The 72089-nt window shown below is 48.3% G+C and overlaps 2 protein-coding genes across 2 annotated transcripts; both read left to right on the forward strand.

The window, feature by feature from the left end:
* The first annotated feature begins 188 nt into the window (after positions 1–188).
* LOC125519594 (agamous-like MADS-box protein AGL80) lies at positions 189–1281 on the forward strand. The gene is made up of 3 exons (XM_048684343.1): positions 189–870; positions 1152–1169; positions 1205–1281. The coding sequence occupies exons 1-3, from the start codon at positions 189–191 to the stop codon at positions 1279–1281; spliced, it is 777 nt and encodes a 258-aa protein (XP_048540300.1).
* Positions 1282–36660: 35379 nt separating this feature from the next.
* LOC125519595 lies at positions 36661–37648 on the forward strand. Its single transcript, XM_048684344.1, has 5 exons — positions 36661–36666; positions 36750–36923; positions 37005–37355; positions 37443–37524; positions 37626–37648. Exons 1-5 carry the CDS (start codon positions 36661–36663, stop codon positions 37646–37648), a joined length of 636 nt encoding a protein of 211 aa, XP_048540301.1.
* The last annotated feature ends 34441 nt before the right edge of the window (positions 37649–72089 follow it).

Genomic DNA, 72089 nt, shown 5'->3' on the forward strand with positions numbered 1-72089 from the left:
TGCTTCCGCTAACTGTGCATTATACAACATTAATGCAGGCGATCCTCGTATCTGCCAGAATAATTTCTTTCCAATTATCACGTGAATGATTGTACTCTTGTCATTCGATTTGATACTGCCCTATAAGACCACCATCCCCTCATCTGGCAAACACACCAACAATTTCACTTCGATTCCTACCTACATGCATGGCTCCCAAGAAGGTGAACATGGAGTACATCGCCCACGGCTCAACCCGGAAGGCGACGTTCAAGAAACGCGGCATCGGGATGAAGAAGAAGGCCCGCGAGTTGTCCACCCTGTGTGGCGTCGACGTGTGCTACGTAATGTACTACCCCGAGGGCGAGTCATCGCAGGTGCCCGAGGTGTATCCGTCTGTCCCGGAGGCGATGCGCGTTATAGACCGCTTCAGGTCCACGCCGGAGCTCGACCGGTGCAAGAAGAAGATTGGCGGAGAGGACTACATCCGCGAGCGCATTAGCAAGCTCCAGGAGCAGCTTTCCAAGGCGCGACGCGACACCCACCGACACCAGACCAAGCTGCTGCTCCAGGACGTCCTGGCCGGCGGCCGCCAGAGCCTCGCCGGCCTCAACATCGAGCAGCTCGCCAGCATGGGCTGGATGGCGGATAACTATATCAAAAAGGTCAGTGACTGCATCGCCTCTAACAAGAGTAGGCAGCATGCTGATCCTCTGCATAGCGGTGCCACCGCTGCGAATGTCGATGCCGAGGGCCCACCCTTGCAAGGTTGGGCGAAGGAGGTTGTCAAAGCTGGACCTGACGTCGACGGCGCAGAATACGGTGGCAACGCCGATGGTGATGTGACGCAGATCTGCAACTTGGCCGTGGGATTTTCATGGGCTGATCCAGGTCCGCATTTTCCTCGCGTATAAGGAGACCGTGTGCAATAGTGTTGGCATCAAAATAAAGGGCTCGTGTCGATGGATATACTATGTACGTAGGCACAAGTTTTTTTTTGAGAAATTTATAAAGATCAGTTGATTCCTGAAATTTATACAATGCAAAAGAAATGCAAATATATATTATATATTGGAAGGATCGAAACAAGAAGAAATCGACCAAGTGGAAATGAATATATTGTTATTGACTATAGCAATTTACAACTGAAGGTATTTTGCCAGAATTTGCAGGCCACTTCTTGGACATAGATACTACTGTCCAATGGAGTTGGATGAGTTACACAAAGCTAATGGAAGGTATAGCTTTGATCACTACCCAGAGCACCAGGCATATCCTGCTGCGGCTTGTCACGAGCATTAAGGATCAATAAATTGGACTTATATTGGAGCAGGTTGGAACCGATTATTATGGCGGATGCAACATGTGTGTCGCACGCAAACTGGCTGCGGATTCTATAAATCGACACTAGAAGTATCGATTATTATGTTAAATTATGTCTTTACAGTTCCTCTGCTACGAAATTTTGAAGTTATATCTTCTTTGTACATCAAACTTTCTTTTGGTGGTAAATCAAACCTTTTATATTTGACCAAATTATTAGGGAAATGTATCAATGGCTGCAACACCAGATATAAATAACACAGTCTTTTTTTACAATGAACCTAATGAAACTAATTTAGCATTGTAGAGGTAGGTAGGCTTGGTCAAATTTAAAAGGATTCACTTAGGACAAAGCAAGAAATTCAAATAGTTAATATGAAACAAAGGGAGTATATTGTTAGCAACATACCAGGCCTGATCGATCAGTATCAACCTTGGGTCAAGAGATCAAATTAAAATTCACAATCTACCACGTGTGCTACCTTGGTCTCGAATTCTGGTAGTTACCACATACAGATAATGTGGGAAAATATGGACACACATTCGTCTTGTCAGCCAAAGCCCAAACGTGGAAACAGATACTCCAGAATCTTAATTCAGATCACTGGGATCAGATTGATATTTGTTTGGATCTTCGATATACACGATATAAAGAATTGAAGGCTACAATATACCTATGCCTTAAGCGTTTTAACACGAGTTGTCTATTTTTTCTGCAAACAAAAATTCATCATTGACAATCTTATTGTCAACAAGGATTATTAAAAGTTATTGACACATAGCGTACCTTCGAAGAGGTAATAGTAAATACCAGCAATTGGATTAAACAAAATAAACAGCACATATGAATATTGACCGTTTTAAAAATTCTCTTGTTAGGAGATTAATACTCCTAGGGGAAGAACCAGCCCAAGACAGATTTTTGCTTGTAGGAAGCTCCGTCAAGTAAGACCAGGCTAGTTTCGCCGCTGATCATGTCATACACGCAATAGCTGAGATTATGGGGGTCGCAGCTGGCAGCTTCAATCAATGGCCATGCCCGCTTCCACTCGGTGCCTAGAATAAACACACGGTTACCTTCTTGGAATATCTGATCATGGTGCTCCGACGAGGCTCGGCCTGCAGCAAATGCCCTGGAGCAATTCCTGCCGACGAAGAGGACTTGTTCTCCCAAGTCCCTCACCTCCAACCAATGACCCTTGTCAAAATCTGCCTCAAACACACACAGATTCAACACGAAGACATCAGTACGGCTCCTCCTCCACCGCACCATCAGTAGCTTTTGGTCATCGGATGATACGACCAGGTAGTAATTGGCATACATGTCCCGCTGTTTCTTGATGACATGGTTGACGAGAGGATGATCCATCTGTTGATGATTCTCTCTGTTGGCAACGAATGATTCATGGCAGAAGAGCTCTTCCGAGCTGGTGAGAGCAAAAGCCTTTCCATGGTGAAAAGCAATGTCCTTGTAGGCAGAACCATAATGATCATGACACGGGATAGGTGACCATGCACCACGGATCTGCTGGTCCGGTGAGAGGCATGCAAAGTTCGTGTACCGATGAGAGGAGACGAATGAAATGTGGGGGAGTATCGCCACGATGAGAGGAGACGAAGACGAGCACACAAGCATCTTCATGTGCATGCTCGCCTTCATACTCATGGTGACGAAATCGCCGCCGCCGCCATTAATAGTGGACCTGCTGTAGTAGTTGGTGGAGATCTCAATGGCGGCACCTGTGTCTCCGCCGAAGAATGTGTCGCGGAGGAAGAATCTGCCAGAGCTCTTGTGCCGGTACAGGACCAGATTGCCGAAGCAGGCGCCCGCGCGGCAGCCCTTGGGCGTGGGGAAGCAGCGGCGCACCTTGTTGTCGGCGAGGCTTCGGTACGTGCCGTTGCCGAGATTGATGCACGGCAAGGCTGGCCGTAGCAATGAGCGCTGGTGCCGCAAGGCGTGGCGCCAGTCTCGACAGACGGCGCCGAAGCTCAGTCGGTCGTTGTGGGATGCGAGGCGGGAGAGGACGAGGCCGGCAACCTCCGGCGGCAGCTCCCGCCAGCTCGGCGAGGAAGGACAAGTGTCGCCGTAGGTCGACTTGCCGACGCAGAGACCCATGAGGAGGCGCCCAAGGGCGACGCGACAGCGGCGGCGGCGATCTTTCTGGGAAGTCTTCGTATCAGAGGTCCGGGAGGATATATATGGTTTGCTGAGCTGTGCGCCGTTGATTCTCCTCCTCATACAACGTTGTTAACAATGGACCAAATATTACGGGTCATTCGTAACCATCACCTTAACAATAATATATTTGGCCACGCTCTCAGCACCCATCTCCAACGGCATGCACGTCTCATCGCTGCACCTCTTCTTCTTTTTTAAACTGTCACCTGACTTTGTTAACATACAGAAGCAGAAGCAGCTAGATCGCTAGCCACCAAAGAAGATAAAATGTCAGGAACAAGGATGGGCATATGGGCACCATGGTCCATGGGTAGCCAGGACATTCACCACTGAGTTACAGACACGATTACACACATACACTTTAAACAAGATAAAGCTTGTAAAAAGAAGAAATTTTGCATCCCCAAAAAGAACTCCGAGCAATATACAATTCATTGGAAAGAAGAGCCGAAGTGAGCACTGTGGATACGCCAACCCTGACTTTAGCCGCGAACTCAATCCACAGACAAGCTATCGTCCGTGTATGCAAAGCATCCATCCGGAACTGGATTTGGCCGATACGAAGGCCGATGACATCAATGTTTATCTTTAGCACCCCTAACACAAAAGCCTCAACGTCATGTACCATTATCTTTTAGGAACGAGCCATCAATGTTTATCTTTAGGAAGCTGTCGGGAGGCTTAGACCAGCGCTCAATAGGGGCAACAGCTGGACATGAAGTATACCAAGATGTGCAGAAAATTATGTAACTTGTATAGCAGTGGGTTCGGCTCCTCTACAGTTACGTTGTTGTTAGAGCATCTCCAACAGCCGCGCTAAGCGCCGCGCGCAAAAAACCTGTTTACCGCGCGCGCTGCGGCTGGTTTTGCGCGCCCGCCTGCGCTGGCTCCAGCAGCCGCGCTATAATGCAGCGCGCGCGCCGCTCCAGCAGAGCGCAAAAATACAACGCGCGCGACTCGCCGGGCATTTTGCATATATGATATTTTGGAAAAAAATGAACATGTGAAATTTGACACAAACAAATTGATGAATAAAAGTTCATGCCCACAAGTTCAAAATCATGCCCACAAGTTCATCCAACCAAGTTCAAATGCAAACTAAAGTTCAAGACATGAAAGACACATCAATCTTCATCTTCCTCGTCTTCGTTTTCGTCCTCATCTTCCGAAGACGACTCTTCCGCCTCCGAAGATGAATCTTCCTCCCTCTCCTCATCACGCACCGCATCACGCACCGCATCATGTGAAGCTCCGACAGTGTTGGCAAGATCTTCAACGGCATCTTCATGGGAATGTGTGTGAGAAGGCACATCGAAAGACATTGCACCCATGGCGGCCGGAGGTGCACCCATGCCTTCCATGAGAGAAGCAAAACTCATGCCTCCCATGGTGGCCATAGCGTCGGAGGGTGCTCCAAAGCCACCCATGCCTCCCATGGCAGCCGGAGGTGCACCCATGCCTCCCATGGCGGCCGGAGGTGCACCCATGCCTCCCATGGCGGCCGGAGGTGCACCCATGCCTCCCATGGCTCCGAAGCCACCCATGCCTCGCATGGCGCTGAGGCCACCGCCACCCATGGCGCCGAAGCCACCGCCACCCATTGCACGAACCAAGGCTCTTTTTTGGATCAAGACTTTTTGTTGGGCAAGATTGACATACTCTTTTTGCACCGCATTGAGGTTAGATGTGTCCAAGAAGAATAAGTGCTTCTCCCATTCCAACAACTTAGCTCGCTCCTCGTTGCTCACTTTCCTCTCCTCCAAAGCCACCTTTCTCTCCTCGGCCGCCACCCTTCTCTCCTCGGCCGCCAACCTCCTCTCCTCGGCCACGGCATCTTGGTTCCTTGCCATTTTCCTCACCTCATTGGCTTCGACCCTTGCCTTCACAATAGCTTCCATAGCATTTTTGAGCTCATCATCTCCTTTCCTCTTCTTCTTTTCGGTTTTGTCTTTCTTGCACCCATCCGGTCGTTTTGGCTTCGAGTATGAAACCGAGTTGCGTGTGGGGCTTCTCTTGCCGTCATCACTTGATGCATCATCCTCCTCCTCATCATCATTCATCTCAATTGCTCGCTTCCGTTTGTTGCTAAAATGCAAATCCTCCAAACCATCACGCTTCTTCCATTTCTCATCATCCTTTAACACTTCATAGCAATGAGGCAAGGTAAAGACCCTGCCTTTCTTGATCTTCCCCTTCTTGGTTGTCCTTGTCTCTTCTTTGAACAAGTTTTGTGCAATGTTGTACTACAAGAAAAACAAAACAAGTTAGCACTTCGGTCACCAAAAACAAGTATGATGAACATATATGAGATGCCACTTACTCGATCATCCTCATTTGTGCCACTTGGGTTAATCTTGTCAACTGCCTTTTGTACGGCCGCCCACTTCTGACAATCCGAGTTGATTGTCGACCATCGGGACCGAAGTGATCTCTCGGAGCGGTCAATTCCACTCAAGTTGTGAGCATCAAAGTGTTCTTTCATTCGCCCCCAATACGCGTCTCTACTTTGATCACCTCCAATGGATGGATCCCTCGACACATGCAAATAAGTATGGCATAGTAACTTGTCATCGTTGGTTGAGTAATTGCCCGCTCTTCCTTTCGGCGCCTCGACAATTCCCTCACCCTCCTCGTCCACCTCAAACTCATGGTCTTCGAAATGGATGTCATTGGTTTGAGACCAATGCGAATTGTTGGACCCAACACCCATAGTGGACATGTATACATCATCGTTGAGACTACAAAGTTTTTTGAACAACGCAAATAAGCTATCTATATGTGATGATGATGCATTGAAAAAATAAGAAGAAAAGAAAAGTTGGAAATTTTTTCACCATGAGGGCATTTCGTCGAACACGTGGTGCGCGTCGGCGGCCGGCTCAACGACTGAGCTCACCGGCGCTTCGGTAGCCGCCGCGGCCGTCGAACGCCCTGCAAGCTTCTTTCCCCTCGCCTTCGTGGTGCCGGAGCCGTCCGCCGCCTTGTTTTTCTTCGCGGATGTTTTGCCCTTCTTCATCCGCGCCGCATTGGGGACCTTCTTCGACGGTGCGGCGGCGGCACGGGACGGCGCCGGCGCGATGCCACCCGGCACCGTGGTCATCCGCGGCGGCAAGAAGAGGCTGCGCGCGAGGCCGACGCTCGGCGGAGCTCCGGCGGTGGCGACGCCAGCGCTTCCCACGCTAGGGTTTCCGGCGGCGGCGGCGGCGGCGGCGGCGGCGGCGGCGGGGGGGGGGGGGGGGGGGGGGGGGGGGGGGGCGGGGCTGTACGGGGGGGTGAGCGGGGCGCCGGTGTGCGCGTCCATGGGTGGGTGGCAGGGCGCCGGTGCCGGCGCGCGCGGGGCGTGTTGGAAATATGCCCTAGAGGCAATAATAAAAGCATTATTATTATATTTCCTTGTTCATGATAATTGTCTTTATTCATGCTATAATTGTGTTATCCGGAAATCGTAATACATGTGTGAATAACAGACACCAACATGTCCTTAGTAAGCCTCTAGTTGACTAGCTCGTTGATCAACAGATAGTCATGGTTTCCTGACTATGGACATTGGATGTCATTGATAACGAGATCACATCATTAGGAGAATGATGTGATGGACAAGACCCAATCCTAAACATAGCACAAGATCGTATAGTTCGTTTGCTAGAGTTTTCAATGTCAAGTATCCTTTCCTTAGACCATGAGATCGTGTAACTCCCGGATACCGTAGGAGTGCTTTGGGTATACCAAACGTCACAACGTAACTGGGTGACTATAAAGGTAGACTACGGGTATCTCCGAAAGTGTCTGTTGGGTTGACACGGATCAAGACTGGGATTTGTCACTCCGTATGACGGAGAGGTATCACTGGGCCCACTCGGTAATGCATCATCATTATGAGCTCAAAGTGACCAAGTGTCTGGTCACGGGATCATGCATTACAGTACGAGTAAAGTGACTTGCCGGTAACGAGATTGAACGAGGTATTGGGATACCGACGATCGAATCTCGGGCAAGTAACATACCGATTGACAAAGGGAATTGTATAAGGGGTTGCTTGAATCCTCGACATCGTGGTTCATCCGATGAGATCATCGAGGAGCATGTGGGAGCCAACATGGGTATCCAGATCCTGCTGTTGGTTATTGACCGGAGAGTCGTCTCGGTCATGTCTACATGTCTCCCGAACCCGTAGGGTCTACACACTTAAGGTTCGGTGACGCTAGGGTTGTAGGGATATGTATATGCAGTAACCCGAATGTTGTTCGGAGTCCGGGATGAGATCCCGGACGTCACGAGGAGTTCCGGAATGGTCCAGAGGTAAATAATTATATATAGGAAGTGCTATTTCGGCCATCGGGACAAGTTTCGGGGTTATCGGTATTGTACCGGGACCACCGAAAGGGTCCCGGGGGTCCAGCGGGTTTGGCCACCTGCCCCGGGGGCCACATGGGCTGTAGGGGGTGCGCCTTGGCCTACATGGGCCAAGGGCACCAGCCCCAAGAGGCCCATGCGCCTAGGGTTTCAAAAGGGGAAGAGTCCCACAAGGGGAAGGCACCCCCTAGGTGCCTTGGGGGGGAGGGAATCCTCCCTTGGCCGCCGCCCCCTAGGATATTGGATCTCCTAGGGCTGGCGCCCCCCCTAGGCCCTCCTATATATAGTGGGGGAGATGGATGACTTCACACCTTAGCCTTTGGTGCCTCACTCTCCCTCTCCAACACCTCCTCCTCCTCCATAGAGCTTAGCGAAGCCCTGCCGGAGTACTGCAGCTCCACCACCACCACGCCGTCGTGCTGCTGCTGGAGCCATCTTCCTCAACCTCTCCTCTCCCCTTGCTGGATCAAGAAGGAGGAGGCGTTACGCTGACCGCACGTGTGTTGAACGCGGAGGTGCCATCCGTTCGGCGCTAGGATCTCCGGTGATTTGGATCACGTCGTGTACGACTACCTCATCCCCGTTCTTTGAACGCTTCCGCTCGCGATCTACAAAGGTATGTAGATGCATCCGATCACTCGTTGCTAGATGAACTCATAGATGGATCTTGGTGAAACCGTAGGAAAATTTTTGTTTTCTGCAGCGTTCCCCATCAGGGCGTAGGATGAGGAGAGGAGAGAGTGCGGCGCGAGTGCTCGAGTGTGCCGCGCGCTGTAGCTGGCGCCCGAAATACGCCGCGTGGGTAAGTGTATTCAACCGCGCGCCCAACCCGTTATAGCGCGCGCGCCGTTTTTGCGCGCCCGCTAGAGCGACCCGCCGCGTTGCGCGCGCGCTAAAACGGCCTAATTTACGGCGCGGCGCTAGTTTAGCGCGGCTGTTGGAGATGCTCTTACTGTATGTGTGCTGTAGCTACCTTGATCTGCCGTCCATTGTAATCGAAAGGCTCTCCTTTATCTTCCTCCATCTATCTCTTGAGTCTTTTCTAGTGTGCGCTGACGCTGCCGACAAGCTCCACCTCAACCAACTCACCGGCGACAAGGTGCCACTCCGGCCGGCCGCCACACTCCCTTTCATCCACGCTAGCCGAAACACGGATGGATGCACCTTGAGCTACATCATCCAACGCTGCTTTTGTAGGAGACGACCAGGATGAAACAACTATGATCGTCCCCTTTGGTCAGGCTCCGGTACAAGCTCTACAAGAAGGCCCTGCCGCTGAAAAGGAAGATCACGGCACTAGGATGGCTACGTAATCCCGTTGTTAGACTGTATTATACGTAGACTCTGTATAGGTATTGTATACCATATTGTACACACCTTGTATACTCCTTATATATATGAGATAGCCCACCTCGTAAGAGGTACGGTGCAGTTTCCCAAACCCTATGTCTAATATGGTATCAGACTAGATCAGTCCCAATGACTTCCGCTGCCCTACCTAGCCCGATCGCCGCCGCCGCCGTTGCCCCGATCGCCACCAACGCCGCCGGCGCGCCGGCGACTCCTGCCTCGCCGATTCTATCTTCGCGACCTCTCGTTTCGGTCTACACCGGCCAGCCGTCTCTGCTCGGCGCCTCCTCAGATCGGATGCAGCCGTCCGTGCCTGCACCTTCCTCGCCTGGGACGGGTGCCCAGATCCACTATGGCCACCCAGCCGGCCACTGGATGGCACCTCCGTCGCTCCAGCCGTTGTCTTCGGCGCCATATGCTGCTGCGCCTGGGGCTCCCTCCTACGCCTCGCCATCGCTGTTGCCTTACGCGGCTACACCTACGGCTTCGCATGGCGCCCCACCTGCCGCACCCTATGGAGCTCCCATGCCGCCTGGCAACGTTGGGTACTACCCGAATCCATCAGGTCTATCGTATCATGGTGCTCCGGTGCTGGATGTGGCTACCTCCTCGGAGCTAGTTCCTACCGAACGCGGTGGTGACCCGCCTCCGGGGTATTACACGTCGCTCTCTGCTGCGGCGCCTCCACCCGATCATGCTACTACTGCTGCGCCGTTCTACTTTGCGCACCTCATCCCAGTGAAGCTCACGACGGATAACTATCTGTCATGGCGTGCGCAGGTGCTGCCGCTCCTTCGCAGTCGTTACCTGGAGGGTTATGTTGATGGCACCCTGCTGTGCCCTCCGCCGCATCATCCAGCATATCATGCGTGGGTGGCTCAAGATCAGGCGATCCTCTCTGCAATACTGTCGTCTCTCACAGAGGGAGTATCTTCTTTGGTCCTGTTTGCTGCCACCTCTCGGGAGGCGTGGTCGGCCCTGCACACGAGCTTCTCGTCTCAGCAGCAGGCGCGTGCTCACACCATTCGCATGGAGCTAGGGGAGACCAAGCTCCTTGATCTCAGTGTCACCGACTACTTCAACAAGATGATGCACCTTGCCGACACTTTGGCTTCCATTGGCCAGCCGCTTCGTCCTGAGGATTTCACCACCTTTGTTATGAATGGATTGGATGCTGACTATGATAACCTCGCTGAGAACATCAATGGTCGTGACACTCCGCTTCAACCTCGTGAGCTTTACTCACGCCTCCTCGCCACGGAACAACGTGTCAAGTCCCGCCGCTCCAACCCGAGTTTTGTGGCTGCTAATGCTGCCACCCGCGGCAAAGGGAAGCCCTACAAGCCACTGGCTGGAGACAAGGCGGGGTCTTCTGCTCCTCAGACTCAGTGGCCTCCCGCCGCTGCCTCTATGCCCACGACTGGGGGCGGCCGCTCCTGTTCCTGCTGCCCATCATGCGCCATCCAGCTCCCCTGTCAGTTGTGTGGCCTTCCTCGTCACATAGCATCCCGTTGTCATCGTCGCTTCAAGCGGGACTTTCTCGGCATTGGCAACAATGGAAAAGGCAACGACAAACAGGCTGCCTTGGCTACTCATGAGCATGCACATACTCCATCGTATCCCATTGATCCGACATGGTACATGGATACAGGCGCTACTCATCACCTGACGGGCGAGATGGGTAAGCTTTCCACCCAGGAGCCTGATCGTGGTCATGATCAGGTTCACACCGCCAACGGAGCAGGTATGCATATATCACATGTTGGTCAGGCATCCCTTCTAACTCATAACCACAAATCTCTACATCTTCGCAATGTTCTTAGAGTTCCCTCTGCTACTCGTAGTTTATTGTCTGTTCCTCAACTTACTCGTGACAATAATGTCTTCACTGAGTTTCATCCTCTTTATTTTCTTGTTAAGGATCGGGACACGAGGGACGTTCTACTTAGAGGTCGCCTGCGCCATGGACTATATGCACTTGATATGCCATCTGTTCCTCGAGCGTTCAGTGGTGTCCGTGTTTCGCCCAATCATTGGCATGCCCGGCTTGGTCATCCTGCTACTCCCATAGTTCGTTCTATTCTTCACCATCATGATCTTCCAGTTGTGCCCAATAAAGATGCTGCCACAGTTTGTGATGCCTGCCAGCAAGGCAAGAGTCACCAGCTTTCGTTTTCAGAGTCGAGTCGTGTCATCAAAACTCCACTTGAGCTTGTGTTTTCTGATGTATGGGGCCATGCCCAAACTTCTGTTAGTGGTCATAAATATTATGTCAGTTTTATTGATGCTTATAGTCGATTTACTTGGCTTTATCTTATCAAGCGCAAATCTGATGTGTTTGATGTTTTTCTTCAATTCCAAACTCATGTTGAGCGTCTTCTTAAGCATAAAATTATCCATGTTCAGTCCGATTGGGGGGGTGAGTACCACAACCTCAATGCGTTCTTTAATAAGCTTGGGATTTCTCACCGTGTGTCTTGTCCTCATACACATCAGCAGAATGGCGCAGCCGAACGTAAGCATCATCATATTGTTGAAACTGGCATCACCCTACTTGCTCATGCATCGGTACCTTTTCGTTTTTGGAGTGATGCTTTTTCGACAGCCTGTTTTCTTATAAATAGGCTTCCTACACGACTCCTTGGGATGAAAACACCACTTGAACTCTTGCTTAACGAATCTCCAGATTATACCTTTCTCAAAGTCTTTGGGTGTGCGTGCTGGCCTCACCTTCGCCCTTATAACAAGCGTAAGCTCGAGTTTCGGTCCAAACGTTGTGTCTTTCTTGGGTATAGCTCTCTTCACAAAGGGTACAAGTGTCTTCATATGAGAATGTGTTCCCTTTTTCATCTCTTTCACTACCTTCTGCTCCTCCAGCATCACCTTCCACCTCTCCACTGCCTGCTCAATTTGTTGATGTTGCATACTCTCCTACGTTGTTGCCTCATCATGCTGCAGGTACAGGTCGTGGGGTCCGTCTTGAGCTGCTGGAGGAACAGGAGTCGTCATCTACTCCCGACGTGAGCAGCGGTCCAGTGCATGCCGCATGCATGCCTCCGCTGCCCTTGCCTGGGTCTTCTGCCACCGAATCGGCTCCCTCTGTGTTGGACGCGCCCGTACCAACCTCACCTGGGTCGGTCTTCCAAGCATCGGGCGTTCCTGAGCTGGTTCGGCCCATGACGCCTGCCCTTGGCTCGCCTGCGCCATCTCCTTGGCTGACGTCTGCTACCGCGTCACCTGAGCTGGCATCTCCTGCCGCATCGCCTGGCTCAGTTGGAGCGGCCGCCTCGTCACCAGTGGCTTCACCGGTTCAGTCTTCACCAGCGGTGTCGTCACCACCTGCTGCACCACCTGCTGTGACTGCTCATCGTCCTCATACACGTAGCCGGTCCGGCATTGTTTGTCCCAAGGAGCGCAAGGATGGGACGGTTGCCTGGCTTGCAACCTGTGTGGCACAGTTGCAAGAAGATCCCTTCGCTGAACCACGACATTTCCAGGCTGCTCTTGGGATTCCTCGCTGGCGTCAAGCCATGGAACAAGAGTATCAGGCATTATTGAAGAATGGTACTTGGCAGTTAGTCCCTCCGGTCTCCGATGTTAATGTCATTGATTCCAAGTGGGTTTTCAAAGTTAAAAGGCATGCTGACGGTTCTATTGAACGCTACAAGGCACGGTTAGTGGCGAGAGGGTTCAAACAACGGTATGGTCTCGACTATGAGGATACTTTTAGCCCGGTTTTCAAACCTACTACTATCCGGCTGTTGCTCTCTTTGGCTGTTACTCGAGGCTGGTTTCTTCGCCAACTGGATATTCAGAATGATTTCCTCCATGGTGTTCTGGATGAGGAGGTGTATATGCATCAGCCCCCGGGATTTGTTGATCCTGCTCGCCCTCATCACTTGTGCCGCCTGGTCAAGGCGCTCTACGGGCTGAAGCAGGCTCCTCGTGCATGGCATGTGAGGCTTGGCTCCGTTCTTCGGGCGCTTGGTTTTGTTCCTTCCACTGCTGACACATCGCTCTTTCTTCTGCGTCGGCCTGAGGTGACTATGTATCTACTGGTCTACGTTGATGACATTATCCTCATTAGCTCCTCTGATGCTGCTGCTGGTCGTTTGATATCCGCGTTGAGTGGTGACTTTGCGGTGAAAGATTTAGGCACTTTGCATTACTTCCTTGGGCTGGAAGTTTCTCGCTCCTCTGCTGGCTTGATGCTCCCACAGCACAAGTACTCTTTGGACCTGTTGCGACGGGCAGGCATGCTGAAGTGCAAACATGTCACAACTCCGATGTCTGCCACTGATCGTTTGTCCGCGTTTGATGGAGATCTTCTTGCTTCCGATGATGCAACTGAGTATCGTAGTGTTGTTGGTGGCCTGCAGTACCTCACTATCACTCGGCCTGACATCTCCTATGCAGTCAATCGGGTGTGTCAGTTCCTTCATGCTCCTCGGACTTCTCATTGGACGGCGGTCAAGCGCATTCTACGCTACATATGTCTTACTGTCTCATATGGTTTACTTCTTCAGCCGGCACCATCCGCTGAGCTTTCGGCGTTCTCTGATGCAGACTGGGCCGGTAACCCGGATGACGGACGATCCACGGGGGGGCATGCTGTCTTCTTTGGTCCTAACCTGATCGCCTGGACTGCTCGTAAACAAGTTACAGTGTCTAGAAGAAGCACTGAAGCTGAATACAAAGCAGTTGCCAATGCTACGGCCGAGATCACATGGGTACAGTCTTTATTGAGAGAGTTGGGAGTCCCTCAAGTTCAGCCGCCTGTTCTCTGGTGTGATAACATCGGTGCTACCTATCTGTCGTCTAATCCGGTGTTTCATGCTCGAACAAAACACATTGAAGTTGACTATCACTTTGTACGGGAACGTGTTGCACAGAAGCTACTCCACATCAAGTTTATCTCCTCTAAAGATCAACTTGCTGACATCTTCACGAAGCCTTTACCACAACCTCAGTTTGTAGGGTGCAGGTGCAATCTTGACATACTTTGTACCTCAGGGCATAGTTAAGATTGAGGGAGGGTGTTAGACTGTATTATACGTAGACTCTGTATAGGTATTGTATACCATATTGTACATACCTTGTATACTCCTTATATATATGAGATAGCCCACCTCGTAAGAGGTACGGTGCAGTTTCGCAAACCCTACGTCTAATACCCGTTCCCGTCTCATCATCGCCCTAACCGGCGACGCGAAATGGATGCTCCTCGACATGCCTTCGCATGATGGACACTCGTTGTAAGTGCTTCGTCCTCCTCTATCAGGGCCAGAGCCGGCGGCCAACGCAATTAGTGTACGCAATGGCTCCGCAGCAGGGTGGTGAGGCATGGGACTATGGGAGGTGCACAGGACGGCAGACACGAGTGGTCGTCTTCTTGTTCAGCCTCGTTGTCTAGCTCACGCACCCACGCGTGGCACCGTCCCGGTGCACAGAAATGGGAGCGACATTGTTGTGCGGCTGCCTGCGCCAACAGTGCGGCTTGTGCGTGGGTGCACGTGTGGGATGAATGACGCGGTGATCGCGTCCTGTCGACTCGTACGAGAGCCCGGCGGCCAACAACACCGGCAGCAACGGTACGCACGGGAGCTGCTAGCTGCTCTGCTGGGGAACATGCAGGATGACAAGACCAACTGTTCGATGTGTGGATACAGATGCACCGGGCGTGCCTGCTCTGCCGCAGCCAGCTCTCGCCGCGGAAGGTCGCCGCGGCAGCAATCACGGTGGGTGGAGTCATCAGCCCACGTCCAAGAGTGGAGAAAGGAGAACCTTCCGATTACAATGGACGGCAGATCAAGTTACCTACAGCACCCATACAGTAACAACATAACAGCGATCGTACCGTTCAGTGTGCATTGTAACCTCACCATGGGCAGCTTCCAGCCCACTAAACCGCACCGTGCCAACTCCTCCTTTAGGCCCTCCACTTGGCGGTTGTGACGAGCGCGAACCACCGCGGCCGGCCTTCTCGGGAAACACTATGAAATCTAGGCACTCCCTTATTATGTCGAGCTGATTTTTTCTTTTTCATGTTCGATATACGCTGCTCCAGTTTCCAGTCTCCCCCACGGTCATCTTTTTGCCAACGAAGCGACAGTTCTTTTAAGAGGAAACGCTATTCATCAGTGGCTCATCTAGTAGTGACTTCCATATGTAACGTGGATACTTACCATAGTTAGAAAAATGTTTTATGTTTGGCGTTTCACCACGCTTTTTGAAAATATATGCCTTTGTTTCAAAAAACTAGTTCTATTATATACCATAAAAAGTACAAGGCCCCTCAAAAATAATAAAAATCACATTAAGGTACAGGCACCACCAACCGACCATCACCATCGCCGGAACGTGCAGCTGATGCATTGCTATCGCCGCTCCTCTATAGAGTTAGCTTGATCATGTCGATGACAGTCAGAAAGTCTGCGTGTCTGTGGCCTCAAGGTCCAGTGCCACCGAGCTGCAGTCGTCACCATTTAAGACATGAATCAATATGAAGCGCCTGACATCAAATCTCGCTGGCCTGCACACACGACGATAAACGCTAACCTCATCGCTCCGAGACGACATGTATCTATGCAAGAGCTTTGTCAAACCTGTCACAACGAACAAACTCGAGGAGCATCTTAGCCAGGAAGACCAAGTCGAAGATGAAGTGCCGCCAACCACCAAAACGCCGCCCTTACAACAAAAACTTCCGAACTTATACTACTCACCAGAGTCAAGGCATGGGATCCACTTCCCATCCCGATTGCCTAAGCGACAAGTAGAGAGGGATGTGAATCCATGGGATCACTAACAAAGCTTGAAGTGGGCGAGTGCCTTAACTGTGGAAAACGCGGGAGATATTTCAACCCCATGAAAATGTGCTTTTGTTTTGTTCACATATATCTGTACGTTAAAACCTCCACTAAGAAATGATGGAAAGAAAACAAACCCCTCTCCCTTGCCTTGCCCCACATCTGCCGATCGGCCCTCTCACTGCTCTGCCTCGGCGGCAAGCTTCCTTTCACAGTCTGATTTGTACCTCCACAAGAGAATGCACGGGGAACATGGCTTGATTTGACGAATACGCGAGCAACAACAGAAACGCGACAGGTACACCCCTTAGTCCTGAACATCAGTGGTTTCAAGACCTCCCAGTGACTACTCCGCCCCCGCCATCGCCAAACGTTGCTTCCTCTTCTCATCCTCCTCCGCAACTCATGGATGGCTGGGGCTCCTCTACATCGCGGATCTAGTGCGGCACGGTGTTGCCGACCACAACGATGTTGACGCGCTTCATGCTTTGCTCACCGAGCAATAGTGACTCAAGGTCCCCAACACTACCTCCTCCAGCATCGTCCCGACCTCGCCTTGTCGCGCTCCTCACTGACAAGAAGAACAACGCTGCCACCCTAGCTTCCACGTGTCTCCTCTTCCTTTCTTCTCCTCCTCTAAAGGTGCCAACGCCAACCACCTCCTCCCCGGTAAGCTGGTATGGAAGACGAGCCCCTCCTTGGCCATGGAGACCCCTCAGCGCATGTGCAGTCCATGCCCCACCCTGATTTTTTCAGGAGGATGTGGCGGACGAGAACGTCTCTCTATATTGCAGTGTGGCGGGAAAGGCCGTTGGTGACCAAGAGGGGTGGTGAGGGTAGGAAGCACAGGACTTCGCCTTCGTGAGAGGGGGAATCCGTGGGGAACGTGGCTAACGGCCGGGGAGGATGAGCCAATTTCATCGACGACCATAGTTAGAAGATGCAGTGCTTGCCACCTGAATGGGAATCTAGACGGAGAAAGCAAACATCATGATGGGAAGAGACAAGATAAGAGAGTAAGAGCATCTCCAATAAGTCCCACAAAAAGCGTTCCTAAAATTGTTTTACGCGATGTCCATATAATTTAGTGAAGGTTTGCAAGTGTTGTGCTTTAGAGAAAATCCAACGGATCTCGTATCCGTAAAAACAAATTACGTCTAGGGGATGTTTCGGCCAAAAATCATCTTCAACAGATCCCATGAACGTGGAATAAATTTACAGTATCATGTACACTTGGCCCAACTTCCCTCTCATTTAGGGGAAGTTTTGCTTCCCGTAAACTTTTGGCGGCAAGGTAACCACCTAAAACTTTCCAAGCCGCCATCCTCCCTCGGATCCATATTAATTGTCACTCAAGCGGATGTATCCAGTACTATTTGAGCGACAAATAATATTAATCAGAGGGAGTATCATATTTACAGAACATGTTGGAGCAATTCTTTTATCCAACTCCACTAGGAGTCTAGAGCAGAATTTTGTACGGGAAAGGGGTCTCTTGGAGATGCTCTAAGAGTAACGACTTGCGGTGCATATCGTGATGCAAAAAGAAATGAAGCGAACGGCTGGGCCACGCATGCTGCGAAGAATAGCGCACGGATCGGACGTATGCGTCGCGTCACGAACGTTTCCAGGAACGTTCGCATGACTTCCGAAGAAGATTTGATCTCTCTCTCTCAAAAAAAAAAAGAGAAGATTTTGATATTTTCAGCGATCGGGCAATTATCTTATATATGGAAGAAATAGATCGGGCAAAATGTATGTGAGATGCATACGTATGAATATGATTTGGAAACTCCGTTTGGAGAATCCATTTATGCCGGTGCAGCATGCCGGATAGCTCCACGGCTGCCATATATCTCCTGATAAATACGTACATACAAGCCGTGCCGTGCATGCAACGCGCTAATCAACGAAGCATCCATACAGATCTCGCCATTGCTCGTTCAACCTCCTTGCTCGGCGCCGACCATGTACGGCCCCGACTTACGACCGTCGAGGTACCACCACCAGGCGGACCCGCCGCCGCCGCCCAACGGGTCCAAGGCGCTGAGCCTCCTGCTCCGCCTGTGCGCGATGCTGCTCGCCGTCGTGTCGGCGGTGGTGATGGCCGCGTCAAGCGAGTGCGCCGCCCACGCTCCCTCGGACGACTCCGGCGCCGCCGCATCCGTCGTCACCTTCACCTATAACCGGTTCGGCGCCTTCGTGCTCCTGGTCGGGTGCAACATCACGGCCGCCATCCTGGAGGCGCTGGCGGTGTACCTGCACGTCAGCCTCGACGTGGCCGCCGTCACCGCCGCCGCTGCGGCCGACGAGAAGGATAGTCTGGACGAGGAGGAGGCGCCGGCCGGGGTCAACATCCCCGCCATCGTGCTGGTCGTTGTGGACCTGCTCGTGCACGCGTTGCTCTACTCGGCGACAGCGGCAGCCTACACGGCGGCGGCCGCGTACGCCGCGCAGATCGGCACCTGCGTGCGGTTCGCCGGGCAGGTGGAGCGGGCCAAGATCCTGTCGCTCGCTGCCTCCATCGCCGTCACCGTCGCTGCCGTCGCCAAGGACGTGCCGCTGCCATTCAACGTCCCGCCCGTTCTAGGTTGAATTAAATAATCGTGATGCGTGCATGCGAGTGTAGGTACGTACGTTTGCAGGTACTTTGGTCGCGTGGTTGCCATTAGGAGTACTAGGAATCTACTACAATATGATTTGGTGGTATGTACAACTTCTTTATTTTTTAGATGAAAGCTACAAGTACTATGATTTGTACAACTCTTGATTATGTTGCAATCTCCGAGTATCAGGAATTCAGGATGTGTACATTTTACTTTCTGTGAGCCATCTCGTGGGTAGGAGTCCTCTTCCAATTTTACAACAACTGGTATCTTAGCTATGTTGTCCCTGAAGATGGGAGAGTATACATGTTTGGCTTTTTTCTTTGAAAATAGCGTAAGTACCCCATGGCATGTGGATGGACACGCCATGATAGTATACAGCTCTACATAGCTGCTCTCTCGTCGTTTATTCTGTCTTAGAAACCTATGCTTGCCTCATTAATTCCGAAACGTATTAGGTTGCTTTCTCTTGGTATTTATTTTCACATAAACCCTTATGTTTATGTGATATAAAATTGTATGATCAGGTTGATATTCCATGGTGCTTATCTATGTTATTTTGTAATCAAAAGATTACATACTAATGATGTAGCTATTGGGCAAAGACTATCCAAGTGAAACCGACAGAGTAGAAGTATATCATTGACGTTTAATGGATGAATTATGGCACATACTTGGTCTAATGATGGCATATATTACTAATTAATTTCGGGAATAGCGCGAACTAGCCTGTGGTTGGATTGTTAAAGGGACAGTGGTATCCCAGCCCACAAGGGTTCAAGTATGGTGCTCGCATTATTCCTGGATTATTTCAGGATTTCCGGCGATGAGCTTTCCGTGGGAGGAGACGTTCCCCTCGACGACGAGGCGCCTACGGTGACTTCTTAAATCTCAAGATGATATGCCGGCTCCTTCCCTTGAAGGTGCTCATAGGGGCAGTGGCGACTCCAGTAGGGGGGCTTCAACAGGCTCTAGCCTACCCTCCAAAAATATAATTTCTTTTACTACTACACTTCATCCAACCCAGCAACCCAATCTCTCGGTCTCAGGCTCTCAGCAAACAACACCAATAGTACACAAGCAAGTAGCGGAAAACACATCGAGTAGGTACACATGAGAGCGACATGACACACACTCATCTAGCGATGCCCGATGGCTGGCCAGTCAAGCATAGAGCCGGCAATACCAAATTTTGTCTGTTTAAATGGGCAATACCAAATATAAAGTTCAATTTGATTTTCAAAATATTCAGAACAATTACAGTAAATACGAAGTACATGTTTTCAGTAGCAATCTGATTTTTTTTAGCTTATTTGAAGAAAGGTATTCAGAGATAGTGCCTGTATTTTGCTAAACAAATTCAAAAATTGGTTGAAAATTTGATATTAAAAAAAACATCCAGCAAATACTACATGTTTCCAATAGTAATCTAGGAAAGTTGAGCTTGTTTGAAAAAAGGGGAATGAGAGATAACGACTATTTGGCTAGACAGATTTAAATTTCCGTTCAAAATTTGACACTTTCAAAAAATAAATGCCAATAAAAAATCCATATTTTCAGTAGTATTCTGGAAAAATCTTAGCTTATTCAACAAAGGATTAGGAGATGATGTTTTTTCTCTTTAAAATGGCATTTAGATTTCTCGCCGTTAACTTTGAGCCCACCCTTCATTTTCTTCCTGGATTCGCCACTGCATAGGGGTAGGGTGTGCATGTGTGCGTTTATAGGAATGAGTGTATGCGCGTATGTATGAACGCTTGCGTTTCTACCGTGTTAAAAAAATATTCGGGAATAGTAGCTGGATGCCGTTCCCCGGGGGCAATCCCAACAAACCCTCCATCTCACGTTGGTTTCTCGTTGCACGAATCATGACACAGGGCGAAGACACATTAGATTCCCAAACCCTTTTCGATGTGCTAAAAAAGCTAGCGAACCATGTACATTTCAAAAATCCCACCACCCATAAGATTGGTTACGAATGTGAGCCTCCATCGTAGTAAAATCTCAGCCCCCCCCCCCCTCTCTCTCTCTTTTTTATCTATCTGGCAAAACAATGTTTTTTCTCACTTAGGTACACGGCAATTTTACATAGAATTTTTAATAAGAACATAACATTTTATTAATAAGTAACATGGTACTTTTGTATTAAGAGATGTCATTTTTATTTTTAAGAGATGGCATTTTTTAAGAGATGGCTTTTTATAATAAGAGATGTCAAGATATGGCATTTTTTATTTAAGAGATGGCATTTGTTGTGTGATGCAAAAATGCCATCTCTTCAAAAGATGACATTTTTAATTAAGAGATGCCTTTTTTATTAGGAGATGACATTGTTTTACTTAAGAGATGGCATTTTTTATTATTAAGAGATGGCATTTTTTATTATTAATAGATGACATTTTTTGTGTGATGCTTTTTTAATGTTTGATAGGATGGCATTTTCCATGTAGAGGATGACGGTTTTATAAGATCTCTCATCTTTTTTGTAAAAAGTTTTAGCGTGGTGATTTAAATATTTTTAACTGGGCCTTTTAGAGCATCTCCAATAGATGGTCCAAATTTTGACGGTCCAAAGCCGGACATGTAAAATATGGACCGCCAAATGGTGCGTTTTGGAGCTTCAAAAAATGCTCAACTCTAACAGATGGTCCAAATAGGAGATTAAAAGAGCTTCTCCAATAGATGGTCCAAAACAAGAAGTAAAAAACAGCCGCGCGAACACCTTGTGCGCGCGGTGGAAAAGGATGGCCGCCGGTTGGATTGGCTCCTGCGAACGGCTGCGGACGGCGGCGGTGATGAGAGCTAGCTCGGGGGACAACGAAGAGGAGTTTGGCGGCCGACGGGGAGAAAGTGCGGGCTAGGTGCGGCGGTCGTGCAGCCGGCAACAGGGCCATGGAGAGGCCCGCAGCCGACGGGGAGGAGGCTGGCGGCGGCCTAAGGACCCGACGGAGGCCTACAGGGCCAGCCAGACCGCCGGAGGTGCCGAATCCCATCACGGCTGCCTCCCGATTCGGTGGCGCCCGAGCGGCTGTGAGACGGCTTCCTGCAAGGGAGGCGACGGGGGCGAGAAAGGTGGCGGCGACAGAGGCGGGGATTTGGGCGGTGGCGGAGGCGATTTCCAGCCAGCTGGTGTTCGGGGGGGCGGATGGGCACGACTGTGAAATGAAATGAAGGATGATTGGGCGTTGGCGGGCGGCCGCCGAATTTGGAGCAGTTGTATCTCCCGATGCAAATTTGCACCATGAGGTGTTGTATTTTACATCGACAAGAGGCCGCGGTTAATTTTATTTTTTTTACATATGGACCGTCTGTTGAAGCAGCGTTTTTTGTCTCAGATGATTCAAAAGTTAGATATTTTTACACTTGTACAGTCTAAGATGCTCTTTTTTTTTCGGGTGCGTCTAAGATGCTCTTAGATCTCTAGGTCTCTCTAGCACGTCCCATGGCGAACGACCATAAACGTTCACTGGGGCGGAGGGTGGCTATCTGAGTGAACGTAACCATCCGCTGCGATCTCCCTCCTGGCGACCGTGCGGACCATTAATTTTTATTTGTGACGCCATATCACATTGATACATACACCATCCAACTGTACTTTAGGGCGACGTCTATAAATCTGGTGGCTCTCATCCTTCCTTTTACATGCACATTAATACTGTCCTCCGAATTAAGAGAAGCTTGGTCTCATATGAGTAATGCTGTCCACGTACAACAAACCACACACGCCATTGGAAATGGCCAATTCTTTTAATTGTATAACTCGAATTTGCACCGTAATAGAATCTGGTTTGAAATGTCGTATATACGGCTATTTCGGTTGCATATATATGTATACCACTAGCTTATGAAACATTATTTTCTGGAGATCATAACATGTTTACATGGAAAAAAATTTAATAGCACTATCATGATGCCCTAAAACAGTTCCGGTCATGGCCAAGAAAATAAAAGGCAAACAACAGGATGCAATAAATTGCATTTCCTGCAATTCCGATCGTGCTTAATAACCAATCGTTCAACATTTAAAATACGTGCGAACTGAGTATTGCTTAGATGGTTAGGTTCCTTGTGGAGAAACTAGCCCACCAGGATTTAAGTCCCAGACTTGGCACTAGTGGCCGCATTTCCGGCAAAATTCATTCAATGAGAGAAGCTATTCCCGTCGACTAAGATGCTCCTATGGTGACTTTGTCAATCTCAAGATTAGATGTCGGCTCAGTATGGATAGGGCGTGCATGTGTGCGTTCATAAGGGTGAGTGTATGTACGTGTATGTGGGCCTCTATGATTGCATTGTGTTAGGGGAGTTAAAATGCGTGAATGATCGCACAAAAGGACCTTAATTAATTTTCACATCAGATCACATTAATTAATACGTAGCTTGTCCAACCAGACTTGAGGACGGCGTCCTAAACGGTCCCGATCTTGCGCAACAAGAAAAGCTGAAGCAAAGGTGTGGCATAAACTGGTCATATTCTAAATTGGTGGTTGTGTTATAGTTTGATGGAAATGAAAATGGGAGCTTGAGGTCCTTTAGCTCAAAAAAAAACCGTCATTCAACAGTTAGGAAGAGTATAATGATCCTGTAAAAAAGAAGAGAATAATAAGGGGCATATAGAGATGACGTTGCAGTTTTCCCTATGTGAACAGAAAAACAAGAGAAAATAATGAAATGCCAAACTATAAAAAGATAGAATGTGTAGAAAAAAAATTAATTGGCAACCTCATAGTCAGCCCATTAGATGAGGTATAACCAACGATAGTTCTAAATGACATTGCAATAGCCAGTGTCGGGCTATATTATTGTACGTGCTTGTAATTCGTATTCCAGTAACTAAAGTAGTATAATACTCATATCACGTATAATTAATTACTCAAAATAATTAGTTTTCAATCTTGACATCAGATCACATTAATACAGAGATGGCCCAACCACACTTTGTGGAGGTCCCTATATATTGGAGGTGTTGAGGAGTGTGCTGGCAGACTTTGGACAGAATTAGTATAGCTAACTTGCATACAGATCGATGGTGCATGCAAACAATATCCGCATTAGTGAGTTAATTATATTTTTGATACAAGAACTTGCATATGATGTACAGATTCATACATAAACTTGAAAAGTGACACAAATCGACTATACAACCTGTGATTCGGGTACATTCAAGTACAAGCCATATAAGGTTATGATCCAAGTGGGGAGGACATTTGACCCCTCCCCCCACCCCCGCCCCGCGCCTCGCGCGTGTGCCATGCCCTTTTATATGTTCAATATTGCACTCACATGTGACGCATATCGTACCGTTGGTGAGCTCGCTGCTAATCAACTGCATGCATAATTTATTTTAGACGATTGTATAGCTGATGGCCAGAGCACGTCAGAATATGCAGAATCGCCGTTGTCAAATTGGCCAGAGAGACTCGGATCTAGAGCCTCTACGATATTATTGTGCGTCCTGCAATATAGCGTCTACACGCAACCCTCCTCGATCATACCGGCAATACAGCGCCCAGGATGAATGTATTTGTCCAAACTTCCGTTAGGCATAAGTTCATAAACCAAGAGCGGGCCATACATATCGACGGTGGTGCCACCAACGTGCATATGTACATGCAGTGCTAATTAATACTTCCGTGAATATGACAACGCATTCATGCAAATTACGCAATCTATGTGCATAGCTATGAGCGTGTACTCGTTCATTGAATTATATGTACATATGAGCTTCACAAGGTTGCGGTTACGTAGGCAACTGGTCAGTAGAAGCCCAAGTAGGCCTTGCTTGGGATGATCATGGAGAAGTACATGGACAATAACGCGAGCATGTCGTGTTGTTTTTCATGCCCGATATGTTAGCTCCTTATTTCTCTCCTCAGATAAATGGGGATCTACCCCCAAACCCATGTTCCTCCTCTTCCTAACGGATATATGAATCTCTAAAAGTCCGGTTAGCAGGTCAGCTACTAAGCGCTAGCTATGTCCAGGACCTTCTCTAGCCACGCCTCAAACGATTAGCCTTGAAGGAATTTCTGAACTATTTTGGCTGAGATATTTCCAGGTCACATGTAATGTTACTCTAAAGCTTCCAGGGTATTACAAAAAGGCACCAAATAGAAAAGCATATGCAATTCCGAATGAACTGCAGCTCTCGACGGTGATGCCCTCGATTGTGGCGCCACTACCGAGTGTGGCATAGCCCCCAGGTGTATTGCAGCCCTCAAAGGCAGACCAATCGGAAACCGAATAATAGATTTGAGGAACTAATAAATTTTATTTCATCAAATAGGACTAGGGTGTTGGTGAGGAGAAACTCCGGAGTGACGCTCGAAGAAGACAAAAAAACGAACTCACTAAGGACTGAAATATGCAATTTAATCACAAACGTGTCTTAGTTTTTCACGCCCCACACGTTGTTGATGTGGTCTAAGTTGTTGAAGCGATGACAACACCATGTGGAGTCCTCGTCGGATTTGACCATGGAGAATGCAAAGTCAGTGATGGCGAAGTCAATGTTGGTCGTGTCCTAGTCAGAGTCAGTTGATTGTGTTTGAAGTCGACGTAGCGGTGAGGTCGGCATAGCAAGGTTTCGATGCGCTAGGGTCGGTGCGGCCAGCCCGGGTCTGTGGAGTGACGATGCCGACAAATGAAGCGACGAGGCCGTACGCCAGAGTGATCATGTGATCTGTTACACAAAATAGTACAAGCCAAAGTAATAATTTCTCAAAATAATTTAATATGCGCTGCAATGGAGGCAGCACCCATAGGATACGAGGAGTATGTTGGTTCGGTACTTGAAGTAATCTGGCTGAGGATTGAAACCAATTGTAATACGACTAAGTGAAGGATCCGACTGGACTTGAACAAAGTACTAACAGATGTAGCATGGTTTCAGATTTAGTTCCGACCGAACCACAGCCCTAGGACCGATCTAGTCCCTCTGAGAAAAAAAGGGGGGTCAGTTGAAAAAATTTAAACATAGATAAAAGACTAAATCATTAACTTTTCCTATGACCGATGTAGATCAACCCTATGATGGGCGCCAACTGTCGTGATTATAAATTAGACAGTAAAAGGGGTGTATGGACGGAGCTTGATCTATCGAGATGCAAATCGATGACATAAGATTGTATAGAGGTTCAGCCCCTTGTGGTGGAGGTAAAAACTCTAGTCCTGTCTTTCTGGGAGTTTTTTCTCTTTTTTTTTGCAAAAAAGGTTTTTCATTCATCAACCATGGTCGTTACAGTCCCAGATTACATAAGGCCCGAATCTCCTCCGGAGCATGACGAAGCCAAATGGCGGTCCGAATAGCTCGTCCCATCTGGGCAAGCTGGTGGCTAACCTGATTTAACTCCCTTCTAACATGTGAAATCACATGGGTACACCACAGACCCAGCATGCGTTTAGTTTCCTCTACCATTGATGCTACTGGAGATCTGTTGGTTGTAGCATCAGCGATCATTGCCGGTGCTGTACTGCAGTCTGTTTCCAATATAAAAGGAACAGAACTCCATTCCAGAGCAAGGGACACACCCTCCATGCAAGCTGCAAACTCGGTCTCCAGTGCGCTCGAACACTTCGACAGGAAACGACATGATGCAAAGACCACAGTGCCGCGGTGGTCGCAAAGGATCATACCTGCACCACCTGTCCCATCCGCGGCAACGAAGGCACCGTCGACATTCAGCTTGCACCAGCCGTCAGGTGGTCTGGTCAATTTCTCCAATGGCCGAGGCTCAGCTGTCATCATTGAACGATCCATCTTTTGGCTGAGCATGAAGTGGGTGCCGTTTGAGTACAGACTACAATGGTTGTGAACCCTCGACCTAGAACCTTGGGCAGGCTTATGTAGAGTCCGCCATGCACCTGGGTCCATTGGCTGGTCATAAGTGCTACTAAATGGTATATTGAATATCAGCTGGTAAGGCAGGTCATAGTGGGGAGTAACTTCGACTAGTAACATGCATATGCTACTAGTCTGTTACTATCTCTATAGTGCATAGTATCATAGATTAATATCATAGGTAGTTTTATTTATTTCCATGCATGACACATAGTAGTACTTACATGCATGTAGTTATAATGACACTCAACCACTTTCTTCCCATTCATTCGTTGGATGCTTGTGGTGTATTAATGATCCTGGTTAACGAAAAGCAAAGTTGACTTGCAAAGGAGTCATTAAATTTTACCTTGGTATCTGTGATATGAGTTTGTGGCCTTGTATAAGGGAATGGAGGGAGTACTACTTAGGTTACCCCCACTATGGCCAGCCTAATGTTTGCCATTTATTGCGTAGTCAACTATCATGTGTAACTCCTCTCTAAGACTACCCACAATGGGAGTAACATAGGTAAAATGGATGATGTGGCAAGCAATAAATGAAGAAAGAGAGGCATATGGTAGCATAGCTAGTTACTACTACTATGAGTAACATCACACATATCAAAACAAAATGAGTCTATAGCCTAATAAATGAAGTGTTGCATGCTACCACACATATGTTACTTCCCACTATAGAGGTAGTAACATAGAGTAGTAACATGGGCATGTTACTACTCTATGTTATTACCCATTGTGGCTAGTCTAAAAACAAGTACAATAGGATGACGTAGGCGGGCTGTAAGCCTTTCAAGATTATACTTTAGATGAGTTGGAGGAGAGAGAGGACGAGAGAGAAGGGAAGTGGGCTACTGATTAACAGCCGGCTGCGGCACATGCTCCTAGGCATGTTTTGAGAGAAACAGACGGGCCATGCATTAAAAAAGTAGTATATATATATATATGCAACTATTGTACTTGTCGACTATAAGGTCGGTCATAAATGATGTGGCAAGATCATATAGCCAGCAGCTAGCAGCTGGCTATATACTATTAAATATGCTCTAAATGCTTCTGGTTGTTCGACTATAGTATCATCCCAACTTTTAAAGCTCCGGGCTCATGGGAAAACGGACTGGTGTCTACTCTGACTGGGTGGCGTGTTTGTCTGGTCCTTTGCATTCATGGTCCTGGGCCTGCATGGACCTCTTAGTTGGGCCTTATGTTGTCACGGGCCTATCCGATGGGGGATTCCCTCGTCACTGCTGGAGCACGGTAATCACTGTGATTGGCGAATATCCATCGCGTCAGCTATTTTAGGAATCAGGGAGATGACACCAAAGCAATCGTCCGTCCAAACCTCCTCTGTTAAGAATGGCAGAGTTAGCTCACCATTCTCACTGGCGGAAACATTGGCTGCTACAGGCCAACAATCCTCCGCCAACGAAACCCTATTCTTAAGTCTTGTTTCGGTGCGGTTCAACAGCCAACAATTATTAGAAGAAAAAACAGCGCTGGTCGGCGAAGCTTAATCCCTCCTCTCGCGCGCACGCAAGGATTAGGGAAACCTGGTTTCCATTGGGAGTCTAGAAAAAGTAGGACTATAGCTTTTTTTTTAGAGACAGGACTTATATTTTTCTGCGATCTAGGATTAGGACTATAGCTAGGAGTATATCCTAGTCCGAGTAGTACTAGTATAGTCTAGTTCATCTTTTACGTACACGTCAAGGCCGTTAATGCAAGACCGCAAAAATCTATAGAAAGAGAATAACCAAGGTCGATCATTGTTCTGGTGTGGATCGTTGTTGGCTAGATCGATTCGATCAAGGTCGGGATAGAAACGTCCAGAAGAATCGACCACGCAGGGCACGGCAGGTGCCCATATCTCGTCATGGGTCTCTGCCTCGGCAAGTCGACATCGAATGGCACTTCTTCTACTTCTCCTCTCTGGATGGACGAGCCGTATGACCTCGGCGACGGCACTTCTTCTACTTCTCCGCCCTGGAAGGACCTGCCGCATGAGCTCGCCGGCGTGGTCCTCTCACGTCTCGCGTCCCACGATGATCGCCTCAGCTTTTGCGCCGTTTGCCTGGACTGGCGCCTGGCCGCAAAGCACCAGCGTCTGCTGCTGCCGCCAGCCGTGCCGTGCATCAACCTTGGCAAAGGCGAGTACCAGAGCCTTATCGATGGCAAGGTGCGCCGGTTCCCCGTCCCCAGCGATTGCCGCGCCGACGCTTCATTCGGCAGCTTGCTCCTATTTCAGCATGGGCCATCCTCGAGCTGCTTCCTCCAAGACCCATTCTCTGGAACCACGCCGGCCATAGAGCTACCCTGCTACTACAACTGGATGCCCCTTCGTGCTAATGGCATCGTCGGCACCTTCAAGCCCCACCACGGGCGTGGCGTGCCACACAACAACATTCAAAAGATTGTCCTCTTGTCACCTAAACTCGTCATCGCTGTGTTCCAAGACTGTCCGTTCCCCAACTATTCCAACTTTGGAGGTTTCTGCCCGGGCACGGCACTTCCGTTTTTGTGGTCAGAAGCAGCCGACACATTCGCTATTCAGCACCATGGCGGGACCTTTTGTTACGAGGACGTAGCCTTCCATCATGGAAAGATCTTTGCTGTCTGTGGGATGGGGAATCTGTTCACCCATGAGTTTGTCGGAGATTCATTGTCCAAAAGTCGTGTCGAGCATGTCATTAAGGAACAACCCAATGCGGGCTACATGGACATGAAATGCTACCTAGTCACATCAGCCGACAACACAAAGCTACTGATGGTGCGTTGGAGCATTCTTGAAGTGATGAACGAATTCAAGCTTGATCACCACACAATGGATCTGCGTGTATTCGAGGCAGACTTGGATAAGGGCCGGTGGTCTGAGATGAAAGACTTGGGCGACCAGGTCCTCTTTGTTGGACAGACTGGCTCGAGTGCGTTCGCGGTAACAGGTTCCTCTGCACAGTATCACCAGATTTTTCAAGGAGGGAACCTTGTGTTTCTTTCGGGAAATGATTCACTACCGGAACAGGGCTCTAAGCCGACAGCCAAATGTATGCCGACGGCCACCGTCGGCCTAATCCGAGCTATGCCGACAGCTAGATCCTGGCCGTCGGCGTACAACGACCGTCCGGCTATCCCCGCCTACGCCGACAGCAGCCGTCGGCACAGGACAGCCGTCGGCTTATCCCGGACTACGCCTACAGCTGCCGTCGGCATATATAAGCCGTCGGCATAGATGCGGGCCCGCCGACAACCCTCATCACGGCCGGCTAACGACGTCAAATCTATACCGACGGCCGTGACGGGTGGCCGTCGGCATAGATTCGGGTGACACGTCACCGATCCAGAGCGCACCGACCAGGACCTATGCCGACGGCAGCCGTCGGCATAGCCGACACGTCATCGATCCGTGGCGCTGTCCATCTGCCCTGGCCGCAGCTATGCATAGTTTTTTCTTTTTTTCTTTTTTTCCATATAGTATTATTGTTATTATTATTAAGCATACAGTATGTGTTAATAACCATACATATAGATTGTGTTAGTAAGCATACATATAGTATGTGTTAATAAGCATATAGTGTGTTAATAAGCATATAGTATGTGTTAATAAGCATACATATAGTTTTTTTGTTTTTTTTCACTGTTTTCTTTATTATTATTATTTAACGAACTTACATACAGTATGTGTTAATAAGCATACATACATTATTTTTCGGTTCTGTACAGAGCGGTGTGACCCCCCTCACGAACGGTGCCGCCGCCAGCCGACAACTAGAATGGGGAACAGCCGCATCGGGTCTATTCGAAGGGGACTTTGCTCCAAGTGTTCATATATATCGGATGACCTACCACAACCGGATGGTGTTATGCCATGTCCGAAGAGGCGACACGCATCTCCGGGGTGTGGCCCCATCACGGACGGCGCCGCCGCCGGCACCTGGATGGGGGGGGGGGGAACGGACGCGTCGGGTCTACATGGAGTGGATGTATCTGTGGGTTTGGCCCGGATGTTGCTCCCGGGTGTCCCTATGGGCGGACCTGACACAACCGGGTGGAGAGGTCCACTGGTCAAAGCCCGTCCGTGCAAAGTCAAAGGGCTAGATCCCGTGGTCAAACGCTACAGGGTTAGCCGGGACGGGGGCCCTGGGGGGGGGAGGGGGTAGCAATGCCACCGGAGTGTCGTACCGGGCCCTCATACATGCGGGGTGGTGTTGTGGCATGTCCGAAGAGGCGGCACGCGTCTCCGGGGTGTGGCCCCCGTCACGGACGGCGCCGACGCCGGCACCTGGAGGGGGAAACGGACGCGTCGGGTCTACACGGAGAGGATCTTGCTGTGGGTCTGGCCCGTATGTTGCTCCCCGGTGTCCCTCTGGGCCGACCTGACACAGCCGGGTGGAGAGGTCTACTGGTCAAAGCCCGTCCGTGGGAAGTCAAAGGGCTAGATCTCGTGGTCAACCGCTCCAGGGTTAGGCGGGACGGGGGCCCTGGGGGGTAGCAATGCCACCGGAGCGCCGTACCGCGCCTCATACATGTGGGGTGGTGTTGTGGCATGTCCGAAGAGGCGGCACGCGTCTCCGGTGCGTGGCCCCCCTCATGGACGGCGCAGCCGCCGGCACCTGGAGGGGGGAAACTACCGCGTCGGGTCTACACGGAGTGGATGTAGCTGTGGGTTTGGCCCGGATGTTGCTCCCGGGTGTCCCTCTGGGCCAACTCGACACAACCGGGTGGAGAGGTCCACTGGTCAAAGCCCGTCCGTGCAAAGTTAAAGGGCTAGATCCCGTGGTCAAATGCTACAGGGTTAGCCGGGACGGGGGCCCTGAGGGGGTAGCAATGCCACCGGAGCGTCGTACCGGGCCCTCATACATGCGGGGTGGTGTTGTGGCATGTCCGAAGAGGCGGAACGCGTCTCCGGGGTGTGGCCCCCGTCACGGACGGCGCCGACGCCGGCACCTGGAAGAGGAAACGGACGCGTCGGGTCTACACGGAGAGGATCTTGCTGTGGGTCTGGCCCGTATGTTGCTCCCCGGTGTCCCTCTGGGCCGACCTGACACAACCGGGTGGAGAGGTCTACTGGTCAAAGCCCGTCCGTGGGAAGTCAAAGGGCTAGATCTCGTGGTCAACCGCTCCAGGGTTAGGCGGGACGGGGGCCTTGGGGGTAGCAATGCCACCGGAGCGTCGTACCGCGCCTCATACATGTGGGGTGGTGTTGTGGCATGTCCGAAGAGGCGGCACGCGTCTCCGGTGCGTGGCCCCCCTCATGGACGGCGCAGCCGCCGGCACCTGGAGGGGGGAAACTACCGCGTCGGGTCTACATGGAGTGGATGTAGCTGTGGGTTTGGCCCGGATGTTGCTCCCCGGTGTCCCTCTGGGCCAACTCGACACAACCGGGTGGAGAGGTCCACTGGTCAAAGCCCGTCCGTGCAAAGTCAAAGGGCTAGATCCCGTGGTCAAACGCTACAGGGTTAGCCGGGACGGGGGCCCTGAGGGGGTAGCAATGCCACCGGAGCGTCGTACCGGGCCCTCATACATGCGGGATGGTATTGTGGCATGTCCGAAGAGGCGACACGCATCTCCGGGGTGTGCCCCCCGACACGGACAGCGCCGCCGCCGGCACCTAGAGGGGGGAAACGGACGCGTCGGGTCTACACGGAGTGGATGTAGCTGTGGGTTTGGCCCGGATGTTGCTCCCGGGTGTCCCTCTGTCGATGACCCCTCCCCCTTCACTCACCTGACGAACTAAGCTACCCCCGCCCCCACCCCCACCCTCACCGTCGACGACCCCCTCCCCCTTCAATCACCTGACGAACTAAGCTCCAGATCGAGCACGCGATCGAGGGCGGCCATGGCGCTCCCATACCCGCGACCAGGCCACGGCCTTGGCGGACGAAGCTGCTCGAATTCGGCACCTCCCCTCCCCTCCCCTCTGTGTGGTTCCGGGAGAGGAGAGGGCTGAGCGGTTTAAAAAAAATAAAAAATCTATATGAAATAATAATACATAAAAAAGGAAAATTATAACTATAAAAAAATTTAGAAATCTATATAAAATAAAAAAACTAAAAGAAAACATTAAAAAATTTATATAAAATAAAAAAGGAAAATAAATAAAAAAATAAAAAAAGTATGCCTACGGCTAAGCCGTCGGCATAGGTGCCACGTGGCCTCCTCATGTATGCCGACGGCTTAGCCGTCGGCATAGGCTGCCTTATCCACCCGCGGGGCGAACCCCCTCCACTCATTCTCTCCTTCCCCCCGAGCTGCATCGCCGCCGCAACCCCGACCTGCGCCGCCGCCGACGCATTCTGCGCCCCGCCCACTCCACCCCGGCTGCCCCCTCGCCGCTGCCGCACTCCACCCCGCCCACTCTACCGCGCCCCCTCGTTGCACACCCCACCCCTGCCGCCGCCCTCCCCCGCCTCCACACCCGCGTCGCCGCTCCCGCATCCACACCCGCCGTCGCCCCGCACTTCTCCCGACCCCGCCGCTGCCCCGGCCTCCCACCGACCGCGCGCCGGCTGCGGCTCCTGCCGGCCGTGCGCCCGGTGCTCCCGTCCCCGGCCGGCCCTTCCCTCCACCGCCGCCCCCCGCTCGCCCGCTGCACCGGCCGCCCCTGCCTCACCGTCCGCGGCCGCCCCTGCCTCACCGTCCCCGGCCGCCCCGGTGAGCTTTTTTTTCCTCATTTTTTGCAATTTTTACTACTTGTTATATATGTGATAGATGCATGTTCTATGGATGAATGGATGGATTGATGTATATTGGTTAGTTATAGCTTTGGTCAAGTTGGTGATGTTGTCAAATAGCTATGTGAGATGCGCTATAAAAATTTTGAAGAACAAAATTGGTATATCTGAGATGTTGTCAAATAGCTATAGTTTCATTTTGTGATGTTGTCAAAATAGGTATATCTGAGATGTTGTCAAAATTGGTATATGTGAGATGATGTTGTCAAATAGCTATATCCGATGAGTAGTTATTTTATCATGATGATCTTGCTAAAAAAATTGAAGAACAAAATTTGACACTTGATGAAAATTAGGATTATAAGTATCATGATGATCTAAAAATTTCTTGATGAAAGTTTGGCTACAATATTGCATGCATGACTTTCCCGGTTATGCCTTGTTCTGCGGATGGTGTACAAGTGGAAAGATGCCTTGCCCAGTGTGCATGCAGGCCTTGATTTTCATTTGGCTGAAGAAGGGTGGCAAGTATGTTGCATTTGACCTGCATCGACAGTTCCTCCCTCCAGACCATCCTGATAGGGAAGACAAGAAGAACTTCACAAAAGGCAAAATTGTCCATGAAGTAAACGAGATTCCAACGTTTTCTGGTGCGGATGTGCTTGCTCAGCTGAAAGCTCTTAAGCCTGCCGGTGAGGGGAAAGGCAAAGGCAAAGGCAAAGGCAAAGGCAAAGGCAAAGCCACAGGCGAAGACGAGGGCGAGGGCAAAGGAAAAAGTAAAGGGAAATTTTTTGAAGGATATGGTGAGACGCACAACTGGACTCACATTACCCCCTTCACGCAGCTTCCCTATTTTAAGGACCTCAAACTTCCATACAACATAGACGTGATGCACACCGAAAAGAATGTTGCAGAGTCCCTTTTTCACACGATCCTCAACATTCCTGATAAGACAAAGGATAATGTTAATGCTAGAGTTGATCAACAGAATATTTGCGATAGACCACGTCTACACATGCAGCCTCCCACAGGCAGTCGAAAATCTTGGTTCAAGCCAGATGCTGACTTCGTACTTAAAAAGGATCATAAGATGGAGACACTCAAGTGGCTGAAACACGTTGTGAAGTTCACTGATGGTTATGCGTCGAATATAAGTAAGGGGGTCAATCTTTCAACGGGCAGAGTGACCGGGCTCAAGAGTCATGACTATCATGTATGGATTGAGCGGATTATGCCGGTGATGGTTCGGGGCTATGTTCCCGAGCGTGTCTGGCGTGTGCTTGCGGAGTTAAGCCATTTCTTCCGCACGCTTTGTGCTAAAGAAGTATGTCCTGAGAAGATAAAAGAAATGCATAAGAAGGCGCCGGAGTTGATATGCAAGCTAGAGAAGATCTTCCCGCCAGGCTTCTTTACTCCGATGACACATCTCCTTTTGCATCTCCCGAACGAGGTATTGTTGGGGGGCCCTGTGCAGAATCGTTGGCAGTACGGCCCTGAGAGACAGAACAAGCATCTGAGACAGAAATGTGGAAACAAAGCTAAGATTGAAGCTTCCATAGCTGAGGCAGTTATCCTAGAGGAGGTGGCAGACCTCAGGACAACCTACTATCCGGACCATGTTCCCACGTTGCACAATAAGGTGTCTCGATACAATACAGAAGAACCCAAGTATAAACCCAAGTTGCCTCTATTCATCGGGCGAGGTAGTAGGGCTGGATGCTCGAAATCTTATCTCATGCCACGAGATGAGTGGGAGGATGTCATGTTCTATATCTTGCACAACATCAAGGAAGTTGAGGATGAGTGGATGAGGTAATACCTTTGCACCATTCTTTTAGTCAATTCGTTATGTTCACTTTGCCTAGTTCTTATACCGCTTTTCTTATTGTAGTCGATTCGTTGAAGAAGAATGGACGGGAATGCTGCCTCCTTCTGAAGCGGAGGCACTTGCTCTTCTCCGAAAGGGTGCTGATGGAAGGAAAAATTTCGTTGCGTGGTTCATCGAGAAAGTAATTTTTCACACTTTCAATTAAACTCATGCACCCTATAATTTCAATTAAACTCATGCACCCTATAATTTCAATTAAACTTGTAGGGAAATGATCCGACCGAATCAATGGATGAAGAATTGAGATGGGTTTCCATGGGTTTTGATCCTATCGTCATGACATGCGAAAAGTATGATGTGAATGGGTATCGCTTCCATACAGAGGAGCACCAGAACAGCCGGCCTGATCCCAAAACCATAAATACCGGATTCTTCACTGAAGGGGATAATGAAGTAGATTACTATGGAAGGGTAGGAAAAATATACGAGCTTACATTCAAACGTGGCCGCGAACACCTAAGTCTCACTGTGTTCAAATGCCGATGGTTCGACCCCAAAAAGGGTCTGAGACATACGCCTTCTATTGGTTTAGTTGAAGTTAAACCATCAACCGTCTATGCCGAAGCTGATCTCTTTATCGCCGCTACCCAGGCCACACAAGTATATTATCTGCCTTACCCATGCCAGAAAGAGTACCTAAAGGGTTGGGAAGTTGTGTTCAAGGTGTCGCCGCATGGTAAGCTACCGGACCCGAACGATGATGATTACTACAACATAAACCCCATGACATACGAGGGAATGTTCTATCAAGAGGAACATGATGACGTGGTCCGAAACAACGAGGATGATGACTTGGGTTATGTTGACCTGGACCCAAACGACGACGATGCACAGATTGATGGTGAGGCAGTTGTGAATCAAAGAGACATAATTATGCTTAAAAAGTTAAATGAAGACGCTGACGATGAGGAAGAGCCTCCACCTCCGTCAGACAACGAAGAAGATATGCGTGATAGTGATGATGAGACCGGTCCACAAATAGATTACAATAGTGATGATTCATATGGGTTCTAGAAAATGTAAGTTCTTTTAATGATCATTACAATAGTATGCTTAATGTGCTCTTCTGGTATTAATGTTTTTCTTGTATGCTTGTTTAATTGATATCCTTACTAATTGTTTATTCTCTTCTCAATGTAGGTTTAATAATCATTTGATTCTTTTGCAGAAACTGGATCCTTCACGGAAAGGGTCGTAAACCGAACGGCCTTATCACTGTCCTGTTGAAGGAGTTTTGGCCTGGCCTATTCTACCCGCGGCCAGATAGGGACCCGCAGCAGCGGGTTTTGGCCACGAGCTGGGCCCACTACGAGGCTTGCAGCAACGCGGAGTACGGGACGACCGCTAAGGCCGTGATCACCAAATTTTGGGTAAGTTCTCTTCTAAATCACTTGTCTTCAGTTTCGTTCATAGTTTATCATTGAATCACTCAACTCATGCCTTGTTTGCTTCTGGTTTTTGCATGATTGCAGCAACTCTATAGAGTTCTTGACGAGCACAAGGCCAGAGCCGACGTGGTCTTGCTTGCGGCTGCGAAGAAGAAAGCTCGTCGGTTGCAGTACGAGGTGCGCTGGGTTGCCGTCTCGCAGTACTACCACTACTACCTGCACCAAAAGATGCCCAAAACTCAAGCGCAGAAGCTACGACTTACCTTGAGAAGGAGCAGTTCATGATGGTAACTATTACTAACTTTTCATTGTTTCAAGCAGTCAACTATATGTTTCGTGCTCACATGTCATGCTTCCAAAATTTGCATAGGTTGTTCCTCGTTGGTGCTATGGAAGTCATGACGGATGGGCGAGTTTGGTGGATAGGTGGCTCGGCGCCGATGCAGAGTTTGCTGCCAAGAGCATCAAGGCCCGGGCTAACCGTGGAGACGACGGGACACACGGCCAAGGAAACAGGAACCACTGGGGCTTCAAGGCCATGAAGGTATATCTATGTGCATGATGCATTTTTTTTCTTCTTTACGTCATGTTCTTATGTATGGCTGACTTCTATTTGACGTTGTAGGAGGACAAGTTGAAGAGGCCGCTCTCAGACATGGAGTCGTGGAAGCTGGCCCGCGAGCGGAGTCATCGCAAGGAGGGCGAGAGCCAGTACTACGGCAAGACCGAGGAGCACCTGGGGTCTTACATTCATCACTATCAGGAGTTGCATCCGGATGTTCCTGTTGCTGAGGTCGCCCAGTCTCAGATCGACGACACGGCGGTGGTGGCCATCCAGGGGAAGAAGAATGGCCGGTATCCGTGTTTCGATGGCTTGATCACTCCTTCGATCTCGTACACACGGCTTCAGGCTAGCAACCCGAGCCAGTTAGAGAGTACGGGGCGTTCACAGACTCCCTTAGCCCGCCAACATGCTGTAAGTACTTCCTCTTTATCTTTTTCTATATTGTATTCTCAGTTTATTTTCAGCATTGCTCACTTAGAAACAACCTAAATTATGTAGGCATATAAGGAGTTTGTCGAGCATAGGAATCTCGAGGTGCGGGAGTACTTGAAACGAGTGAAGGCAAACGATGATTACAACCGTCAGATGATGACGGTTAGTTTTGCCCTCTTAAAACCAACCTAAATTTTTGCACTTTCATTCCTTCTGATCTTCTAGTTTGCTTGTTTAACTAACATTCAGGCTATGTTGGCGTCTTGGACTAACCGCACGGATCCAACACAAATGGGACCCCCACCACCACCTGCGGGAGAACCCCCACACGTGCCCACGTTCGATGAATGGGTGGCACTAGGCAGTGATGGTTCGGTTAGTACATTTGCCTAACTACTAGCAAACTAGTTCTCGTTCATGAAACACTATCATATCATATTTACCGTTAGAATCTTTTCTGAAACATGTAGGGGACCGGTGGCTCGACTCCTGCTCCGTCGACCCCAGTCACTCCGATCTGGCAAAGTGGTGGTGGTCGCGATGACGGTTTTGGCGGAGGTGGTGCTTTTGACGGAGGTGGTGGTGGTTATGGCGGAGGTGGTGCTTTCGGCGGGGGTGCTCTTGCTTGATGATTCCGTGCATGTGGCCATCGTGCCATGCCTTTCATATTCCTACTTTTATCATGTTTCATGTCTTGCACTACTTTTATGTTCATGAACTTCCATCGGTGATGATCTTTAGATAATGTGATGAACTTGAGTATGTTTAGATGATGATGGTGAACTTGAGTATGTTTAGATGAACTTGAGTATGTTCACATGATGAATTGTCATATTTCTGCATAATTTCATATTGTTCTGTTTTGAAATGCTGTCAAATGAATTGGAAAAGAGAAAACAGGGAAAATAAAAAAACAAAAAAAAACTATGCCTACGGCAAAGCCGTCGGCATATATACGCCCAGGAGTTACCAGGGCTTGCCACGTGGCAAACTATGCCGACGGCTTTGCCGTAGGCATAGCCCTGCTGCCAGGAGAAACCAGGAGCTGCCATGTGGCAGACATATGCCTACAGCAAAGCCGTCGACATAGATGGAAATCTATGCCGATGGCTTTGCCGTAGGCATAGCCCTGCCGCCAGGAGAAGCCGGGGGACGACACGTGGCGCAGGTATGCCGACGGCTTGGTCGTCGGCATAGATTTCCATCTATGCCGACGGCCAAGCCGTCGGCATACCTTCGCCACGTGTCGTCTCCTGAATCGCGCTGTTGACGGCGCCGTCCGTTGCCGTCAGACGGAAAACAACGCCGACAGCTAAACTATGCCGACGGCTATCCCACGGCCGTCGGCATATGCACCTATGCCGACGGCTATACTACGCCGACGGTCTGACACATCTACGCTGACGTGATCTACGCCGACGGGGCTATACCGACGGCGGCCGTAGGCATAGATCTATGCCGACGGTAAAGGACCTATGCCGACGGCCCTGGGCCGTAGGCATAGCCCGCGAGTCCGGTAGTGATTGGTCATGGAAATGGAAATGTAAGCAACATTCTGCACGGTGTAAGTGCTTCAATTGTCGAAAGTTCGTCCATGGCATTCCTATCTATTGTGTGTTCGACATAATGAGTGGCAAAAGCTGTATAGTTTCCCTTAGTAGGAGTAATAGTCAAAAGAAATATTTTAGGTCTGAATGGTTCTTCCCCTCTGCGTAACAATCGAAAGATTTTACAAGATGGATTGATGATAGACACACATACATATCCCTATAGAATCCACTGATGAACCAATTCATGTATTGAAATGTCAATATTTCATTATTATTTTCCACAACGCTACTGTCTACTGTAATGTTAATTATCAGAAAAAAAATCATATGCTCTAACACTTAATTTGATTTCCCGTATTGATGTGAATCATGTCTTACTTTCTTCCTATATATACATAATCATGTAGATTTTTCTCTATGCAATTATTTGACCTCTCGACCTGTAGTACAATTCAGTTCAGTCGTATGAAAGACATTAGCAAGCTGCAAGCATTACTAATGCGCTTGTAGCTTAATTGTAGGACGTTTTGAGACACATGTAACATGGAACTTAAATGTAATTTTCATTTTACTTTTTAGGTGGAAAGCTAGTAACACCGCCCATATTTTGTAATTTTTGCTTGTTTTACCTTGGTACTGCTTTATATTGGGCCCTCTATTTTGAACAATATTTTAAACGTATCAGCGGATGTTTACTTTATAAAATAATTATTTTCTAAGAATGTACTCCCTTTTTTTCGAAAAGGGGGGTCTCCCCGGCCTCTGCATCAGAAAGATGCATACGGCCATCTTATTAACCAAATAACAAAAAGTGCCAACAAGGTTCCACAATCTCCAGCCAAACAAAAAGAAAAAGATAAATGCAGCTCACACAGAGCGACGGACGGCTAGATACACAAACTAGCCCGAAAAAGATGCCACAACCGGCTGGCTAACAATAGATAGGGAAACTAATTGCCTATTCTATTACATGACCGCCATCCAAACCGGTTGAAGATATCCCGAGCTACCATCTCCCAACGGATAGATCCAGTAACCAAATGCCTACGGCAAAGCCGTCGGCATAGATGGAAATCTATGCCGACGGCTTTGCCGTAGGCATAGCCCTGCCGCCAGGAGAAGCCGGGGGACGACACGTGGCGCAGGTATGCCGACGGCTTGGCCGACGGCATAGATTTCCATCTATGCCGACGGCCAAGCCGTCGGCATACCTGCGCCACGTGTCGTCTCCTGAATCGCGCTGTTGACGGCGCCGTCCATTGCCGTCAGACGGAAAACAACGCCGACAGCTAAACTATGCCGACGGCTATCCCACGGCCGTCGGCATATGCACCTATGCCGACGGCTATACTACGCCGACGATCTGACACATCTACGCTGTGATCTACGCCGACGGGGCTATGCCGATGGCGGCCGTAGGCATAGCCCGCGAGTACGGTAGTGATTGGTCATGGAAATGGGAATGTAAGCAACATTCTGCACGGTGTAAGTGCTTCAATTGTCGAAAGTTCGTCCATGGCATTCCTATCTATTGTGTGTTCGACATAATGAGTGGCAAAAGCTGTATAGTTTCCCTTAGTAGGAGTAATAGTCAAAAGAAATATTTTAGGTCTAAATGGTTCTTCCCCTCTGCGTAACAATCGAAAGATTTTACAAGATGGATTGATGATAGACACACATACATATCCCTATAGAATCCACTGATGAACCAATTCATGTATTGAAATGTCAATATTTCATTATTATTTTCCACAACGCTACTGTCTACTGTAATGTTAATTATCAGAAAAAAAATCATATGCTCTAACACCTAATTTGATTTCCCGTATTGATGTGAATCATGTCTTACTTTCTTCCTATATATACAAAATCATGTAGATTTTTCTCTATGCAATTATTTGACCTCTCGACCTGTAGTACAATTCAGTTCAGTCGTATGAAAGACATTAGCAAGCTGCAAGCATTACTAATGCGCTTGTAGCTTAATTGTAGGACGTTTTGAGACACATGTAACATGGAACTTAAATGTAATTTTCATTTTACTTTTTAGGTGGAAAGCTAGTAACACCGCCCATATTTTGTAATTTTTGCTTGTTTTACCATGGTACTGCTTTATATTGGGCCCTCTATTTTGAACAATATTTTAAACGTATCAGCGGATGTTTACTTAATAAAATAATTATTTTCTAAGAATGTACTCCCTTTTTTTTCGAAAAGGGGGGTCTCCCCGGCCTCTGCATCAGAAAGATGCATACGGCCATCTTGTTAACCAAATAACAAAAAGTGCCAACAAGGTTCCACAGTCTCTAGCCAAACAAAAAGAAAAAGATAAATGCAGCTCACACAAAGCGACGGACGGCTAGATACACAAACTAGCCCGAAAAAGATGCCACAACCGGCTGGCTAACAATAGATAGGGAAACTAATTGCCTATTCTATTACATGACCGCCATCCAAACCGGTTGAAGATATCCCGAGCTACCATCTCCCAACGGATAGATCCAGTAACCAAATGCTCCCTGACCTCCATCGGAGTGAGTAGCGACCACGAACGGATCAGTACCGTAGCTCGGAAAATAACCTGCAAAAAATGAATCAGTGATGTTCTGTTAAAAACCAAATCATTTCTGCAATTCCAGATAGTCCATAAGAAAGCGCAAACTCCAACCCGAATATGTCTTGCTAATTCAGGCTCAACCCCATTAAGCCATGTCCCAAATAAAGCATTGACCGAAGTCGGTGGAGTAATATTAAAAGCAATATGGACCGTCCGCCAAAGAACTTTGGCCAACGGGCAATCAAAGAATAAATGCTTAATCGTCTCATCCCGATCACAGAAACTACACCTAGTAGGTCCTGTCCAATTGCGTTTAATCAAGTTGTCCTTTGTTAAAATAACTTGTTTATGGACAAACCACATAAACACTTTAATTTTTAAAGGAACTTTGACAGCCCAAACATACTTGGAAGTTGGAATAGCATTCGAATTAATAACATCAATATACATTGATTTAACTGTAAATACTCCAGAACTAGTCAACTTCCAACGCAATATATCGGGTTGGTGAGAAAGTTGAACCTCCATCAGTCTCCTAACTAGATGGAGCCATTCTTCCCAACGATTGCCCGCTAGCGACCGTCGAAACTGAATATTAAGGGGGATAGATTGGAATACCGTTGCCACGAACACCTCACGTCGTTGAGCAATCCGATATAAAGACGGATATTGAATGGCTAAAGGTGATTCACCAAGCCAAGTATCCTCCCAGAAACGTGTACTTGTACGGTTTCCAATAGCAAATCTCGTCCTATTGAACATAGATTGTTTGACTTTCATTAGTCCTTTCCAGAAAGGCGAATCAGTCGGCCTGACTGTGAGCTGGGACAATGTTTTCGTTTGGAGGTACTTGTTGCGGAGGATCTGCGCCCACATGGCCTCAGTCCCGGAAGACAGCTTCCACAACCACTTACTAAGAAGTCATCTGTTCTTAACTTCAAGATTTTCAATACCAAGACCCCCTTGGTCTTTCGGTCTATAGATGATGTCCCATATAGCAAGCCGGTATTTTCTTTTAAGTTCATCACCCTGCCAAAAGAAACGCGACCGATAGAAGTCCAGTCGTTTCCTAACACCAACTGGGACCTCAAAGAAAGATAAGAGAAACATAGGCATGCTCGTGAGCACCGAATTAATCAATATCAAACGGCCTCCGTATGACATGAGCTTACCCTTCCAACAGCTCAGTTTTTTCTCAAATCGATCCTCGATGCACTTCCATTCTCTGTTTGTTAGCCTACGATGGTGAATCGGAATACCAAGTTAAGAGAAGGGTAAACTCCCCAACTCGCACCCAAACAATTGCCTATAAGACTCCTGGTCGTCTTTGGCTCTACCAAAGCAGAACAATTCGCTCTTATGAAAGTTAATCTTTAACCCGGTCAATTGTTCAAACAGGCATAACACTAGCTTCATATTTCTCGCCTTGGCCAAATCATGCTCCATAAAGATGATTGTATCATCGGCGTACTGAAGGATGGAAACACCTCCCTCAACAAGATGAGGTACCAACCCACTCACTTGACCATTCTCCTTAGCCCTTCCTATCAAAATTGCTAACATATCCACCACAATGTTAAACAAGATAGGGGACATCGGATCTCCTTGTCTTAGGCCTTTATGTGTCTGGAAATAATGACCTATGTCGTCATTCACTTTAATTCCCACACTCCCTTTTTGCGTAAATGATTCGACCTGTCGGCGCCAGGCTTCATCAAAACCTTTCATACGCAATGCCTGTTGGAGGAATGGCCACTTAACCTTATCGTACGCTTTTTCGAAATCCACCTTAAAAATTACTCCATCTAATTTTTTGGAATGGATTTCATGGAGCGTTTCATGAAGAACAACCACCCCTTCAAGGATGTTCCTGTCCGGCATGAAAGCAGTTTGGGATTGCTGCACCACAGACTGCGCAATCTGTGTGAGCCTATTAGTCCCGACCTTGGTGAAGATTTTGAAACTAACATTGAGGAGGCAAATCGGCCTGAAATGCTCAATCCTCACAACATCCGTTTTCTTCAGGAGCAATGTGATAGTTCCAAAATTCAAGTGAAATAATTGAAGCTGTGCAGAGAATAAATCATGAAACACAGGTAGTAAATCCCCCTTAATAATGTGCCAACACTTTTTATAGAACTCAGCCGGGAACCCATCCGGACCGGAAGCCTTATAATTTTTCATTTGTGCAATAGCATCGAACACCTCCTTTCTGAGAACGGGGCAACCATGATATCATTATCAGCAGCAGACAATTGAGGCACGTCCTCAACCCTGAACTCATCGAGGGACACACAATTGTCCTCCGACGGTCCAAATAACTGTCTATAGTATTCGGTAATATAGGTTCTGAGATTATCCTGACCTAAAATAGTACCCTCATCCTGCTCTAGCTGAAAGATCCGCTTCTTTCTGTGCTTACCATTAGCAATGAGGTGAAAAAATTGAGTATTCGCGTCCCCTTGGACTACTTTGCGGACCTTGGCACGCAAAGCCCACTTCAATTCTTTTTCGCGGAAAAGTTCTTTCAGCCTCTTCTCCGCCTCATTTTTAACTTGGAGCTCGGCGGGCAGCAACATCGCGGATTCGGCTTTTACGTCCAAGGCCTGTACAAGAGAGAGGAGCCTATCCTTCTCAATCTTCTACACCCCACTGAGGTTCTTAGCCCAACCCCGTAAGAAACTTCTCAAATGCCTAATTTTATTCTGCCAGCGCTCGACCGCCGTCCTTCCTCCAACACCCTTGGCCCACTCCCCGGCTATGATGTCTAAGAACCCCTCGCGTTCGAACCAGGCCATCTCAAAAGAGAAGGTGTTTTTGTTTCCCATATGGTTCAGCTCCCCTGAGTCAACAAACAATGGTGTGTGATCGGAAATTCCCCGCGTGAGAGCTTGCACCGTAACAAGAGGGAACTTCTGTTCCCACTCCACGCTGGCGAGAACCCGATCAAGCTTTTCATATGTCGGGTTTGGCATAGCATTAGCCTAGGTAAACTTTCTACCAGAAAGCTCTATCTCCCTTAGATCTAAGCTTTCAATAATAGTATTGAACATAAACGACCACCTGCCGTCAAAGTTATCATTATTTTTCTCCTCTCTCCTTCTAATGATATTGAAATCACCCCCGACCAAAATCGGAAGCTGTTTGGACCCACAGATCCGAACAAGATCCGCCAGAAACTCCGGTTTAAGCTCGGGTTGAGCGGCACCATAGACCGCTACCAAAGCCCAGTTGAACCCATCAACTTTAGACCTAACTCGAAACTTTACCGCGAAGTCACCCATTACTACACTCCGGACTTCAAGGGAATCACATCTCACACCCAGTAAGATACCTCCCGATCTACCTCGTGGTGGGAGGCAATGCCAATCGAAATCAAGACCACCCACAAGAGAGGAAAGAAACTGCGGCGCAAAATTCTCTCTACCGGTTTCCATAAAGCAATGAAATCTAACCGATGTTCCAGAGAAGCTTCAGCAAGAAACCTTCTTTTAGCCAAGTCCTTCAGACCTCTGCTATTCCAAAAGATTCCTTTCATAGTTCATCATGAAGTTTTTTAGCAGTCCGAATCCTAGCACTCCTATGAACTGCAGAATCGGGATAAATCTTTCGTTTCCACTTACGCTTTGGCTTAGTGGGCTCCGTCACCCGGTCCTCATAACCGGACTGAACGGAACCGACAGCTACATCATCTAAGGGCGCATCATTGCCCTCAGACTCCTGATTAGAAGGTGCTAGATCCGCACATAGATTATTTAGCACTCTAACCCCTAACGCATCAATTTCCTCATCATTCATGGGTTTGACCGCAGCAAGATTACGAATAGTCTCTAAGGCCCGCTCCGCCTCTAAATCTAACATATCATTCACCGAATTGGAGATTTCATTATCAGTAGCGCCTAGTGAAACTCCTAATTGGTTTGCATTATTAATAATCTCCTCAGGAGCAAAATGCAATAAAGAATTAGATATGTTAACGGACATACCAGCAGAGATCGCAGCATCGAAGCTTGGCCGCCCTCATAGCGCACCGCTGCTGCATATCGTCCACCTCCGGAAGGTCCAGAACGCGAGCACTCATCCGTCTCCCCGTCGAGACCGGGTCTGGGATACCGCCAAAGGCAACAACCTCCTCCGAGAATGAGGAAGCTGCGGGCTCCCAATGCCCTCGGACAAGTGCTCGGCGGGTAGGACAAGAGACGGGACAACTGGGGCCACCTGCCCACTCCCTCCTCCTGCCCCGCCCACCGGCTCAGAGCGAAGCGTCGAAGTCGCCGACGGTGCGGTCCTCCTGACCGCAGACGAGGAAGGGATGTCTAGGGCCACCTGCCCCAGCCCCTCCTCCCCCAACGTCACGGGAGACGCGGGTGCCACAGCCAGGGCCTGAGGAGGAAGAGCCGAAGCCACCTGCCTCGGGCTCCCACTCCTAGCGCTGGCGGGCCCCGACGTGGCCGGCGTCACCGGCGTCGGTATAGGGAGGGGAGAGGACAAGGCCACCTGCCCTGACCCCCGTCCCCCAAGGCCCACCTCGGACGTAGATGAAAATGCCAGAGCCACGTCAACCGGTGAAGCAAGGGAAATAGGAGCGACCTCCGGCTCTACATCCTGAACTGCAGTCCCCGCAAAGTCCAAAGAATGTAGCGTGTGCTCAAACACATCATTAGTCTCTACCCTATCACCCCACAGCCTGGGAGGCGCAGAAGCAGGCGCAAAGGATCCAAAACGCAGTGTCGTCGTGGGCACCGAAGGTGACGGTGCCGGCTCAACCCCGGTCCCCTCCCCAGGCAACTGAGCATCTGGGCGAGACCCAGTCGACCCCTCTCGAGCAGACTCGGCTGGCGCCCCCTTGGCTCCTGCACCACCATCACTCTCGTGCATATCAACATCATCCCCAGCAACCTCTTCAGCAAACATCTCAACGTCCTCAAACTCTATGTCGAGCGGGAATACCTCTCCCCTATATGTCCAGTGAACCACATCAGGCACGAAATCAACATTCAGAACACTCACCAACATCCGAGCCACTCCATGAGCCCGAGTGAAAGCCATATCCACTCTCTCCGTCTTTCCAACCATGATACCCATACTGGCTACAACTCGAACGTCCTGCAGAGGCTTAGATGGGGCCCCAGAAAACCGCAACCAGATCTGCGTAAGCGGCTTTCCTTTAGGCTCCACCTTCGTCCACTCGTGAAACTCCAAAATACACTTATTACTAGGAACTCTACACAAGCCAAAACTCAGCAGTTTCTGTAAATCCTCCACAGAAGGGAAATCCACCTTAAAGACATTAGCTTCGAGGCTGACCAGCTCCCACTGAAAGTCCCCCGGTGCCAACTCCTGAAGCCTCCGGATAATCTGAGCCTCAGTCACCTCGCCCTGAGTTGCTTTCACAATCCCGGTAGTCAGGCACTGTGTATCCTCGGGAATCTCCCTCGCGGCCGGGGACTCGAAGAACAATAACTCCGCACAGTACAGCCCATACATAGTCAGAGATGGAGCCTGGTCACGCACTAACGGGCAATCTCCCGAATCATGTGCAAGCTTGCCACACGAGTCACACAGCTCTGCGACGCACTCTGCAATAAAATGGCCCTTCTCACCACACTGGTAACACAGCATCCTTTACTTCTTGCGCGCCCACTTGGCCGCCTTCTCGGAATCAGACCTGTCTGACGCTTCACCCACAGCCCCAGGCACCGGAACATCAACATTGGCCAGGGCCGTTACCACCTCCATCGCCTGAGTAGGAAGATCCATAGACTGAACATTATCTGTCTCAACCGCAGTAGCCGCATGGTCAACAGCAGCCGGAGGCGGAGGCTGCCGACGAAACCTCCCACGGCCACCACCCCGACCACCCCGATATCCACGGAATCCACCTCTCTGGCGGTGATCCGGACCGGATGCCCCCTCGACAAAGCCACCAGGAGGTCCCAAAAATGGTCTTTCAGCAGACCCATCACTCTGCCAAGCATAGCCTCGGCCTCCACAGTAGATGATGAACCACGGTGCTTTCTGTCTCCATACGCGTCGACACCATCATCACCCCACTGACCTCGGGGCGGCTCAAAAGATTCTCGACCTGTCTCCATACTATCTGAACTTCACATTGTTTGTTCAAGTCGTGATATGTGCTAGCATCTTGTTTGAGTGGTTAGGCTTTAGCAGAACTATGGTATCACCAGCACTTTGCAGAACGGACTTAAACAACCACATGCTTTAAACAAATATAGGCATTACCGAAGTAGCACAAACAACATCAAACCATATTCGTTGTAGCTTCATAACACACACTAACTTATGGATAGAGATTATACAACCCTTTAGTCATCGATCATTGCCAGGGCTTCCTCGTGCTTGTCGCACTTGATGACCACATATGTGCACGAATGGTCGAAGAGGGTGACCGTGAAAGCATCTTGGGTAAGTACCTTGAATGCCTAGAGGTAGCCGATCTGCAACGCATGAGCAGTGGCAAAGGCTCGACACCCTTCATCCATGCCAACCCTTCATTGACATCGTTGAGCGTCACCTTCCAACTGCAACCTGTGTTCGTCCTTAAAAGTGGTGAACCTTGGGATGGTGCTCAGGTAAGGATGAAACTTATTAGCAATGGGAAGCAATTCCAACTGAGGTGCAAACATCACCTGGGTTAAGTGGGTTGTAGAAACTTCCTCGGGGAAGTGGCTATCCTTTGTAGGCCTCCTGGTCCGCCTCATGGAGGCAATGTCTTCTCTTCCATCCTTACCTCGGAGGCAATTGCAGTTTTATCTTCCGATAGTCTCTTTTGATCCACATATGTTCATCTTGTGGCAGAGATCAAGGCAACAATGGAGGATAGGGAGTTTATTCCTGAGAAATTACATCATGAACAAAACAGTGTGGCGGCTTGTTTGGCAAATTATAGTCGCGTAAAGTGCACCACGACAATGTGGTTAGTTCAAGATCCCCCCCCCCCCCCCCCCGCCCTTTATTGAGCAACTTTTGCCTTAGAACGGTAACACCATAATCTTGGTACAGGAGATACATTTTTCTAACAGCTATTACAGGAGATACATTTGTTTAGCATTTCACCATACTTTTTTAAGAACAATTCTGCTTCGGTACACCGCCTAAACACAGCGACGGTTGAAATTATCCCATACCCCTTCATAATAAAGGGCGGGATCGTTTTATTTTAAAAGTATGTCGCCCGCGCCGATTCACACGACCTCGTGTATACGAATTGCATAGGCGCAAGGGGTTGGGCCAGGTATTAAGCCATATGCCCCTCCTACCACGTTCTATGTAAGAGACTTAAAAATAGAGATAAAAGGGATACCTCTCGTGAGCACACGAAATCGAGACCTCGCACTTGACGCACGCCCGCTTCACCTCAACACTGCTTATGGTGTTCTACAACGTGAAATATATAAGAAAACACAACATTGTTCATATATAAAAAAACATTTCAGCAAAACTTTGAATGTTCTACTAAAAAAGGCATGAACAGTTTTGAAATGCCGAATAGTTTTTGAAATTATAAAACAATATTTGAAAACACAAACATTTGTTGAAATTTGAACAAAATTTTAACACATGAACATTTTTTAATGATGAAAGCGAATCTTAATTTCGATGCTCAATTCAAAAGTTATAACTTAAGAAATTGAAAACCAAATTAACTGCACGTGAAACAATACACAAATACCAATGGACGTGAATTTTTTAACACGGTCATGTCTATTACCAGGGTTTCTTTCTTTTTAGTCATGAGGTGTAAAAGGCAGACAGAAAGTTTCCTAATATGCCTTTGATCGCTAGATGTGGCCAAAAACTATTACGGTACATTAAAAGTTTCAGTATTGTATGGTTCTCACTCCAAGTGGAAGAACCATGACATCATCGAAAATTTTGTACGACCACGACCTCGACTTAGTGAAACTAGACTAGCTTCACCGCTGATCATGCCGTACACACAATAGCTTGTGACTGCATAGCCGAGTTTTGGGCAGTGGTCGCCGAGAAGGAAGACACAGTTCCCTCTGAAGCCCTGGTCTGATGAACCAGCCACCACAAGCGCTCTGGAGCTAGTCTCGCCGACAACGAGGACCTGGCTGCCCAAGTCCTTGACCTCGGACCACCGGCCCTTCTGCAAGTCAGCCTCAAACACCTGTAGATCCATCGCCCAATGTTAGCAGCAAACCAAGCCCATGTGTGTGCGCGTGCGTGAGTCAGGCTGGTGCGTGCGCGTGTGCGTGGACCCAGCTAGCGTGCGTGGGGTAGACCAGGAGGTTACGGGATCGCGAGTTGGGCGTGATCGCTGCGGGCTCGCCGCGAGCTGCACGCGTACGTGCGCAAGGTGGGCGCGAGCTGAGCGGGCCGATCGGGGCGCCAGGAGGGGTGGGTGCGTGTGGGTCGTGCCCAACACAGGCCCAGCAATATAAGCCCCTGATCGATCTTTGTAACGGTGTGGTCTAGGGCATCGAGTACGAGCTCGACGAAATATACGCCGTACGGCGGCGGTGGGCGTTTGAGCGCCCGGAAAAACTCCTGTGTCCACCCCTTCCATCCCTTCTTCTTCCTCGATCCGTTACACACCAGGAGAGGGAGAGAGAGGAAAGGAGAGCTAGGCAAAAAAAAGTGTCAACTTTATTTGGATCTACAACACAAAATGTCAATATATCATACTCCCTCCGTTTCAAAATATAATGCGCCCGCGCTTTCCGAGGTCCAACTTTGACCATAAATTTAACCAACGAGACCGACCGCGGCAGGAGAAAAAATTATATAATTGAAAACTTCTTTTGAATACGAATTCACTGGTATAACTTTTGCTCCCGCCGCAGTCGGTCTTGTTGGTTAAATTTATGGTCAATGTTGAAGCACGGGAATAGAGGAAGCACTATATTTTGTAACAGAGGGAGTACACTAGTTCATTTTAAAATTACATATGCATTTTCAGTGTGTTATTAATGTCTAGTACTCCCTCCGTAAACTAATATAAGAGTGTTTAGATTACTAATATAGTGATCTAAACACTCTTACATTAGTTTACAGAGGGAGTAGTTGTTTGGCAGTTCAAGGCTATTTTACATGTTGTGTATCCGAACACTCAATTTTAAATTTCAGATTAGATGCAAAAGTTTGCCCAGGCTTCACAAAAATTCTGGCTCCGCCACTGAACGCATGCCCGCAATATAAGCCCCTGTTCGATCTTTGTAACGGTGTGGTCTAGGGCATCGAGTACGAGCTCGAGAAAATATACGCCGTACAGCGGCGGCGGGCGTTCGAGCGCCCGGAAAAACTCCTGTGTCCACCCCTTCCATCCCTTCTTCTTCCTCGATCTGTTACACACTAGGAGAGAGAGAGAGAGAGAGAGAGAGAGAGAGAGAGAGGGGGGGGGGGGGGGGGGGGGGGGGGAAGGAGAGCTAGGCATAGCCACGGTTCCAACACCCAACGATGACCAAACTCCACTATCCATCTGGCAAGGGATACTCCACCGCATCATTAGTAGCTTTTGCTTGTGGGAAGACGTCACCAGGTGGCGTTGGACGTAACGCGTGTTCGCCATTGCAGCAACAACAGGCCCTTCCTTGATGACATGCTCGACCCTACTGGTACCGCAGGTCTGAGACAACGGCGTCTCTCCGAGGACCAACTCATAGGTGAAGAGATTCTCCCTAGATCTGAGCGCAAAGATCTTTCCACGGTGGAAGGCTATGTCCTTGTAGATTATGCTCCAGACATGGCCCTGAGGATCTTGATACCACGTGAAAGGTGTATTTGACCATGAAAGTGTGGCAGGCGGGATCTTGGTCGTGCTTGGCCGGAAACATCCAATTTTGATTAGGCTGCAGGCGTCGAAAAATACAACAACTAGCTGAGAGGAGCACACGATTATCTTCCTCAGGGGCCATGACGTGTTGGGATTTTACTCGCACGCTGTCCTGAGCACATCAGATTCGCCGCACACAACAACGTCCTGATGGCACATTCGTTCGTAGTGGCATGGGACCTTGATAGCCGGCGTGGACAGGGAGAAAGGGTCGCCGAGGAAGCACCGATGGGAGCGCTTGTGCCCGTATAGGACCCAGGAGTCGAATGTGGCACACGCACGGTAGCCCTTGGGCGTGGCGAAACTGCGGACTTTGCCGTTGCCGGCCAGGTCCTGGTACCGGCCGCGGCCGAGCTTGATCCACGGCATGGCCGGCGGTAGCAAGCTGCTCTGCTGCTGTGCGGCGAGGTGCCAGCCGCGGCACACAGCGCCAAAGCTGGCGCGGTCCGTGTGGCGCACTGGCAGAGCAGCCTAGAGAGGATTACGCCGGCGATCTCTCGTTGGAGGTCCGGCCAACACGAAGCGGTCTTGGCGAGACAGAGTCCCATGATGTATGAGTATGAGACTATGCGACGTAGATATTGAAAAAAATTGTCTCTCGAAAGATTCTTTTAGGAAAAAACTAGCGCCCACACATGTGGCATCTTGCACATCGCCCACACACCTCCAACACCACTCATTTTGTCACGTATGAACAGATAACATCAGCAGGAATCTTTTTGGTTTTCGGCTTAAAATGTTTTATCTCCTAATTAAAATATCAAATTAAAAATCCGTTTTCACCATTAAATCCGCCCCGACGAGATCTTCAAAACTAGACCCCATGTTGATATGTTTCGACGAATTTTTTTTGCCTAAAAGTTACCATGATGTTTACACTGTAGTTGCCATAGTGCTTAAACTAAAGTTGCCATTTGCCAATTTTAGTTTGTAGAGCATGGCAATTTTAGTTTTTTGATGATGGCAATTCCAGTACTTTGACCATGAAAATTATTTAGTGTATGAACCATGGCAATTTTAAGTGCATGTATCATGGCAATTTTAGTTTATGGTTCATGGCAGGTCTAGTTTCTTAATTCCCCGTTTTATAATATGTCACAATTTACTTTTAAATGTAGAAGAAAATAGCTGAAACATATCATGACAACTTCAGTGTAAACATCATGCTAATTCATGTGCAATAGACATGACAACTTTTGACCTAAAAAAATTCGTCAAAATATATTGATATGAGATCTAGTTTCGAAGATCTTGTCGCGAGGGATTTAATGGTGAAAACGGATCTTCAATCGGATTTTTCATTTAAAAGATAAAACATTTTAAAAACTGAAAATCCAAAAAGATTCTTACATGCATGCATGCGGTGAAGTGGCGCAGTTTGTGTGTTATAGGACGTGTGGGCGTGTTTGGCTCCCACCACACATGTGGGCGTTAGTGTTATCCTTCTTTTATAGATATAGATCCGTGTCCTAATATGACCGGGGATTGCAATGGAGCGCTCCATTGCAGCCCCGGTAGCGCTCCATTGCAATCCCCGACGGCGCTCCATTGCAAACCTTGACGAGCTTCAACGACCCCATGTGCGCTTCATTGCAGCTCTGGCGTGCTTCAATGCAGCTCCGGCGTGCTTCAATGCAGTTCCGGTGTGCTTCATTGTAGCTCCGGCGACTCTTCATTACAGCCCTCGCAAAGCTCAACGACCCCGCGCGACACTCCATTGCAGCCTCCGGCAGTGCTCCATTGCAGCCCTGTGCACTTCACTACAGCACCGCGAGTAGAGCACATCGCGTCGGGACGCCGGTGCAGCACCACAAGCGCATCGCATCGGACGCTGCTCTGCAGCACCACAAGCGCATCGCATCGGACGCCGCTCTGCAGCACCACAAGAGTCGCCTCCCCGGCGAGATCCCCGGCCAGCCGGTGCCGCAAGGCCGGATGCGACCTGCATGCTGCAAGGGGTCCGCACACCGGTGCACCGGGCCGCCGCCGCCACTCCTCCGGCGGGAAGAAGATAGAGAGAGGGGACGCTTCGATGGTACGGGGCGAGAGCAACGTGCAAGAAGCATAGGCAATTTGATGGAGAAGGGAAGGGGATCGGCTGAGTTGGTGGAGGAGAGAACACGACATCCCGGCAAGAAAGGATAAGGCGTGTGTGCGGTTGGTGGTCCCGTAAAGGATGTGTGGCGTGCGACGGGCACGTCTTAGATCACGAGAAATCAGTCACTAGATTTTAATTGTTTTCCTTTTTTTGGCATTTCATCGCAATTTTTATTTATGGAAGACCATCATGGTGATTGATTAATCAAAGAAGTTACATTGTCTAATTTTGCTCACCAGACAAACTAGAGACTCGTCAATCCCACGACAAGAAACTTTATTACAATAACTAAGAGTCTAAGACTAGTTAGCACATGCGCCACTTGATTTGCTGATCGAAAACAATGCTTAAACTTGACCTTCCCAATCAAGGTAGAGATGTCTTTTGTGAATATGACTACCGCCGCGTGCCACCAAGTACTCTTATCGGAGCAACAGTAGATAGCCGTTAGAGAATCGGATTCCACTTCAAATCACTGGAAGCCTAGCACTAGTAGAAAACAGGGCTTTGGTCCAGGCCGGGTCAGCCCATTAGTCCCGGTTCAGTCCAGAACCGGGACTAATGTGGGCATTGGTCCCGGTTCGTGAGGCCAGGGGGCCGGCCGGGCCACGTGGGCCATTGGTCCCGGTTCATCTGGACCTTTTGGTCCCGGTTGGTGGGATGAACCGGGACCAATGGACCTTGCTCCTGGCCCACCACCATTGGTCCCGGTTGATGGCTTGAACCGGGACCAAAGGCTCCCCTTTAGTCCCGGCTCATGTCACCAACCGGGACCAATGAGGTGCCTATATATACCCCTCGCTCGCGAGCAGAGCACCCCCGTGCTCTGTTTTTCTCTGGCCGAGGGGGAGAGGGCTTGGTGGTGCTCTAGCTCACCTCCTATGCACACAAGGTGTTCGATGGAATGCCCAAGCCACACTACCTAAGCTTTCTCCTCTCCAAGCTCGACTCCAAACTCCATTTTCCATAATATTCGTCTAGGTTTAGCGGTCCTTCACGCCCCGTCCCCGTCTTCACCGCCGTCGATCACCCGCGCCGAGCTCATCGCCGGCACCACCGTGGTGAGCCTCTTGTTCTTATCTTCTTTCTGAAAGGAAAAATATTCTTACTTGTATGTTTACATAGATACTTGTATTTTTTTCTTACTTTTATTATTGCATCTTATATAGTGCGATGGTTTTGGTATCCGCCCCCGTCGGCCCTCGTCCTGTCTATGATTCGGATGTGGTATATATATTATCTTTATAACATTGGTTCATTTATTATTTATGAAAATTATGCCGACCAACATGACATAGATTTTATTTATGTAGGATGTATGTGAATCGGAAATGCCAACCGACCCTATTGTCGAGAGGTTAAATTTAGTTGAAGAAGAAAACAATTTGTTGAAGGAAAAAATAAAAAATTTGAGGAGGAGAAGATGATATTGGAGTTGCATGTTGCGGATGTCGTCGATGATCACCAGATCAAGATGGATGCAATGCGCTTGAAGATTAGAAAGATTAGAAAATATGCCATTCATACCGAGGCTTGGTATCATTATGCCATTGGATCAATTGTTACCTTGGTTGCGATTATGATCGCATTTGTTTTCGCATTGAAATGTTTTACATAGTTTCAATGTATGGTTTAATTAATTAGATGCTCTGGAGAGCTATATGTTGTTAGATGAGAACTATGTATGCACTTTGGTTTTAATGTGATGATGAACTTCTATTAATTTGGATACTTAATTATATATAATGCACGCAGATGAACCAGCAATGGATGTACGGTGACAGACACACCTGCGAGTACATTAAGGGCGTGCATGAGTTTCTCGATGCGGCTGAGGCAAACAAGCAGAATGGTTTTATGTGTTGTCCATGCACTGAATGTGGGAATACGAGGTCTTACTCTAACCGGAAAATCCTTCACTCCCACCTGCTTTACAAGGGTTTCATGCCACACTATAATGTTTGGACGAGGCACGGAGAAATAGGGGTTATGATGGAAGACGGCGAAGAAGAAGAGTACGATGACAACTATGTGCCCCCTGAACACGGTGATGCTGCAACGGGGGGAGCTGGTGAAGATCAAGAGGAACCAGACGATGTGCCCAATGATGCTGCAACGGGTGAAGCTGCTGAAGATCAAGAGGAACCAGACGATGTGCCCGATGATGATGATCTCCGCCGGGTCATTGTCGATGCAAGGACGCAATGCGAAAGTCAAAAGGAGAAGCTGAAGTTCGATCGCATGTTAGAGGATCACAAAAAAGGGTTATACCCCAATTGCGAAGATGGAAACACAAAGCTCGGTACCGTACTGGAATTGCTGCAGTGGAAGGCAGAGAATGCTGTGGCTGACAAAGGATTTGAGAAGCTACTGAAAATACTGAAGAAGAAGCTTCCAAAGGATAACGAATTGTCCGACAGTACATACGCAGCAAAGAAGGTCATATGCCCTCTAGGATTAGAGGTGGAGAAGATACATGCATGCCCTAATGACTGCATCCTCTACCGCGGTGCATACAAGGATCTGAACGCATGCCCGGTATGCGATGCATTGCGGTATAAGATCAGACGAGATGACCCTGGTGATGTTGACGGCGAGCCCCCCAGGAAGAGGGTTCCTGCGAAGGTGATGTGGTATGCTCCTATAATACCACGGTTGAAACGTCTGTTCAGAAACGAAGAGCATGCCAAGTTGATGCGATGGCACAGTGAGAATCGAAAGAAAGATGGGAAGTTGAGAGCACCCGCTGACGGGTCGCAGTGGAGAAAAATCGAGAGAAAGTACTGGGATGAGTTTGCAAAGGACCCAAGGAATGTATGGTTTGCTTTAAGCGCGGATGGCATTAATCATTTCGGGGAGCAGAGCAGCAATCACAGCACCTAGCCTGTGACTCTATGTATGTATAACCTTCCTCCTTGGATGTGCATGAAGCGGAAGTTCATTATGATGCCAGTTCTCATCCAAGGCCCTAAGCAACTCGCCAACCGAAGGGGGCTCACACCGGTTTATAAGCCCTTCCCTTTCTGCCTTGTTGAGTTTCTCTCAAAGTGAAAATAGATGCCCTAATAGAGAAAAGTTTAACCTAAATTCATAGTGAATTTCTATGAAATTCATAGAAATTTACTAGGAATTTAGGTTGAATTTTCTCTATAAGCGCATCTATTCTCATTTTTAGTAAGTTAATCACAAACTTGTGATTCAAACAATTTTCAAAGAATTCAAATTTTAACTATTCAAATTTGAAAACTAATGGCACTAACAGAAAGTTTATAATTTTTCTAAAACTAATGGCACTAACAGAAAGTTTATAATTTTGCTAACCTAAAAGCAAACAGAATTAAAAATTAAAGCAAAAAACAAAAGAAAATAAATAATGCAAAAAACAAATCAAAAAAACAGGAAAAAAACTATTTTTATAGTAAATTTAATCACAAAATAAAATAAATAAAGCAACAAAGAAAACTAAAAAAGTGTTTTCAAATTTGTAAACTAATGGCACTAACAGAAAGTTTATAATTTTTCTAAAACTAAAAGCAAAAAGAATAAAAAAATAAAGCAAAAAACAAAAGAAAATAAATAATGAAGAAAACAAAACAAAAAAACTGGAAAAAAATAGCAACAATAAGTATTTTTTTGTAAGTAGAAACAAAATAAAATAAATAAAGCAACAAAGAAAACAAGAAAACAAGAAAAGTGTTTTCAAATTTGAAAACTAATGGCATTAACAAAAAGTTTATAATTTTTCTAAAACTAAAAGCATAAAGAATTGAAAAATAAAGCAAAAAACAAAAGAAAATAAATAAAGCAACAAAAAACAAAAAAATGCCACCTACTGGGCCCCCACGGCCTGAATACGACTAGAAACCCATCCAAGGGCCAGGATTCAGGCCCGCAGGAGGCCCAGCAGGCCCACAGGCATAGCAGTGACAATTAGGCCTGTAAGCCTGCAATGGAGAGGAGCTCGAGAGGGGTGCGGCAGTGGGGCTTATAAACCACTGCGCACCTCTCTCAACTAGCGAGGTGGGACTAAACTTTCGACGTAGCAGCCGCACAAGGCCTTTGGTCCCGGTTGATGGCACCAACCGGGACTAAAGGGGGGCATTGGTCATTGTTCATGGCACAAACCGTGACCACTGCCCCCCTTTAGTCCCGGTTGGTACCACCAACCGGGACCAAAGGCCGTCGCTTCCCGCCCTTTGGGCTGCTGAAAAGAGGCCTTTGGTCTCGGTTGGTGGCACCAACCGGGACTAATGCCTACCTTTAGTCCCAGTTGCTGCCACGAACCGGGACTAAAGGCTCTGCTATATAAGTCCACACTTAGGAAATTTTCGCCAACTGCTCCATTCCCCATCGCCGACGCCGCCAGGCTGCTCATCCTCCTCGTCACCGTCGCCGCGCCCTGCCCCATCCCTGCGTGCTTGCTGTCGCTGCGCCCTGCCCCGTCGCCGTCGCCGCGCCCTGTCGCTGTCGTCGTCATCGCGCCCTCCTGCCCATCGCCGGCCGCCCTGCCCCGAGCTCGCTGCCCTCCGCCCTGCCCCGAGCCCCGCCTCCTCGTCCCCGTCACCGTGTGCCACCCCGAGCCCGTCGTCCCCGTCACCACGTGCCGCCCCGCACGTCGTCCCCGTCGCCGGCATCCCCGAGCCCACTGTCCACCTTCCCGTCGCTGGCCTCCTCTCCCCGTCGCCTGGCCTCCTCTCCCCGTCGCCGCCCGCCCTAGTGAGCTCCCCCCTTTCCCATCCCCGTTGCCGACGACACCACCCATTGCCGCCGCTGCTCTCTGTTTATAGATATGGCTATATATGCATGCATTTTCTCTGTGTATATATGTTCATATATGCAAGTTACATTTTTAGAAAATCATCTATATATTCATATATGGAAAAGTTCTATATGAATGTGGCTATATGTATGTTCATGGAAAATAATTTTGCTCGATGATCTTTTTGTTCACGATGTTCATATAATTTTTTCATGTATGTATAAATGTCGATATGAATTGTACCTATGATGTTTTTTTATTCATAGATGAATATGTATGTGTGCTATGTATGTGTATGTGGCTATGTGAATATGCAAAGAAGAGGAGATGAAGAAGATGATATTTCTTATTCGTGGGTGTCGAGAGGGTCATCGATAACTTTAGTGAATTTTAGGTTATTTTCATTTTAGGTCATTTTAGGTCGTGGGTGTGTCGAGAGGGCGGCCAAGGGGTCGAGGGTCGTCGAACATGAGGGGATGATAGATGATGATGAGGGGGGAGGGGGCGTCGGACATTCATGAGAGAGGCGGGGAAAAGGGGGAAGAAGAGGGAGAAGAAGAGGGGGTCGAGAGAGGGTCTAGGGTCGCCGAGGGGTCGAGGGTCGTCGAACATGAGAGGAAGAAGAGGACAAAAAAGAAGAGGAATAAGAAAAAAAGAGGAGAAGAAAGAATAGAGGAGAAGATCTCCTCTATTATTTCTTCTCCTCTTTTTTTTCCTCTTCTTCCTCTTTTTTTTTATCGGGAACGAGGGTCATCGAGGGTCGCCGAGCGGTAGAGGAGAAAGATTCTTCTCCTCTTTTTTTTTTCTTCTTCTCTTTCCTCTTTTTTCTTCTTCTTCCTCTTTAATTTTATCGGGAACGAGGGTCATCGAGGGTCAGGGTCGCCGAACGGTAGAGGAACCCTAAATAGAAAGTATCGTCGGTGTGAGATACATCTGGCCGTCAGTGTCGGACACTACATCCACGTCCCACAAGTGGCGCGGGCTTCGACGCCCACGTCACTTGTGGGACGTGGATGTGGGTAAGAGGAGAAGAAAGAATAGAGGAGTTCTTACTCCTCTATGCTTTCTTCTCCCCTTTTTTTTCTTCTTCCTCTTCTTTTTTTATCCTTGAAGCGTTGTCGAGGCCACCCCAAACCCTAGAGAAGCAGCGTCGAGGCCACCCCAAATCCTAGAGAAGCAGCGTCGAGGCCACTAATTAATATTAGTTCTACGTTTGCCACTAATATATCCATCTGTCATGTTTGAATAATAATTGCCATGTTGTCAATATTTGTAGAAACTATGGACACCGCCCGAGACGAAGTACAAGAAGAGTTGTTGGGGGACATAATCGCACGAGGAAGTGATGCCGTCTGCTCGTTGTTTCTCAATGACACCGATAGTCTGGAAGCAGCTGGCTATGATTATGATGGCTCCGGTGACTTAATGCCGGTGCAAGAAGGAGACCGTGAGGACGGCTCCGGTGACCCAATGCCGGTGCAAGAAGGAGACCGTGATGACGTCTCCGGTGACTGAACCGAGTCCGGCCAGGTATATATATTAGTTAAGCTTCTGCTGACTAGCTAATTGATGCATTCATTGTTTTGGTATATACACATGTTAACTAAGTCTTTGTTCTTTTTTCTAGCCCTCCGGATCGAGCACAACTTCGGTAAAGAGACGAGGCCCGAAGAAAAAGTTGAGCTCGGATGAAAAGTTTGAGATCATAGCAATCGCGCCCGACGGCCAACCGATTGAACCCCTCCGGACAAAGAGCGCATTTGTTGCTCAGTGCGGGGTTTTGGTTAGGGACAAGATCCCGATCAGCATCCAGCAATGGTTTAAGCCGGCTACAGAAGACCCTGAGGTGTCTTATGTCAATGATATGCAGAAAAATGATCTTTGGACTGAGCTGAAGTCAAATTTCACCCTACCGCCAGAGGATAATCCAGAGAAGCCAGTTAAAGAGCAATTAATCAAGTCTTTTGCTCTTAAGAGGATGGCAGAACTATTCAGGAGGTGGAAGAAAGATCTGAATAAGTTTGTCAAAAATAATGAGACACCAGAATTCAAGGGCAGATATGAGAAGATCAGAGATCACTGGCCCGCATTTGTGGCCCACAAGACATCGGAAAAGAGTAAGAAGATGTTGGCGACAAACAAGCAAAATGCTGCGAAGAAGAAGCATCACCATCGCATGGGGTCAGGTGGCTACCTCGTAGCCCGGCCTAAGTGGGCCAAGACTGAGAATGATCTGGTTGATAAAGGGATCGAACCAGAGACAATTAACTGGCCAGATCGTTGCCGGACTTGGTTCTTCGGGGCTGGCGGAACCTTGGACCCTGTAACAGGGAAGTGCATTTGGACGAACGATCAAATGGACATACCAGTCAGGAAGCTTCAGCAGTATATCGAAGCAGCGCAGCAAGGGACGTTCTTTCCGGACAGAGAGAACGACGAGCTCACAATGACCCTCGGGAATCCTGAGCACCCTGGACGGACACGAGGCACGCCAGGCTCCATTCCGTGGAAGGTTGGGTTTCCGGACGCAGGCGGTTACAAATCCCATGAGAGGAGGAAAAAAGTGCAGCAGACCCAAATGCAGGCGCTGCAAGCAAGGGTGCGATGGAGGAACGAGAAGCAAATCGCAGCAAACGTACTGCCGAAACTTCCCCCGAAGCTACCCCGCCATCTCAGCGGAGAAGCAGCGTGGCTTCCACCGAGCTGCTTCAGCCGGAGCATGCCTTGATGGTTCCTGCCAGCTATCCCGTGGATGCTATCACGGAGTCTCATAATTGCCACCTTATGACGCAATGGATGAATTTGAAGGTCAAGGTGGCTGTTGGCTCTGTTTATCCTACTGAACCCGGTGCAACTTTTCACTGCCTGCCGATTCCAGAAGGATATGCTAGGGTGATGGTGGATGAAATAACGGAGGGATTTGAGGACCTCCAGCTTGACCACCCTACCGGTGAAGGGGAGACTAGGCTGGGGTTTGCTCTGAAGACTCCATGCCTATGGCGGAAGGAGCTCATCAACCTTCCGAACTGGACGCCTCCGCCTCCTCCTCCTCCTCCTCCGGCAAGTCAGGGCACTCCGTGTTGGAGAACGTTGCAGAAAACAAAAAATTTCCTACTCGTTTCACCAAGATCATCTAGGAGTTCAACTAGCAACGAGCTATCGAATGCATCTACATACCTTTGTAGATCGCGCACGGAAGCGTTCAAAAGAACGGTGATGATGTAGTCGTACTCGACGTGATCCAAATCACCAATGACCAAGCGCCGAACGGACGGCACCTCCGCGTTCAACACACGTACGGGACGGGAGATGTCTCCTCCTTCCTGATCCAGCAAGGGGAAGGAGAGGTTGATGAAGATCCAGCAGCACGACGGCGTGGTGGTGGATGCAGGGCGTCACAGTAGCAGGGCTTCGCCTATGCTACAAGAGGGAGAGACGTAACGGGGGGAGATGGAGGCGCCAGGGGCTGGTGTATGAAGTCCCTCCTCTCCCCCACTATATATAGGGGTGCCAAGGGGGGGTGGTGCGCAGCCTAGGAGATCCAATCTCCTATGGCCGGCGGCCAAGGGGAGGTTTCCCTCCCCCCCAAGGCACCTAGGGGTGCCTTCCACCACTTGGACTCTTCCTTGGTGGAAACCCTAGGCGCATGGGCCTAGTAGGGCTGGTGCCCTTGGCCCATGTAGGCCAAGGCGCACCCCCTACAGCCCATGTGGCCCCCCCGGGACAGGTGGCCCCACCCGGTGGGCCCATGGGACCCCTCCGGTGGTCCCGGTACAATACCGATGACCCCGAAACTTGTCCCGATGCCCGAAACAGCACTTCCTATATATAATTCTTTACCTCCGGACCATTCCGGAACTCCTCATGACGTCCGGGATCTCATCCGGGACTCCGAACAACATTCGGGTTACTGCATATACATATCTTCACAACCCTAGCGTCACCGAACCTTAAGTGTGTAGACCCTACAGGCTCGGGAGACAAGCAGACATGACCGAGACGACTCTCCGGTCAATAACCAACAGCGGGATCTGGATACCCATGTTGGCTCCCACATGCTCCACGATGATCTCATCGGATGAACCACGATGTCGAGGATTCAATCAACCCCGTATGCAATTCCCTTTGTCAATCGATATGTTACTTGCCCGAGATTCGATCATTGGTATCCCAATACCTCGTTCAATCTCGTTACCGGCAAGTCACTTTACTCGTACCGTAATGCATGATCCCGTGACCAGACACTTGGTCACTTTGAGCTCATTATGATGATGCATCACCGAGTGGGCCCAGTGATACCTCTCCGTCATACGGAGTGACAAATCCCAGTCTTGATCCATATCAACCCAACAGACACTTTCGGAGATACCCGTAGTCTACCTTTATAGTCACCCAGTTATGTTGTGACGTTTGGTATACCCAAAGCACTCCTACGGTATCCGAGAGTTACACGATCTCATGGTCTAAGGAAAAGATACTTGACATTGGAAAACTCTAGCAAACGAACTATACGATCTTGTGCTATGTTTAGGATTGGGTCTTGTCCATCACATCATTCTCCTAATGATGTGATCTCGTTATCAATGACATCCAATGTCCATAGTCAGGAAACCATGACTATCTGTTGATCAACGAGCTAGTCAACTAGAGGCTTACTAGGGACATGTTGGTGTCTGTTATTCACACATGTATTACGATTTCCGGATAACACAATTATAGCATGAATAAAGACAATTATCATGAACAAGGAAATATAATAATAATGCTTTTATTATTGCCTCTAGGGCATATTTCCAACACTCCGCCTCCTCCACCGCCTCCTCCTCCGGCGAGTCAGGGCACTCCGCCTCCTCCACCGCCTCCTCCTCCGGCGAGTGACGATCAGGACATTCGACCGGCTCCTTCTCCAGCGCGTGGCGGCACTTCGCCTCCTTCTCCGCCTGCGCCGACGCGCCCGAGCAGCCAGCCTCCTCCTTCTCCGCCTCGTCAGCAAGGGCGGAAGAGACCTGCCGCCACTCCGGCTACTCCGGCGCGTCGTAGTCCTTCTCCTCCACCTCGTAAGCAAGTAAAGAAGACAACCGCTTCGTCTGCTCTGCCGGCGTCTAGCAGTACAGCCAGAGGCGGGAGGAAATACAGATTTGGTCCTTCTCTGAAGACTCCAGAGAAGTTACCATACGAGAGGACCCCGGAGGAGAACGCCGAGATCGCACGAGAAGAAGTGAGGAACTACTTTGAAGGAGTGAAAGCAAAGAAACATCCACCTCCGGAGGAGAAGGTAGATTCGGTGAAAGCGAAGCGCACTCTGGCTGCCCTGACAAAACCACCCAGGTCTCCGCCGAAAGGAAACTATGAGCGCATTATTGCAAAGGAGTTTGCCGAAGCGGAGCGGTCGGGAAGTACTGTCTGTGATCAAAGGCTGAAAGAACGACGAGCTGGGAAACAAATTGCCCAGCTCGGCGAACAAGCGAAGCAATCGTGCCCCCCGCTCAAGGTGCCTAGCGACAACGTCGCTAATGATCCGAGGATGGTGCCCGGTTATAGCAATCTTGGCGATTACCTGCCCGACGATGTACATTATGATTTCATGGAGGTGCAGATACAAAGATACGAGTACGGGAAGCCTCTCGTCAAAGATGAAAGATCTCTATCAACGATGATGCGAAGATTGCATGATTGGTACTTGAAAATCAGCAGAGACTCTGGGGGGAGGAGTACTTTGCATGTGGAAGTTAAAAAGGAGCATGACCTCGTTGGAATTGAACTGTTTCCTGTTCCATTCGAGGAGTTCTTTCAGTTTTTCAATCAATTGGCCCTCGATAAAACAACGGTCGCTTGCTACTGTCTGTAAGTAGTACTACTTCTGTCATTAAGTCTCTCTATATAGCTCAGCTCTTTCATTGCATTTATTTATAATCATCCTCAATATATTATGCAGATTGAAGATCGCCGAATTGAAGAAAAGACAAGTCGGTGATATTGGATTCATTAACACATATCTCATAGATGCAACTCAGGTTAAATTTCATGTCGCAGATATCGATGCCAACTTGCTACGATCGTTGGTAATAAATGAAAACAAAGATATAATACTCTTTCCTTACAAATTCAAGTGAGTGTTATTGTCTTGTGCATATTCGGTTTCCCTTATATATTAGTCAAGGTTATAGTAATGTAATTGATGAGTTATGCATGCATGTGCAGTTACCACTATATTCTCCTAGAGATTAAGCTTGAGCAGGGACTAGTAACCGTCTTAGACTCAAGACGAAAAGATCCCCAGGACTATGTAGACATGACTCAAATGCTCGAGGGGTAAGTTAAATCGATCATTATCCACCATATCAGCAACTTTGTTCATTTCCTAATATATCAAGTAATTGTTTTCTTTGTCTGGCAGGGTTTGGAAAAAATTCTCCAAAAAAGCTCCAGGACTCCCGAAGAAGCTGCAATTTAGACACCCGAAAGTAAGTACTATAGTAGCATGTTCCGTGCATCTCCTATTGATTCAAGCGCTAGTTTCATCAATACCATTTGGCATTCTTGCTTATCAGTTTGATTGACCTCTATTTCTTGTAAAGTGGTTGTGGCAGGAACAAGGGAATGATTTCTGTGGATACTACGTTTGCGAGTCCATCCGCCACACGACCTGTGAGTGGGGCTACACTGACGAACAATATGAAGTACATAAATAACAACATTCACAATTTTATTTTATTACCATCATTTGTGTTGAGTTTCATTCATTCATATATATATGTATTGACCCCCTTCTTCAAATTAGATGTTTCGGAAGCGGGATGAACTCCTAGCACCAGCTCGCATGCGAGCAATTCAGGAGGAATTGGCGGCATTCATTCTTGACCACGTGATCACTGAAGACGGAGAATACTATGTGGACCATGAGTCTGTATGATTATGTTTGTAAGAGATAATTATTGTATATATGTAGCCGGTAGTGTCGGATAGATATACGAGAACTTGTTGTTCGACCAATCTCTCGGAGAAGGAGAGGTGGTCGATATCACTTCTCTTTGTATGCATATATGTTCATGATGATCTTCTGTTTCCTTCGTTTGCTTACTAGCTAGCTAGCGTGTCTAGTCCTCTCTATACGTATGTATAGTACGTAGCGTCGACCAAGCACGGACATAAGAGAGGACATTTCTCTCTATTAATCATAGCTAGTTAACACAATATATGAAACACCTAAATTAACCCCCCAAAACCCCCACCCCCCCCCCCCTTCAAAAAAAAACAAAACCCCCAGCCACAGAAATGCTGATGCGTGGATGCCTATTGGTCCCGGTTGCTGCCACCAACCGGGACCAAAGGGTCTCCTGCCTGGGCTCCGCGCACAGGCCACGTGGAGGCCCATCAGTCACGATTCTGGATTGAACCGGGACTAAAGGGACAGGGCATTAGTACCGACCCTTTAGTCCCGGTTCAGGAACCGGGACAAAAGGCCCTTACGAACCGGGACAACAGGCCCTTTTTCTACCAGTGTAGGCTTTTCATTACACTTTTTTACGAAACACTTCTGCTTCGATACACCCCCCCCTCCTATATACATCGATGACTGAGATTATATATTACCCCATATCCCTTCATAATAAAGCGCAGAATTGGTTTTTTAAAAGTGTGTCTCCTGTGCTGATACGCGGGACCTCGTGTGTACGAATCTCACGAGGACTCGAGATCGAGACCTCCCACTTGAGGCGGGCACTGCTAGCCGCTTCACCACACCGCTGCTTCTGGTTTTCTACAGTGCGAAATAAATAAGAACACATAACATCATTCATCAATATGAAAACATTTCAGAAAAATTTCAAAAATTTTATTGAAAAAGAATTGAACAATTTTGAAAGGCCAAATTGTATTTGAAATTACAAACAAAATATGGAAACACAAACGTTATCAATTTCTGAACAAGTTTCGAAACATGAACAATTTCCGAACAACTTTGAAACATGAACAATTTTTATAATTTTTTGTTTTATTCATTTTTTATTTTTGTTTGTCCCATTTTCCTTTTGCTTTTTCATTTTTTGTCATTTTTTCACTTTCTTTTTAAAAACATGAATTATTTTTAAATAATGATTATTTCCCTAAATTCATGGACTTTTTGAATTCATGAATTTTTCTTAAATTCACGAACTTTGTTTTCAAATCCATGATTTTTTTTCCAAATCCACAAATTATTTTGGACATTTACGAACTTTTAAAAGCCGGCGATTTTTTTTCCAAATTTGTAAACATTTTTCAGAATTTATTAACCTTTTTCCAAATCTGGGGACGCTTTGGGCCGCGCTAACAGGAACCTGACGGAAACGATATCATTGCCTAGTTGGGCCAGGGCCTGGGAGAAATGATTCTCTCCTTTGGCCGGACATAGTCTAGCACGCCCCTCTCAACTGATGATTTTTTGGATTGTGGATAAATAGCCCCAACTGCTTGCAGCAGCCTGACACGGACATAACAGGCATTTGTGCCATGTTTGAATGACTTCCAACATTGTTTGTACGTTGCGACATGTCTGGCCCTTTATCTGCCCTCGTTTGACAGAGACAACTTCAAATTATGCTAAAGTTGTCAAAAATCCAAAGAAGTTGGCATGATGCCTTGAAATGGTCATAGAAGCTGGTGGTTAAAAATTGAGGCGGTTTGAACGATGTTGAGAAACAACGTGCTTTAAAACGAACCCTCCTAGCCCTCTACTGAACACCCTCCGTCGCACATGGTCTATTTTTTGACATCCTTTAAAGGTTCTATTTCTCAAAAGGAGTGATCCAAGCGAAACTCAGTCTACTGTGAAATATGTGGCGATAGACGGACCAATACTTAAGAATGGACCCTCCATTGAGTTCAGTCAAGTTCTGTTAACGCGGAATATGTTGCAGAATTAATGAAAGCATAATCCGTTCAGTCCAGTCAAGTTGTATGAACAAACCCAGTTCATCTTTGAAGAAAATAATAGTTTCAGAACACCATCAGGCTGCATCGGAGCTGTCCAATGTTGGGAACGGTGCGATGCTTCCTTCTGCGAGGTGAGGAACCTGTCAGTAATGTTACTTATGTGTACGTTCTTGAGCTTCTTTGCGTTCAATTACGCTCCATTTCAACTGAGACGGGCTCTACATTCACAACTTTCAGTTATGCAGCAGCATCTGGACAACGCAGTTTCTTTATATTTTCATAAATAAAGAGTTGTATCCAAGGGTCAACTTTGACAGCCCTCCATCCTAAAATAAGTATCTCAACTCTAGTATAACTTTGTACTAAAATTAGTACAAAGTTGATACACTTATTTTGCTTATTTTGGGACGGAGGGAGAATGGTTGTACCGGATAAACAGTGGAAATCAATTTTCTCTTGATTTTGTGGAAATTTTCTTCTCAAGCATTACTGTTGGAAGTAAACCGAAATACTTTAAATTAATCTCATGATTAGTTTACATATACTACCTGGCTTCCATTGAGAGTCAAAAAATTGGATTGTACCTAGGGAGTGTGTCCTAGTCCGAGTAGTAGTACTAGTATAGTCTCGTTCATCTTCTACACGTCCTAGTCCGAGTACGTCCTAGTCCGAGCTGCAGGTTATCTGACTTGGCTGTATATATATACACGTCAACGCCGTTGAAGCAATACCGTAAAAATCAATAGATAGAGAGTAACCAGCCACGTCCACGTCTAGACGAAGCTTTGTACGTGCCTGCGCCTGTTCGGGATCAAGTCGGCTCATCCTCGTGGCCGGTTATTTTTTCGGGAATTGGTAACCAAAACCTTGCCCATATGGGTCTCTGCCTCGGCAAGTCAACCTCCGGCGACACTTCTCCTACTTCTCGGCCCTGGAAGGACCTGCCGCATGAGCTCGCCGGCGTTTCTACTTCTCCGCCTTGGAAGGACCTGCCGCATGAGCTCGCCGGCGTGGTCCTCTCACGTCTCGCATCCCATGACGACCGCTTAAGCTTTGGCGCCGTTTGCCACGACTGGCGCCTCGCCGCAAAGCACCAGCGCCTGCAGCTGCCGCCACCCGTGCCGTGCATCAACCTTGGCAAATGCGAGTACCAGAGCCTTATCGATGGTAAAGTGCGCCGCTTCCCCATGCCCAGCGATGCCCGCGCCGACGCTTCATACGGCAGCTTGCTCGTACTCGAGCACGGGGCATCCGCGAGATGCTTCCTCTGGGACCCATTCTCCCGAACCAGCACGACGGCCATAAAGCTCCCATGCTACTACCGCTGGATGAGCCTTCGTGAGAATGACGTCGTCGGCACCTTCAAGCCCCACCCCGGGCGTGGCGGGCCACAATCCGACATTCAAAAGATTGTCTTCTTCTCACCTAAACTTGTCATCGCGTTGTTCCAAGGCTGTCCATTCATCAACTATCTCAACTTTGGAGGTTTCTGTCCGGGCATGCCGCTCCCGCTTTTGTGGTCAGAGGCAGCAGACACATTGGCTAGTCAGCACCATGGCAGGTCCTTCCGTTACAAGGATGTAGCCTTCCATCATGGAAAAATCTTTGCTCTCTGCGGGATGGAGAATCTGTTCGCCCATGAGTTTGTCGAAGATTCGTTGTCCAAAAGTCGGGTGGAGCATGTCATTAAGGAACAACCAAATACGGTCTACATGGACTCGAAAAGCTACCTAGTCACATCGGCCGACAAGAAAAAGCTACTGATGGTGCGGTGGAGCATTCTTGAAGTGATGAACGAGCTCAAGCTTGATCACCACACGATGGATCTGCATGTATTCGAGGCAGACTTGGATAAGGGCCGGTGGTTTGAGGTGAATGACTTGGGCGACCAGGTCCTCTTTGTTGGACAGACTAGCTCGAGAGCGTTTGCGGTAACAGGTTCCTCTGAGCACTATCACCAGAGTTTTCGAGGAGTGAACCTCGTGTTTCTTACGGGCAATGATTGGTCATGGGACTGGAAACGTAAGCAGCATTCTGCACAGTGCAAGTGCTTCAATTGCCGAAAGTTCGTCCATGGCACTCTATCTATTGTGTGTTCGACATAATGAGCGGCAAAACCAGTATAGTTTCCCTTAGTACGAGTGATAGTCAAAAGAAATATTTTAGGTCTGAATGGTTCTTCCCCTTGTCGTAACAATCGAACGATTTTACGATTTGGATTGATGATAGACACACATACATATCCCTATGGAATGCACTAATGAACCAATGTATGTATTGAAATATCAATCTTTCATTTATTTTTATTCCACAATGCTACTGTCTACTGTAAAGTTATTTATAAGAAAAACGTTCTCCATATGATCTAAAATTATTTACTTTCCCACATTGATGTGAAACATTTCTTACTTTCTTCCTATATATATATATATATATATATATATATATATATATATATATATATAATGTCATAGATTTTTTCTCTCTATGTAATTATTTGACCTCTCGACCTGTACTACATCTCAGTTGAGTCGTATAAAAGACATTAGCAAGGATAACTAATGCACTTGTAGCTTCACTGTTGGAAGTTTGAGACACACGTAACATGGGAATATAAAAAGAACACATGGAGCATGTATTTTTTTTTACTCTTTAGGTGGAAAGCTAGTAACACTACCCATATTTGTAATGTTTGCCTGTTTTACCATCGTACTGCTTGTGTATTTTTATTTTATCTTGGGCCATCTATTTTGAACAATATTTTAAGTGCATCAGCCGATGTTTACTTTAATAAAATATATTTTTTCTAAGAATGTACTCCTTTACTCCATACTATCTGAACTTTACATTGGCTGTTCAAGTCGTGATTTGCGCTAACATCTTTTCAAGTGGTTAGGTTTTAGCAGAACTATGGTACCACCAGCACTTACCAGAATGGAGTTAAACAACCCAAGTAGCACAAACAACATCCAACCATATTCGTAGTAGCTGACATCACACACACTAACTTATGGACAGAGATTATACAGCCCTTTAGTCATCAATCATTGCCAGGGCTTCCTTGTGCTTGTCGCACTTGATGACCACATTTGTGCACGAACGGTCAAAGATAGTGACCGCGAAAGCATCCTGCCTCAGTAACTTGAATGCCAAGAGGTAGCCAACATGAGCAGTGGCAAAGGCTCGTCACCCTAAAAAGTGGTGAAACTTGGGATGGTGCCCAGGGAAGGATGAAACTTATCAGCAATGGGAAGCAATTCCAACTCAGGTGCGATCATCACCAAGATTGAGTGGGTTGTAGAAACTTCCTAAGGGAAGTGGCCATGCTTTGTAGACCTCCCCGTCCGCCTCTTGGAGGCACTGCCTTCTCACCATCCTTAAGTCGGAGGCAATACTAGTTTTATCTTCTCATAGTCTTTATCGATCTGCATACGGGCATCTTGTGGCAAAGTTCAAGTCAACAATGGAGGATAGGGTGTTTATTCCTCAGAAAATATATCGTGAACAAAATAGTGTGGCGGATTGTTTGGCAAAGTATACTCACGTAGAGTACACCAGAATTGTGTGGTTAGGGCAAGATCCCCCCTTTATTGACCAACTTTTGCCTTTGAACTGTAACACCATAATCTTGGAATAAAACTCCTTTTTACACCGCAAAGAAAAGAAAAAACTAACTCTGGTGCATGAAAACTTTCAGTTTTGTTTGGTTCTCACTCCGAGGGGAAGAACCATGCCATCTTGGGAAATTTTGTAGGACCATGGCCTCCACTTAATGAAACTAGACTAGCTTCACCGCTCGTCATGTCATATACACACTAACTAGGACTTGCATAGCCGAGTACTTGGTAGTCGGAACACATGCAATGGGTGGCATGGCCAGCAATTAACCATTATGATGACCAGTCGTTGCCGAGAAGGAACACACGTCACACGGTTCCCTCGGAAGCGTCGGTCCGGTGAATCAGCCAGCACAAATGCTCTGGAGCTAGTCTGGCCGACGAAAAGCACCTGGCTGCCCATGTCCTTGACCTCAGACCACCGGCCCTTCCGCAAGTCCACCTCGAACACCTGCAGATCCATGGCCCGATGATCAACCTTCAACCTACCCATCTGCCAAGGGATACTCCACTAGTAGCTTTTGCTTGTCGGAAGACGTCACCAGGTGGTGTTGGACGCAAGGTTTTTAATTTCAGAAACCAAATTATTTTGGAGCTCACTGAAATATGCGAAATTTCAGAAATTTCACATATTTCGGAAATTATTTCGGATTTTGCGATTTCAAGTTTCACTTAATTTTACTGAATTTTAACAAAATTTAAAATTATTTTGAAATTAGTTTGAATCTGCATTGAAATTTCGGGGTTAAAGATATTTCGCACCCCACTGAAATATGTGAAATTTCGGAAATTTCACTGAAATTTCGTTGAAATTTTTAACCCTGGTTGGACGTAATGCGTGTTCGCCATTAAGACCACGGCTGGCCCTTCCTTGATGACATCCTCGACCCTACTAGTACTGCTAGTCTGAGATAGCAGCGTCTCTCCTAGGACAAACTCATAGGCGAAGAGATTCTCCTTGGAGCTGAGCGCGAAGATCATTCTACGGTGGAAGGCTATGTCCTCGTAGATTATGTTCTAGCCATGGCACTGAGGATCCTGATAGGACGTGTAAGGTGTATTTGACCATGAAAGCGTCGCAGGCTGGATCTTCGTTGTGCCTGGCCGGAAACATCCAATTTTGATTAGATTGCAGCCGTCAAACAACGCAACAACTAGATCAGAGGAGCACACGATGATCTTCCTCAGCAGCCATGACGAGATCGGATTGTGCTCGCACCCTGCCCTGAGGACATGAGTTTCGCCACACACGACGTCGTGACGGCACGTCCGGTCACAGTGGCATGGGACCTCGATGGCTGGCATGGACTGGGAGAAAGGGTCGCCGAGGAAGCACCGATGGGAGCGCTTGTGCTCGTACAGGACCCAGCCGTCGAATGTGGCGCGGGCACGATAGCCG

Source organism: Triticum urartu, chromosome 7 (genome assembly GCF_003073215.2).
Source record: "Triticum urartu cultivar G1812 chromosome 7, Tu2.1, whole genome shotgun sequence".
Taxonomy (NCBI): domain Eukaryota; kingdom Viridiplantae; phylum Streptophyta; class Magnoliopsida; order Poales; family Poaceae; genus Triticum; species Triticum urartu.

Excerpts from the sequence above, each read along its gene's own strand:
- LOC125519594 (XM_048684343.1), top strand. The coding sequence starts at position 189 with ATGGCTCCCAAGAAGGTGAACATGGAGTACATCGCCCACGGCTCAACC.
- LOC125519595 (XM_048684344.1), top strand. Across the intron at positions 36,924-37,004 it reads GGGGCTTCAAGGCCATGAAG|GAGGACAAGTTGAAGAGGCC; the intron begins GTATATCTATGT and ends TTGACGTTGTAG. Across the intron at positions 37,525-37,625 it reads GGCAAACGATGATTACAACC|GCTATGTTGGCGTCTTGGAC; the intron begins GTCAGATGATGA and ends ACTAACATTCAG.